Raw genomic sequence first — 72,089 nt, 5'->3', positions numbered from 1 at the left:
ATCTTATGTTATAATCCGCAGCCAACAGAGTCTCCTTCAAAGTATTTATATCTTTTTTCCTGTCCAAATTTGTCTTCTGGATAGATGCTACATTTTATTTTATTTCCTAGTTGATGCTCATGCACTTGTGACCCCAGATTTTGGGGTGAGTATGTGTCGTTCAGTATAGAAATTGTTAACAACATTGTTATTTACACTGAAAAATCCATCTTTTACTATTTAATTGTAGGAAATTAAGATTTCAAAATTATTAAAATGAGAACTAAATTAACTATTTAGTGTTGGCTTGCCCAACAGTGGTGTCCGACGCCATCACGACCTTTAACAGATTTTGGGTCGTGACAACATGGTATCAGATCACTAGGTTCACTTATGACTCATGAGTCATAAGCAAGCCTACTAGAGTTTTGCAGATTGGTACAGAGACGTTTGTACTTATCTTCGAGAGGTTACAGGGCCGTTAGGAGCATCTCCCTTCTTGATTCCTCATCGTGGGATTTAATTCCTTTGAGGCTTATGCCTTTGTTTCTTTCCTACTCTATCTTATGTGATATGAGGCGCTTGTTATAAATCAGGAATTTAGGAATTGTAATGGTACTACCGATGTAGTGCAGGATGTTTCTCCTTGCGTATTTGATTGGACTATTATCATCACCTTGTGTAAGGTCGTCCTATCGTTTTAGCTAAGTATCGGTGCTACATAAGGTTTTGAGAGTTGGCATTGAATGTTATGACGATTTGTGCATTGCTATCACACAGTGTTGGTGTAATGGTATCTTGTCTATGCATCAAAGCAGTGAATGACTTGGAAGGAGGTTTACTCAGTGCATGATTCAAATATTCTGTATTTTATTTTCGGCGGAGGAAAGACAATCAGACTATGAATGTTCAGGTATGGCTTGACGGAGTAACGAGACTTGGTATTTTCATGCGTGGTGGAATTTTCATCTGTGATGTGGTGTCGTTGCACTGGATTGAATGTGTTAAGTTTGCCGGTGTTATGGTCTTCATCAATTTGCCTTCGGGTAGGGTAGTGCGAGATGGTGCCAGGGAAACAGTCATTAGAGATAGCAGAGTACAACAATTTCGGATTCGAATGTATATTTCTAATGTTGATGGCTCGAGAAAAATTGATCTTCGGAAAGGTTTAAAGTTTGTAGCGATCTATTGGTTCAAGTTCTACAGAGATAGATTCTGATTTAAGGCAACAACAAGGCAGGGAAGGATGAGGAAGGACATGTGGGAGGTGTCTAGTGGTGGTTAGATTTCTAGAAGACCAAGTGTGAGAAACAAGAGTGGAGTGGTTGCTTAAAGGAGAGGGTTTGACAAAAGTGGGAGAGTGGCAAGGTAGCATATGGGTTACATGGTAGGATAATTACACTCCTTGAGGAAAGTTAGAGTGATTAGGGATATTATGGTGGATAGTGACTAGGTCTATGCGCTTAATTTGGAATATTGGCTACTATATGGAGGAAGATTAGATGCAACAAAAAGGAGTTTGCTTGATAAGAAGAGGAATGCAACATGACTTTGGATTGAAATGTATTGTAGCACCTTTAATTGATGTCCATGATGAGTGAACGGACTTGCACAACTATTGAATAAGCTCGGGCTCAGGAAGGTCTACTGATTTCGTAGTGATTTTACCTAGTGCATCGACGTTGGAAGATGTCGGTTTGTAATTTTCACATATGGGATATCTCCTGTGAGCAGGTTAGCGGTCGCGTGGTGTTACGAAGCTTTTACGTAGAATTCTACTAGCTATCTAGTAAGAGGTTGGATATGTAAATGTGGCTAGTAATTCAGATTGTTCATAAAAGGTTTAACAGAAAGATTTTGAGAAATTTGGCAGGTTGATTGTGCAAGATCATATCGACGATGAAGAAAAAATCTTGGTGGGTTCCAGGTTTATGCAATGGTAGCTTCAAGCTAAGTGGGAGAGCCCCACCACCTACAATTGGATTGTATGGTTATCTACTTGTAAGGTTTCTGATTATCAGCATATTGATGGGTTATTACGACTAAGGAAAGAGAATATCAGTGGTAATTTGAGCAAAGGATTTGAGGAACGTGTGCTATAATTGGCCTTATCGATTCATGTTCAGGCATTTGGAACACTCAGGATTTATGCTTCGTGTATGGGTGAGTTACAAGGAAGGCGATTCAGTTGGGTGCTTCTTTGAGAGGGTGTTCATATGCTAGTAGAACCTTGGAGTTGATTATATTCGGGACCGAGTCAGAGTGGGTGACTCTCAACAACGGTCCTAGTGGATTCAAAAGTTAAAGTGTGGTGCCTGAGGATTTTGAGTCTGTAGTATGGTTGAGTATCAAGCTTTTGCAGCAGATTATGAAAGGAGCTTGCATTATTCTATGTTATCTTTGGTCTGCGGGGTAATGTAAGAGGAATGGGAGAAAATGACTTCGGATTCATGGAGGAATTATCAGAATGGGTGTACCGGTTCAAGATGCGAATATGCGCACAAGGAGGATATACGATGGTTCGTGGGATTTGGGACAGCGTGGTCTCGTGAAATAAGATCACTCGGGGTGAGTGCGGATCTAGGTTCGTAATGTAATGAATCGAGCTATTATTATTTCTAAGGAAAGTTAAGAGTAAACTGGGAGAAGACGGGTCGGCTAACAATGGTTGAATTGGCATGATGGTGACAATGATTGAGTTATGCATGTAATTTGTGGCGGTACATGCGAGGCTCGACAGCCCATGTAATTGATTTTATTTGGAGGTATTCAAGTATTATGGCATGTTATGTGTAGATTGATCCCGGAAGGATCCTGGTGGTTTAGATCACTGCTTGAGGATCATATTTTCTGCAGTTATGAGAATTCAGTCGTGTGTTGCTATGGTTCTCCTAAAATGAGTTAAATAAAATGTTTTTATATGATGAAAGGTTCAATCTATTAGTGGTTCAGGAGTTATGATGAAATTCTTATACTCTTGCATATTGGCATGATTAGGTGCAGTGAGTAGCATGGGAATTGGAAGTTGAGGATCAAGGTTGCGGTTCGGTGTTGACAAGAGTGCCACAAGCTCGGATGAACAATAAAGGATTTAGATATTTAAAGTAAGCTTGTATTCTCTTTAAGGTCACTTGGACGGTGACATGTGTAGGAGGCTTTTTGTGCTGACTGCGGATCCTTGATTTGCTTTGCAATGTTTGTGTGGTCGGTGGTATAGATGTGCAGGCTTGTTGCTTGGTATGGAAGGTCATGGGAGCGTGTCCCACGGGAAGATTGTATAAGTGTGAAATGTAGTCACTTGATTGATTGAATATTTAAAACCAAGTGTGGAGATTTTTGGTACTATCGCTAATGTGAAAATTTATGTCTGAAGGGTGCTCAATTCATTTGGTTGTGGACAATGGAAGTGTGTTCAGGATTTGTTTCACGGCCCTAACCCCGAACTCGGTCGTGATGGCGCCTCTCGTGAAGACAAGGCCAGCCAAATGAACCAAATTATCATTTTTTTTCTAAATAGCATAAATATAGTCTAAACATGGTTTAATAGCACTAAATAGCGTAAATCCCACCCGACACAGCCCTAACCGGGGTGTCACAAGTCATGACCATCTACGCGTCATAATGTAAGTCTTCTAGATCCAATAACTAGTACAAATATTCGAAAGGAATAGAAAAGACAAGATAATAGAGACACGGGGTTGCGGACGTCAACATCTACCTCGTAATCCCTAAAAACCGCCTGGAATTGGAGGAATCAACACTCAGGACTGGAACCAGCAACGCCTGAATCTGCACACATGGTGCAGGATGTAATGTGAGTACTCCGACCCAGTGAGTAATAAATATAAATAATGACTGAAGATAAGAAATCACGTAAAAACACAAGGCATTCCATACTGAAGTAGTAAAATCACTTTAAATAGTAAAACAGTGAAAAGTCAAGTAAAAATCCTTTTTTCCAACAAGTAAAACAAGTAGTTTATAAGTGAGTAACAAATGGAAATTCACCCCTCGGGCATATGTATCAACAAAACCGCCTCTCGGGCAATATCTCAGAACAGTACCAGCCCCTCAGGCTCAATATCATAACAGTGCCAGCCCCTCGGGCTCAATATCCGAACAGTAATAGCCCCTCGGGCTCAATATCAGAACAGTAATAGCCCCTCGGGATCAATATCAGAACACAATGGGTACCTACGCTCACTGGAGGTGTACAGACTCCAGGAGGGGCCCCTTACGGCCCAAGCGCAATATCAAGCCATCTCGTGGCATCAAAATAGGCCCTCGACCTCATATCAATCAAGCCACCTCGTGGCGTATATAAGTATCTCAGGCCCTCGACCTCATATCAGTACCAGTGTATCCTCACAACTAGGCCCTCTACCTTTAATCAGTCCAAAATCATCACAAGCCCCTCGGGCAATAGTAAAACAATATTTCTCAACCCAAAACATCATTTAAAATATCATTTAAATCTCAAAACTGAGTAAAATGACTGAGTAGTAAAATAGTGGAAAATAACAGGACTGAGTTCAAGTAATAAGTCAAATAGTGAGGAAATGGTAGTAAAAATCCCCGAAGGATTCAAATAGTTGGCACGGAGCCCAAATATAGCAATTAGCCCAAAGCATAATGAAAACAAATAAGTCTCAGTCAAATATGCGGTAAAATCATCAATGCGGGATGGACCAAGTCACAATCCCCAATAGTATACAACCACACGCTCGTCATCAAACGTGTGTCTCACATCAATATAGCACCTCCAAATCTCCAATTAGAGTCTCAAATCCCAAGCCCTATTGCTTCTACTTTTAGCAAGAATTCAATGATTTTTCTAGGTGGATTTCACAACATAAACGAGTTTTAGGTCCGAAATTATTACCTCCAAACGTTTCTCCTTGAATCCCTCTTCATTCTCCTTCAAAAAGCTCTCTAAATGATCAACTATGGCTGAAAAATGGACCCAAATTGTGGACAAGAGGACTTAAAAACATTCTGCCCAGGCTTCATCGAGGTGTACCTTGTGCTGTGCAGGTTGTACATCCTCTTACCATTTTCCCTGTTGTACACCTTCTGTTAAAACGCCTATAATTTCTTGTGAAAATATCCAAATTACAAACGGTTTGAATATTTAAAAACTAGACTCGAAGATCTTTCATTTAATAGATTGTACACCATATAACTCTTTATATATTCCGAGATATGAGCTTCTAAAGTGCATCAGAAAATTCTGTCAAAACTGATCCACCAGCCATATTCGATCCATCATAACCTTCTGATAGAATATCCAAATCCTGAATGGTTTAACTTTCTGAAAACTAGAATGCAATGGCTACAACTTTCATGTTTTGAAATTTTTCTGATTTCTTATAGATTTCATGATACGAGCTTTCAAACTAGACTCCTCGCACCACAAATTTTCTGGTGCACAACTGAAGCTCAAAAAAAATCTGCAACTTTTCCAAAGATGAAATAGTCCGTTTAACCACCCAAAACTCACCCGAGGCCGCCGGGACCTCAACCAAAAGGACCAACACATCCTAAAACCTTATTCAAACTTGTTCCAATCATCAAAACGCCTGAAACAACATCAAATTACTCAAAACACATCGGATTCAAGCCTAAATTTCTAAAATCTTCCGAAATATGTTTTTGATCAAAAACCCAGCCAAATCACTTCCGAATGACCTGAAATTTTGCACACACGTCCCAAATGACACAATGAAACTACTGTAACTCTCAGAATTCCATTCCGACCCCTATATAAAAATCTCGCCTATCAACCGGAAATCACCAAAATATCAACTTCGCCAATTCAAGCCTAATTCTTCTCTACAACTCCAAAACCTATTCCGATCGCGCTCCTAAGTCACAAATCACCTCCCCAAGCTAACCAAACCATAAAAATTCCAATCCAAGATCAAATACAAAAAAGTCAAATCTTGGTCAAACCTTTTAAATTTTAATCTTTCAACAGAGACTGTTCTTCCAAATTCATTCTGATTAACCTGAAACCCAACACCAACGATTTACATAAGTCATATTATACCACATGGGGCAAGTCATGCCCAAGAACTAGAGAGCGAAGTGCAAAAGCTCAAAACAACCGGTCGGGTCGTTACATCCTCCCCCACTTAAACACACGTTCGTCCTCGAACGTGCCCAGAGTTGTTTCAGAAGCCAAACAATTGCTGAATAACTTTAACATGCATATACCCGGGGGTGATCCCATGTCACCTTATCTCATATAGGTCCGATAACACAATGCAACTAAAATTTCACAATCCAACCTAGCCCATAAACCTTAGAACGCCATTTCCACTTCCAAAATCATCCACAAGATCAGAATCTCACATCTATATTCAGAATAATCCCGAACCAGCTGTAATAACCCATACCTGCAACCTCAGGTAATTACATGATAAACCACGTAACTCAAATGCTCATAGCGATAACTTCTATTCACAGCAGCTGCCCACAACAACAGAATACCGGTAGAAAACCTCTTATTAACTAAAGCCTCATTCCAACACTTTCATATATTGTCAATGATAAATGAAATACGCAATAAACCATAACCATTTCTCAGATCAACCATTCATGAAGCCACTTCTCCTTTGGCAAATACCATAGCAAATTTCCAAGCCGAACCTCGATATTATCCTTCCAACATGCTGAAATCGAATCCGTTCGTATTCATTAATGATCCCAACGATCTCCTCTAATCCAACACACTACTCTGGCGACATGACACATCAGTATAGGCCTAAGACACAACTTGCATAATATGCGCACCAATAAGCAACGGTCCGAACATAATCAAATCATAAAAATGACTCAAATAAAAGAGTTGTACCTCAAGCTTACTAGTACCACCACAACACAAGGATAAGAACCCATCTCACATTATAGGAACAGAACACACGAATCTAACCTGCAAGGTCATACCTCCACATAAACTCGCTGCAATGCGCGACCTTATCCAAATACTACTCCACATGGAATGAAATTGACGACCACGCACAATTGATGTCTAGAATCAAAGTAAATCATCATAACCACGGTAAAGCAAGTACATAACACCGCACAACCCGAAAGGGTATAACAAATGTGCCATTCTCAAGCAATATCCAATACTCCTCCTGCTCGAATATTACTGAGAGACCCCAATAACACCGCACCACATGTGCCGATAACCAATAAATCCTAACGCCTCGCAACACGGAAAGGTAACTCATAAGTCTCCCCAGATTACTAATAAGCTCAATAACCAACGAATCAACACCTCTCCCAACAATACAATTCGGAGCCAACCAAGCCGACTCAAGTTAGAACACACATCCACATTGGCCTGCCAACGAACTCCTTATCAAGCAAATCCTGAAGCTGCTCCTTCCACCCCTTTAACTCTGCCGGTGCTATACAATACGGTGCCCGACATCAAATTAATACCGAGATCAACAACCCTGCCCGGCGACATGCCCAGCCACAAGAAACACATCCGAAAAGTCCCTCACCACCGGAATTGAATCAATGGTAGAAGCCTCTACACTGACATCCATCATGAAAGCCCAAATAAGAAAGACAATCCTTCACAGCTGTCTGCTGGGTCTTCGAAATATAAAACCACTCCACTAGGGAATAATCCTATGGACCTCGCCACTCAATTCGAGGCATTTTCAGCATAGCCAACAATGCCGCCTTAGCGCAATAGTCCAGAATGACACAACACGGAGACAACCAGTATGAACCAAATAACCTATCCAAAATCTAACATGCCAAGCACAAAAGATCCGCTCAGATCTCCAAACACCGATAGTCACTAAACAGTGCTGATACACGCGACTCACATCCACAACATAGCCTGAATATGAGAACTTCCTTGTCTTCAAATCCATATGGCACATAAATCAACATACCTGATCCCAATTCCGCCATCCGAATGCATACCGCCCCTCAAATACCCAATCATTCCATGAAAGATACTCTAAAATTCCCCTGTATTACTAAGCAAATTCGAATATCAATAGTCGATCTAACAAGAAAGCACCGCAATACTACCGAAGTACCATCAACTTAATCACATTGCCTTTCATGAAACATATACCCTCTTCCAATTACTCTAGTTAGCAATACCATTTCCTTAATCATATGAAGATCATCCCCCTAGTCATCTGAAGCTCATTTCTCTAGTCATCTGAAACTGCCTGTGCTGCCTAGAATTTGTATGACTTTCTGCTCAAAACTGAACCGTAACCTTACACACGCAAATCTCAATCCTCCACAACATACCGCATACACCATACCATCCTAGGATAACATGAGAACTTCATCTTCCTTTCGAGCCACAAACATATACGTACTCAACTAGTCAAGAACTTTCCATTGATCCCATCTAGAAGAAAATCACTATACATCCCATGCTCCTCATGCCCATAGAAAATATACATCTCCAACCGAGGTAGAAACCATCAAGAACTCTCCGAGTTCCCCTTGCACAAACCAGACCTGCCAGGACTGAATCCTTCTAACTTGACCAAGCTATGCAAGCCATCAAAACCTAAGAGCATTGTCGCGAAATACCTGTAGGAACTCATTACCTCGTATACACACCCAAGGAACTAATCATATCCTTACCATACCGATTCGGCTTACTACCCAATTATCCCATTTATTCAAGTTTCCTTCTGATTTACCTTCAACTTGATATCCCCTCTTGTTGTAGCACCACAATTCCTCAACCCAGACTTGCCACATGAGACCCAAGCATAAAACCACACTGTCTAAGGCTCATAAGCTGTTGAGTACTCTCTTAAATGTTTCCAAAAGCACCACGTTCAAAATACCTACCCCAAAGGTACTTCTTGCGAATTTGGAATCATTACCTTCCTAATATTGATATATAGAATCCGATAGTTAATGTAGAAAGTACCACAAGTCTTGACATCTTCCAAATGAAAACTCAGTTCCTAACCACATATACAATTTTAAAATACCCAATTGTTACATGTAGAATCTTGAACACATTAGAACCATTCTCGAGAGTCATTCACTCTATTCAAACTGCAATTAGTCTGATCAAATGAACCGAACAACCCGTGCCTCATTGGCACTCTGACACCGCAGAATGTAACCTCATCCCAATATAACCAAGCAACTTCCTTCTCTATGCACTGAGCATTCTTTACAACAACAACTCAAGACATCCCGTGATTCTCACATACCTATGAAGCATAATATAACCTTCGTCAAAATTTTCCTTTATTCGAAGCATCCTCGGTGTCAACCTTCGTAGGCCATAACTGATTCACCTGAACGTCTCAAACCGGAACCAACATAGCACATAACCGTGCAATCTCTTAATCAATAGCAGACTCCCCCACTTGGCTCGGAGCCATAGACCAAAACACACACAATAACTCATAACACATATACTCTATTGCTGCCACAATAGCATAGTGAGATTAAACTCAAATCTTTATAAGCTCGTGAAACACAGACCATTTGATACCTTGAATCTTCTGCAAATATCGTATTCATCCTTGCAATAGTCATGCCCACTCTCTTAAGCGACTCAAAATTCAAATTTCAACACTTATATTTCACTTGTAAATGAGACCTTCTAAAAGACACATAAGGATCACACAACCTCGGAACACTTCGCATGAGATAACCCACCTGCCTTGTCTTCAACTAACATTTCTGTATACCTTCCACCGTCACAAATATTACGCAGTCACTTAGCCTTCCTAAGTCTGAACTCATACCGTAACATGAAATTTACTTCACTCCCAACTAGGACACATGAAAAGACTCTTCGCACACCCATAACTCAGGGCTATACCTCAAATCAAGATGAAAATCAAGCACCTAATAGTTCTTCTATCCTCCAACAGACCCTCCTCGTCGCTTCCAATTCATAACAATACATATCGCAGTCACAACATACTCATCACATAGCCATGCAGCCGTCACTTCCACTAATAGGGACACTACCGAACATATCAGTTCGAAGACACTTGCTCACACAATCAGCACCTCAGCGCTCAAGCTATAAGCAAAGATCCCGCCTCAAGTCCTCCAGACTGGCCCAACATCAACTCATAGAGATCATGTCTCGCCCCTCGATTGGGGAATCACAAGCCATCAATGCACACCTGATACTGAGTGTTCATGCACGCACACGAACGCGTGGAAGGAATTCAAAGAGTTACATTTCAAGCTGAATCAAAGGACACATGATAAGAATTCAAGAATGTGAAGTTTTTCTAAAGGTTCTGCAGGATCTCGAGGATAAATACAGACATCTCCGTACCAATCCACGAGACTCTACTAAACCTGCTCATGACTTGTGAGACCTATGTAACCTAGGCTCTAATACCAACTTGTCACGATCCTAACCCCGAACCCGGTCGTGATGGTGCCTCTCGTGAAGACAAGGCCAGCCAATTGAACCAAATTCTCATTTTTATTCTAAATAGCATAAATATAGTCTAAACATGGTTTAATAGCACTAAATAGCGGAAATATAGATACAATGCGGAAATCCCACCCGACACAGCCCTAACCGGGTTGTCACAAGTCATAAGCATCTACGAGTCATAATGCAAGTTTGCTAGATCCAATAACTAGTACAAATATTCGAAAGGAATAGAAAAGACAAGATAATAGATACACAGGGCTACGGACCTCAACAACTACCTCGTAATCCGTGAAAGTCGCCTGGAGCTGTAGGAATCAGCACTCAAGAGCGGAACCAACAACGCCTGAATCTGCACACATGGTGTAGGGAGTAATGTGAGTACTCCGACCCAGTGAGTAATAAATATAAATAATGACTGAAGATAAGAAATCACGTAAAAACACAAGGCTTTCCATACTGAACCAGTAAAATCACTTTAAATAGTAAAATAGTGAAAAGTCAAGTAAAAATCCCTTTTTCCAACAAGTAGTTTACAAGTGAGTAACAAATGGAAATTCGCCCCTCGGTCATAGGTATCAACAAAACCGCCCCTCGAGCAATATCTCAGAACAGTACCAGCCCCTCAGGCTCAATATCATAATAGTGCCAGCCCCTCGGGCTCAATATCAGAATAGTAATAGCCCCTTGGGCTCAATATCATAACAGTAATAGCCCCTCAGGCTCAATATCAGAACACAATGGGCACCCGCGCTCACTAGGGGTGTACAGACTCCGGGAGGGGCCTCTTACGGCCCAAGCGCAATATCAAGCCATCTCGTGGCATCAAAACTAGGCCCTCGACCTCATATCAATCAAGCCACCTTGTGGCGTATATAAGTATCTCAGCCACTCGGCCTCATATCAGTACCAGTGTATCATCACAACTAGGCCCTCGACCTTTAATCAGTCCAAAATCAACACAAGCCCCTCAGAAAATAGTAAAACAATATTTCTCAGCCCAAAACATCATTTAGAATATCATTTAAATCTCAAAACTGAGTAAAATGGATGAGTAGTAAAACAGTGGAAAATAACAGGACTAAGTTCAAGTAATAAGTCAAACAGTGAGAAAATGGTAGTAAAAATCCCCAAAGGATTCAAATAGTTGGCACGAAGCCCAAATTTGGCAATTAGCCCAAAGCATAATGAAAACAAATAAGTCTCAGTCAAATACGCAGTAAAATCATCAATGCGGATGGACCAAGTCACAATCCCCAATAGTTTACGACCATACGTTTGTCATCAAACGTGTGTCTCACATCAATATAGCACTACGATGTGCAAATTCGGGGTTTCAAACCCTTAGAGCATCATTTACAATCATTATTCACCTCGAACCGGCTAATTCTTTAGCTCGCGATGCCTTTGCCCCTCGAATTGGCCTCCACGCGCGTCGAATCTATCAAAAATCAGAACGAATACGTCACAATATGCAATGGGAACAAAGCCCAAGCAAAAAAAAATTGAAAAACATCAAAAATTCCAAAATTAGCAAAACCCGAGCCCTGTGCCCACTTCTCGAAATTCAGAAATTTTTACATCAACGGGTTCCTTATCTCCTCACGAGTTCATACATATCAAAAGTTCTCAACTCCGACCCCAAATGGTCCTCCAAATCCCCAATTAGAGCCTCAAAACCCAAGCCCTGTTTCTTCAATTTTTAGCAAGAATTCAATGATTTAGGTCCAAAATTCTTACCTCCAAACATTTCTCCTTGAATCCCTCTTCAATCTCCTTCAAAAAGCTCTCAAAATGATCAACTATGGCTGAAAAATGGACCCAAATCGCGGACAAGAGGACTTAAAAACATTCTGCCCAGGCTTCATCGAGGTGTACCTTGTGTTGTGCATATTGTACATCCTCTTACCATTTTCCCTGTTGTACACCTTCTGTTAAAATGCCTATAACTCCTTGTGAAAATATCCAAATGACAAACGGTTTGAATATTTAAAAACTAGACTCGAAGATCTTTCATTTGATAGGTTGTAAACCATATAACTCTTTATATATTCTGAGATATGAGCTTCTAAAATGCATCAGAAAATTCTGTCAAAACTGATCCACCAGCCAAATCCTGAATGGTTTAACTTTCTGGAAACTAGAATGTAAGGGCTACAACTTTCATGTTTTGCAATTTTTTTGATTCCTTATAGATTTCAAGATATGAGCTTCCAAACTGGACTCCTCGCACCATAAATATTTCCGGTGCACAGCTGAAGCTCAAAAAAAATCTGCAACTTTTCCAAGGATAAAATAGTCCGTTTAACCACCCGAAACACACCTGAGGCCCCCGGGACATCAACCAAAAGCACCAACACATCCTAAAACCTTATTCAAACTTGTTCAGATCATCAAAACGCCTCAAACAACATCAAATTACTCAAAACACATCGGATTCAAGCCTAAATTTCTAAAATCTTCCAAAATAAGCTTTTGATCAAAAACCCAACGAAATCACGTCCGAATAACCTGAATTTTGCACACACGTCCCAAATGACACAACAAAGCTATTGTAACTCTCAGAATTTCATTCCGACCCCTATATCAAAATCTCACCTATCAACCGGAAATCACCAAAATATCAACTTCGCCAATTCAAGCCTAATTCTTCTGTACAACTCCAAAACTCATTCCGATCGCGCTCCTAAGTCTTAAATCACCTCTTGAAGCTAACTGAACCATAAAAATTCCAATCCGAGATCAAATACAAAAAGACAATTCTTGGTCAAACCTTTCAAATTTTAAGCTTTCAACTGAGACTGTTCTTCCAAATTCATTCTGATTAACCTGAAACTCAACACAAACGATTTACATAAGTCATAATACACCACATGAGGCAAGTCATGCCTGAGAACTGGCGAGCGAAGTGCAAAAGCTCAAAACGACCGGTCGGGTCGTTACATTTTGACGGCTAATCTTGTGTGTCAGGGGTTATTGTGGATCCTTGAAATGTTATAACCCCAGTGCGATCAGAATCGGCTTGAGGTCCATGGATGGATTTGAATATGAATATGGGCTCTATATCAAGCTGGATGTGTTCATTTCAGCATAACGCTCCTTATGGAGGAGTATTCGGATGTTGGATGTTATTCCGTCGTCGGCTATTTCATGTAATACTATATTGTGCCACGTGGGTTGTGAAACGGCTTGATAAATTGCATATATGTTGAGGTTCCATGTAACGATGGTGTTATGTGAGCAGGATGGTGTAGACATGTGATTTTTGATCCTCCCCAAGATTTTTCATATTTTAGTGCGTAAATATTTAATTTAGGTATAATATAGATATTTTAAGTAATCTTGACTCTTTTACTTTATTTTATTATAAGAAAACAAAATTACAAAAATAGGTTCATTAATGTTTTATAGTCATTTTTAATCTTAAAAAAAATATATACAACAATAGTATTGTATTTTTATTTTAATATGATATTTGAAAATACCAAAAATAGATTTGTTTTAATGGTTAGTTTTATTTTAATAATCATTTGAATAGTAGTAATAATTAATAAAGGGGCCCGTATTTTTAATCTCGTTTGCAGCAAAAGAATAGAACTTGGGCTCGAGCAACCCATTTTTAGGCCTAATTTTGGACCTAGCCCACAATTGTCAAGCCCATAATTCCTTGGCCCATACCCCTTAACCTAAAAACCCTACAAAAAAACCTACAATAAAAGAAAAATACGCCTAACACTCTAAGACCCCGAAGGAAGGATCAGCGCCGTTTTTGACCTTGAGACCCCCCACCCCCACGTCGTCATCTTCCCCACATCCCTAACGAGACCTAGTGTGAGTCAACCAAAAGCCAATGCCGTTCAACCCAAATGACCCCTGCTCTCTCCTTTCACCCCAAACCAAACGACCCCATCTCCGCCCTACCATATCGAACCAGCAGCCATACACACACACGCATAGAAACGAGAAAGGGACAGTAGCTGCAAGTTAGGTTCGACCGAGGTTCTAGTCGCCTGGTTCGTTTCATTATTATTTTGTCCAAATTCCGGCAGAATCCAGTTGGTTTTCCGTCGAAGTTCCTATTTTTCCGGCGATATCCATTCGAAGCTTCTGATCTGAGGTCAGTTTGAAGTCGCCGTTTGAGGTTTTCCGGTCGCTGGTTCTGTTCTTCACTGAAATTTCATGCTGGAAATTTTTGATTATTGTGAAAGAAAATTTTCCTCATTAAGGTGATAACTATCAATGGTATGTTTCCTGAACCTCTTCTAAATGCTTCCACCAATGATAATATTCATGTCAATGTGTTCAACGATATGTATCAATATCCTGTTCTCATTACATGGTATATTTTCTTCTTTAATTTACTACCACTATTTATTTAATAGATATTATGTTTACGTTGTTGCTAATTAAATAGACATTTCTTCTTATTATCTGCATTTACTGTTTCATCAGTACAGACTATTGAGATTAGAGGGGGCGGTTATAATTGTCCTTTGATAATCTCTAGTTGCAGTGGAATCTTCATCTTTATTAGACCGTTTTTGTTTTTTTGTTTACAAACTTTAAACTTTACATATATTTCTTAATAACAAATTAGTATTAGTACCCGTATATAGTATGACTATATTTCGATCCTAACTGATTTTTGGATTGAGGTTTAATTGGTTGATTTTGCCTTTATGATTCTAGAAAAATTGGCGAAATCTGGTTATTTTCGTCTATTCACGTTAGAGTAAGTTGAGATGTGCCATAAAATCACATAATCTATAGCCCTCATATTAATTTTATAACTTAGTGTAGAAAACCTTTAGGGCCGTTTAAAATACAATTGTGATTGTGTACACATTCGCGTGACATGATTACAATTCTAAAAATCAATTCGGAGTATGCATTTGCGCAACTTCGAACAAACCTTCTTAATAATAAAAATGGGTTTTCGTAGGTTATTAATTAAATTAGTTCATATAGACCGAGGTGTGTCGTCTACCATTTAATCATACAAAATGACAAATTTTAGTAGTTTGCTTTAGGCACGCGCAACTTTGGCCAAACCTTTCTTTTTTTATAATAATAAAGTGTTATTAATTGTGGACACGTTCGCGTGACATGATTTTTTGACGCACCAAACAAATGGGTACACGTACGCGTGACCCATTTCAAGATAATTTTCTTAATTAAAAAGCGATAAAGGATAAATGCATATAGGGTCTAAAGTCAGTAATTAAACAATTTTAATAAGCCAAGTATGATCAAAGCGACCGTGCTAGAACCACGGAACTCAGGAATGCCTAACACCTTCTCTCGGGTTAACAGAATTCCTTACTCGGAGTTCCGGTTCGCAGACTGTAATACAGAGTCAATCTTTTCCTCAACTCGGGATTTGAACCGGTGACTTGGGACACCATAAATCTCCCAAGTGGCGACTCTGATTTTTAAATAAATAAACAATCCTGTTTCGATTGTCCTTTAATTGAAAAAACTCTCTTATATTTATACCCTTTACGAGGTGTAGTAAAAAGTAGGTGTGACAGCTCTGGCGACTTTGCTAGGGATCGAACCCAGAATCTCTGGTTCAGGGTTCAAGAATTCGAGCTTGTTAACATGATTTTTACTTGGCTTTATTTATTGTTGATATTACTGTATTATGTGAACCTTTTGTGCTAAATGCTATATGTTTACCGCTTTGATATTGTTTGAGTTGTATATAACTGTCTTCTTACGCCACCCATCTGAGTCTTCTGGAAATGGTGCATACGTTCGCGTAACCCGCTTTTTTCGTAGAAATTATACCAAATAGAACGAGGCTGGGCAAGCGACAAGGCCGGGTAGACTTCAGTGCTCCCGGTACATCGCCCCCTCCTCAGCCCCAGTTGTCCGGTCGGGTACCCCAAGTCTAGACCAAAACCCCAGGATTTAAACCTAGAAAAACACAGCCTCATGTCAGATCCCTATTAGGAACGTTTGTTTGCATCATGTGCATTTGACTTAGGGGACTCAACACAGGGGTTGGGTCCATCTAGGACAGGTGTACCCAAAATAACAGACCATCTTGATGCATCCTATGTGCTACATGTTGCATTTATTCAAGGGTAAAAGGGTCATTTGGGGGACCAATGATAACTGAGGGTAAATGAAAAAGTGAAAAAAAAGAAAAAAAGAAAAAAAAAACAATGAAAAAAGAAAGAAGAAAGAAAAAAAAAAAAGAAAAAAGAGAAGGGGAAGTGTGAAAATAATGCAAGCAGGGTCTAGTTATGTTTTTTGTTACATTTTTAAGAAAAAAGACAAAAAAAAACATGAAGAATTCAAAAAAAAGATTTTGCACTTTTTCATCATTTTTCAAAAATCAAAAATAAAAAAAAAAGAGAAAAAGAAAATCCAAAAAGATTTTGCATGTTTCGTCATTTTTCAAGAAAAAGCAAGAAAAAATGTGATTTCTATGAATTAGTAATTTTTTTTATTATTCTCGCTCGTATCCAATTTGCCCGAACTACGCGAACCTGATTCTCGTCTCTCGGGGCGGGATACGTAGGCAACCCACATACGGTCCGGTTTTCTTAGTAAATCTTAAGTTCTTGGCTTTGCGGGGTGCCAAATTTTACACTTCTAGCCACATTTTGACCAAATAAGTCATTTTGCAAAAATAGTCCAAATTATGTCTTGCATGTGTCTAATAGGGAGTGTTATTATCTCACATAGTGTTGGTTAAAGTTTTCTCATACAGGTGTGGATTTATTTACCGAAGTTTGAGCATGGCAGACACCCCGTGACCATCCGGTCAGGATCGCTCAGTCAGGAGTTGCTTAAGGAGATTTGTTTTATTTTTATGTTTTGAGTCTATTCCTCATTTTATGTCATCTTTTACTTTCTACTTTTGTACAGTAATGTCAAGTCTTTTTATTATTGTTATTTTCTGTTTTATATTTGAAAAAAATGTGTTGTAACTCAAAAATCCAAAAAAGAGATGTTGCATTTTATATTTCGTTATAAATTTTCTTTCGAATGCTAATTCTAGAAATGAGAAAATTTTGAGGTTGTTTTTCCTTTAGGCAATTAATATCTAGGACTTAAAATGAATTGTTTTTAAGTTTCCTTTAGTATATTAGGAACAAAATTCAAAAAAAAAGAGAATTTTCTTTTAGTACTTCTTTAAAAGCTTTCTTTAGAGTGTTAATTCCAAAATCCAAAAAGAGTTTCTTTTGAGGTGTCTCTTTGGGAAATTAATGAAAAATGAGAAAAAAAATCTGTTATTTTCATTAGAACTTTAGGATATTGTACATAGAAAAAATACTTTATCTTTTGTTTATCATTAGAATTTTTTGTTTAGGTAATCAAAATTGAAATCCAAAAGCATTTTGTTTTATCTTTTTCATTGCTCATTTCGAAATATCGCGTTAGGATATCAAATGAAAAATTCAAAATATGTTTCTGTGGTTTATTGTTTTGATTTCCTCCTTTAAAAAAAACGAATCAAAAAATATTTGTTTTCTCTTCTAAGGGTTTTCCTTAATAACTTCCCATGGAGTGTTTGTTTAAAAAAAAAAAGCAAAAACAAAAAGCAAAATATATGCTTGTTAAGCTTGAGTTTAGAATAGGTTATAGAACATTAAGTCTAGAAAATTGAAAAACAAAAAAAAAAAGAGATTCGTTTCTTTTATTTCCCTTTTCTCGTCAGAGTCATTAAGGTAGAAACAGAGAACGTCAGTTTGTTTCCTTTATTCCTGATCTTCCCGCTACGCAAAGATCTGATTCAAGCGGCGTCGTGATACTTAGGCAACCTACATAGGGTTCGATCAAATCATTTTTTTTTATTTTTTTTAAAAATAAAAGAAAAAAAGAGAGAGAGAAAGATGGTGAAATTATGGGATGTGAGAATTGAGAAGGAAGAAAAGAGCGACAATCAGAAAGAAAAAGGGAAAGAAAATGAGCGAGCTAAGAAGTGAGAGGAAAGAAAAGAAAAGAGAAGATTCAAATGGACAAAATTGGGATGATGCCAAGTGACCTTACGACCCTCGAAGTCATTCTAGAACCATTAATTGTTGCTAGGTGCACTGCACGCAATGTGATATTTTTGGTGTTAAATGCCCTAATGCTAACGGGATGACCCCATTTTGTTCCTTCTGATATCTTCATAGCAGAAAGGTGGTTGGTTTGTGGTTCTCGAAGTAGTAACTCCTCTCCACAACATAAAGTCAAAAGGCAATGGCAGACAACAACAAAACTGAGTTGGTTGATACAGGTGCCCAAAAGCAATTGGTTGAACAGGACAATGAGTTGGTTGAAGATGTGAGGATGTTAAGACAACACATGGTGGACATGTATCAGGCCTGGATGACTGGGAAGGCACCACCCCCGCCACCATATAGCTTTCTAAATACTACCCTTACCCAAATACCGGTCACAGTGCCAGATGATCCCTCATACTCTCCAAATCCACCCGCTTATCATGGCTTTCCCAACCACCCTAGTAGTTTCGTCACTCATCTTCCAATTACCTTTCCCAAAAATTGCCCTCCTGTCTTATCCACCATCCCAACAATGAACACCCACTCAAAGCTCACGATGCCCAATATTACCCCTCAGAGGTTGCCCACAAAGTTCCCAACTCATACAAACAGAGCCCTCGGGATAAGTTGCATGTTGAAAATGAAAGGTTCACAGGAAGAGAAGGGAAAGACGGGATACCCAGGAGGCTGAAAGGTATAGAACAATCCTTGAAAGACAAACAAGGAAGGGAAGACCAAGGTAGCATGACTTACAAAGAACTGTCTGTGTCCCCTGACGTTCGCCTACCTGCGGGGTTTAAAGTGCCAAAATTTAACTTGTATGATGGGCGTGGCGATCCGGTAGCCCACCTGAGGGTCTATTGCAGTGAAATGAGAAGCGTTGGAGAGAAAGATGACCTGTTGATGGCATATTTCAGTAAGAGCCTGACTGAGGAATCTTTGGACTGGTATATTTGTCAAGATGTTGGTAAGTGGCCTATATTGGGTGACATGGCTCAAGATTTTGTTCTATACTTTCAATACAGATCAGGCGTTACCCCAGACCGCTCCTCCCTATCTAGAATGGAAAAGAAGCCGGAGGAAAACTTTAGAGAATTTGGACTCAGATGGAGGGAGCAGGCTACTCGAGTCAATACCCCGATTGGGGAAGAAGAAATGGTTGTACTCTTCCTAAAAGCCCAGGGGCCCACCTACTTCAGCCATTTGATCCCGGCCTTGGGAAAGCCTTTCAATGATATGTTAAAAATGGGGGAGATGGTAGAAGAGGGAATCAAATCAGGCAAAATCATGAGTTTTTCGAAAGACATTCAGAACATCCCAGTAAGCTTGGGTGGAATAAAGAGAAACAGAAAAGATGATCTGATGGGCTTTCCCGATCAACACTTCCAACCTCGACATCGTCCCCGTGGATATCCTTGTGCACCAGATGATCCTCCCAAATGCCACTTCTCTCCACAAAACTCCCAAAGTCGTACATCATTTTCCCAGTACCCAGCTCCACGAAATGCCTATCCACCCCCACGGGCCTACCGAAAACCCCCTGGATCAGGTTTTCGGCCCAATCAAGCATTTAAGAATGAGAGGTTGCTGAAAAAAGAAAAGGCTTTCACCCCTATTGGAGAATCATATGCCAGTTTGTTCCAAAAGTTGAAGCAATTGGACATGTTGAAGCCGATTCATATAAAAATGTCAAACCCTCTGTCAAAGAAGTTTGATTTTTCTCAAAGGTGCGCATATTGCTTAGATGCCCTGGGGCATGACATAGAGAAGTGTTGGAATCTGAAGAAAGAAATTCAGAAGCTTATTGATGTAGGCGACATTGTCGTACAAAATCCAGATATAGCAAACACTAGCTAAAGTCCATCACCTGTGCATAATGAGACGCATATGGTGGGTATGGTTTATTCTGAAAAGGAATGTGATAATTCTTCTGGGAGCCTTGGAGGTCCACGTGCTACTAAGCTTTCAGCGCTATCAGGGGTTGATCTTAAGAACGAGCCAGTAAAAGGAACCCAAAAGCAATTTGTTAAGAATAATGTGATGAAGACTTGTGGAGGTCCTAGTATTGCTGATGTAGAATTCAGTGGCTAAGATACCATGATTGGTAATTGTAAAGACGCTCCAGTTCTTGGTCAGCCGGAGAGGAGGTTTTGGTGGTTTAGTTTGTTGTCATTTCTATTGTCTGGGTTATTGCAGGGTTGTAATCCGGACATCGTCTTGTGATTCAAATCCTTCTATCCTTTATTTTGTCTAGTTCCTTTAGTCATATTATCTCACTTAGTGTTTTCTAGGTTCGTAGCCCCAGTTTAGTTTGTCTGTTTTGTTGTCTAAACCCTTTCACCATCTGTCTAATGCCATTTTCTGTTTTCTGTGATTTCTAGTCATATTCGTTTAGTTCTTTTTTCTTTTTATAGTTCTTTTCCTGTTGACTCTAGTGACATGACATGCACGCGTAATTCTTAGCCTGATCTTAAAAAGTCAGTTTAGTCATGAAGCGATAAAATAATTTTGAAGATGACAGGGACATCTGAGGGGGATAATTAAAGGCATTTTGATATCACTTCAAGCCCGAATTGTGTGAAACGGGGGTAGACAGAACATAAAAATACACTATTGAAATGCATCATGCGGCATCAGGTGAAGATAACGACAAGTTTGCCCCAAATTTGTAGGGGGCCGTTCGTGGTAGTGAGAGTGAAAGTGTTATCTAATGATGCTTCGTATTTAACAGATATAGAAGGCAAATGTGTAGATATGGCTATCAATTCTGATGAAGTCAAAAGATATTACGTATGATTTCTTTGGTTTGTTTAATTGTGTTGTTTGTGTTTGGCATGCTTTGAAGATTGGAATGACGAAGGCATTTTATTCTGCTATCTAAACACTTTATCCTTTGTCACCCCTTTGAGCCTTATTTATTTTCTTTCATATCCCTATTTTGTAATCAGAAGCAGAGTTTAGAAATGTGATACAGAAAAAGGGAGAGAAAAGAAAAAAAAAAGAGAAAAAGAGAAGGAGAAATGGAAAAAGAGTAAAGAAATGAAAAGAAAATGAAAAAGAGAGGAAAAGAAAAGGAAAAAGGAAGAGAAAACAAAACAAAAAGGAAAAAAAAAACAAAAGTTTCCATGAACTACGTTCGACATGATTCCTTTTAAGGATACGTAGGCAGCCTCACGGTTCGGTCCTATTAGAATAAAAATCCAAAAGTTCCCAAGCAAGAAACTGGGGCAGAAGTTGTGGTTGTTGTAAGAATCTGATTCCGAAAGTTGTAATTTTGAACCCATGTGAATTGTTTTGAGCCTTTGATACCCTTTCTTTTTAACCCTATCCAAAAGTCCACGTTACAGTCCAAAGAAAGACCTTCCGATCAGTCTTCGAGAGGTGCCAAATCAAGTAAGGAGAGGTAATTCATACCGGAGGCAACACTCTAGTCCAAGCAGAAAAATAATAAAATGAGAGAGTCTTATTGGTGAAAACCCTCACAGGCACCGTAAGGCAACGGGAGCTGAGAGAAGTCAAAAATGAGAGAGTCTTATTGGTGAAAACCTTCACGGACACCTTGAGGCGACTGTAAGTTAAGAAAAAGAACAAAACGAGAGAAGCTTGATGGTGAAAACCCCTCAGGCACTACATGTCGAATAAGGATTGTGAATCAGATTGGATAATCGGAGCATGGAAGCCCAGTTTCACGGTTTGGAGTATAATAGGAGTTGAAAATTAGACTTGCTCAACAGAATAGGCTACAGGTGCATGTCATGGTCATTAGAGTTGGTATCCACAACTGATGGGAGAGCAGGGAATACATTTCAAGTTAGCAGTCAGGGCTCCCGCCTAGAGAATAGGGTTAGTTTTACTTTAGTCAAGCTAAGTTTATAGTTTTCCTAGTCTATTCTTTAGTTTAATTTCATCATTGCATCAATAGTACAAGTGGTTTACAATTTTGCTAACAACTCACAAATCTTCTTAGTGCAAACTGGGGCAGAAAAATTTCTTTGTTTTGTCTATTTTGTTGTAATCAGGCGCCCACCTGGAGAACAAGGGGAAACAACTCAAGTTTATAGGGAAAGCAGTTTCGAAGGAAGACAGTTCAAGTTTCAGGTGAAAATGGTTTAAGGTGCAAGGGAAAACAGTGTTAAGTAACAAGAGAAGACGGTTCGAGTTCAACAGTCAGGCGTCCACCTAAAGAAAAGGAAAAACATCTCAGATTGCAAGTCAAGTCAGCAACCAAAGAATCTCGCGGCAAGAATGCAAGTCAGCAGTCCTAGATGATCAACAAAAGTTAATCAATAAAGGAAAAGAGAGAAAGGCAACAAGTTAATCCAAATGCAGTAGTTAATGAAGGATGTGAGCTGCTCAAGACATGGCCAAGGCCACTGTCACTACATGTCCGGTCTTGGTCCAAAAATCTGAAGAAGAATGAGCTAGCACCTGCAACTGGCAAGCGTTAAGGTTCAAATCTAAAGTCTGCATGAAGAACCACTCAAGACTCAAGATCAAGCTTCAGAAGACTTATAGATAGGAATCTTGTAACTCGTAATTGATAGGCTTAGCTAGTCTTTTTCATGTTTTGATTTTTGATGTAATAACAGGACTGCGGACCGGAACCTCGACAGAACGGCACCTCGACCGGCTCTCCACCTTGGTATACTTCATCACCTCATTCACTTCTGAACTACACATGACCTGATTCCTTTATAGCCAAGGATATGTAGACAGCTCAGATACCAGGGCTCGGTCACATTCCCCTTTTCTCTTAATTTTAGTCTCTCCAAATAAGGGTCGGGTCAAAAACTGTCTAGTCATTCTTTGTCAGAAAATACTACGTCTTTCTAGTCAAAGAGGGGCAACTGTAGACATGTGATTTTTAACCCTCCCCAAGATTTTTCATATTTTAGCGCGTAAATTTTTGATTTAGGCATAATATAGAAATTTTAAGTAATCTTGACCATTTTACTTTATTTTATTACAAGAAAACAAAATTACAAAAAATAGGTTCATTAATGTTTTATAATCATTTTTAATCTTAAAAAAATATATACAACAATAGTATCGTATTTTTATTTTAATATGATATTTGAAAATACCAAAAATAGATTTGTTTTAATGGTTAGTTTTATTTTAATAATCATTTGAATAGTAGTAATAATTAATAAAGGAGCCCGTATTTTTAATCTCGTTCGCAGTAAAAGAATAGAACTTGGAATCGAGCAACCCATATTAGACCTAATTTTGAACCTAGCCCACAATTGCCAAACCCATAATTCCTAGGCCCATACCCCTTAACCTAAAAACCCTACCAAAAAAACTACAAAAAAAGAAAAATACGCGTAAGACTCTTAAGACCCCGAAGGAAGGATCAGCGCTATTTTTGACCTTGAGACCCCCCACCCCCACGTCGTCATCTTCCCTACATCCCTAACGAGACCTAGCGTGAATCAACCAAAAGCTAGCGCCGTTCAACCCAAACGACCCCTGCTCTCTCCTTTCACCTCAAACCAAACGACCCCATCTCCGCCCTACCATATCGAACCAGCAGCCATACACACACACGCATAGAAACGAGAAAGGGACAGTAGCTGCGAGTTAGGTTCGACCGAGGTTCTAGTCGCCTAGTTCATTTCATTATTGTTTCGTCCAAATTCCGGCAGAATCCAGTTGGTTTTCCGTCGAAGTTCCTATTTTTCCGGCGAGATCCGTTCGAAGCTTCCGATTTGAGGTCAGTTTGAAGTCGCCGTTTGAGGTTTTCCGGTCGCTGGTTCTGTTCTTCACTGAAATTTCACGGTGGAAATTTTTTATTATTGTGAAAGGAAATTTTCCTCATTAAGGTGATAACTATCAATGGTATGTTTCCTGAACCTCTTCTAAATGCTTCCACCAATGATAATATTCATGTCAATGTGTTCAACGATATGGATCAATATCCTGTTCTCATTACATGGTAAATTATCTTCTTTAATTTACTACCACTATTTATTTAATGGATATTATGTTTACGTTGTTGCTAATTAAATAGACATTTCTTCTTATTCTCTGCATTTACTGTTTCATCAGTACAGACTATTGAGATTAGAGGGGGCGGTTATAATTGTCCTTTGATAATCTCTAGTTGCAGTGGAATCTTCATCTTTATTAGACCGTTTTTGTTTTTTTGTTTACAAACTTTAAACTTTACATATATTTCTTAATAACAAATTAGTATTAGTACCCGTATATAGTATGACTATATTTCGATCCTAACTGATTTTTGGATTGAGGTTTAATTGGTTGATTTTGCGTTTATGATTCTAGAAAATTTGGCGAAATCTGGTTATTTTTGTCTATTCATGTTAGAGTAAGTTGAGGTATGCCATCAAATCACATAATCTATGGCCCTCATATTAATTTTACAATTTAGTGTAGAAAGCCTTTAGGGCCGTTTAAAATACAATTGTGATTGTGTACACGTTCGCGTGACATGATTACAATTCTAAAAACCAATTCGGAGTATGCGTTCGCGCAACTTCGAACAAACCTTCATAATAATAAAAATGGATTTTCGTAGGTTTTTAATTAAATTAGCTCATATAGTCCGAGGTGTGCCGTTTACCATTTAATCATACAAAATGACAAATGTTCGTAGTTTGCTTTAGGCACGCGCAACTTTGGCCAAACTTTTTTTTTTTTTATAATAATAAAGCGTTATTAATTGTGGACACGTTCACGTGACATGATTTTTTTGACGCGCCAAACAAATGGTTACACGTACGCGTGACCCGTTTCAAGATAATTTTCTTAATTAAAAAGCGGTAAAGGATAAATGCATATAGGATCTAAAGTCAGTAATTAAACAATTTTAATAAGCCAAGTATGATCAAAGCGACCGTGCTAGAACCACGGAACTCGGGAATGCCTAACACCTTCTCTCGGGTTAACAGAATTCCTTACTCGGAGTTCTGGTTCGCAGACTGTAATACAGAGTCAATCTTTTCCTCGACTCGGGATTTGAACCGGTGACTTGGGACACCATAAATCTCCCAAGTGGTGACTTGATTTTTAAATAAATAAACAATCCCGTTTCGTTTGTCCTTTAATTGGAAAAACTCTCTTATATTTATACCCTTTACGGGATGTAGTAAAAAGGAGGTGTGACAGATGGCTCTCGAGATGCAGATCATATATCGCACCTTAGTCATACTTGAGTTTTGTAGCGTATGACGCTATCTGTCTCCCCGAGAATTTCATTATGCACTTCGCGTGCTTGTGGTTGATATTCGGGTATTTTACAGGTATGAGCATTTTAGCTCGATAAGTAATTCCTTTATAGATTATTATGTGTTGATCGGGTGGCACTCCACCATCGGTACATTGTTTAGATCGGGTTGCACGCCGCCACGGGTACCATGGTTGGATCGGGTTGCACACTGCAATGGTATTATGTGTGGATCGGTTTGTACGCTGCAACAATGTGATCTTGAGTATAGTTTCCCATATCTATTCTGGTGTGTTTTGTTTCTCATTTTCTGAGAAAGGTTCATAACACTTTTTGGATGCTAATTAGTTAAGTGGGTTGAGTAGTTCTTTCCAGAGTTCATATTTCCCTTTGGTATGACATTCGATTTTGTAGCTTGTTGGCACATTGTGGCATCATATGAGACTTTTGGCAATGTCTGAGGTGGTTTATTGCTTGAGCAACTTGTACTGGGTGAGACGAGATTATTGGACCTGGGATTAGTGCGATCAGATTTATATGAAGCATTACAGAGCAAATATAGATATTCAGTCCAGGATGAGGTAATAGTTCTTGTTAAGAGGAGAAACTTAATGAATTGTTGAGCAAATATACATTGTGTGGGCATTTGCGACATTTGCGACTGGAGCCAAGGGCTTTTTATTCCTAGACTTAGCCCATTTCCCTCATTTCCCACTTGGAATTAGGCAATTTTTGAGAGCATTTATAGAGGGGATTCCATCATCATCAAAAGGTAAGTGATTTCTTCTAGTTGTGAGTTAAATACAAGGTTTATGGATTTAGACATAAAAATTTGTAAAAAATTTGGGATTTTGAAGAAAAACCTAGAAATTGGTATTCTTGGATTTTGACCACGAATTGGGGCATGAAATTTGAATTATATATTTGAGTTCGTGGGGTTATGGATAAAGTTTATCTTCGAAAATTTTCGGAATCGGGCACGTGGGCCCGAAGGTGATTATTATCGACTTTTCGAACGGAGTTGGAAATTATTTTAAATAGAATTATAAGGAGTATTAGAGTGCTTGGGAGCCGACTATGGAACTTCAGAGCGAGATACGTCTCCTTTCTAACCTTGTAAGAGGGAATTAACCTCATAGGTGAAATAAATTAATATGTGCTTCTAATTGTGGGGGCTACTTACATACGAGGCGACGAGAGTCCATACGTAGCTTCTAGCTATGCCTATGTCCGGGTAGTTTTAGGTTTACATCATACCTTGTTGATATTGTTTTTTGATTTATGGTTATTGTTTGCCTTGAGAAGAAGCAAGATTGAGGTTTACATCATGCCTTGTTACACTTTGTATTTTCAAAAAGAATTGAAGAGTATTATAATAACTTAAGAAATCTATGTGTAACCGCGTCACAATTATATTCCTCGAGCGGGGTAAATTTGCACTACTCTCATTGGAGCGGGTCGTTCACCTCAGCAGATTAAATAGATGCATCTATGGTTCGGGCCATTCAACCCTCGGCAGTGCACAATTTATATTTATATGTTAGTTCGTGTCGTTTGACCCTCGACAGTGCACAATTTATATTTACATTTTGGATACTGCTTCATTTATACTGCTATGGTTTAGAATTTATAATAATTGATACTACTTCATTGGTCTGAGATATAAATTTATAAATGATGAAAAATGAATTTGAAAAATTCTTATCAATAAAAGAATTGTTTACTTACTTCATGATATTGAGCTTACAACCATTCTATGTAACCCATGGTTAAATATATCATTGTTATATTATTGTTGGCCCATAGTAAGTGGCGGAGTCGACCTTTCGTCACTACTTCTTCGAGGTTATACTGTATACTTACTGTATATGTGTTGAATTACGTACTCATACTACACCTACTGCACATTTTGTTGTGCAGGTGCATAAATGTCTAGTGGCTTTGTGGGTGCAGTGGCACAATTGATATGGGGGCTTAGGTGAGCTGCATCTTATGTTACGATCCGCACCTAGCAGTGTCTCCTTCAGAGTATTTATATCTTCTTTCCTTTCCAAATTTGTATTTTGGATAGATGTTGTATTTTATTTTATTTCTCAGTTGATGCTCATGCACTTGTGACACCAGGTTTTGGGGTGATTATGGGTCGTTCAGTATAGAAATTGTTAAAACATTGTTATTTACACTGAAAAGTCCATCTTTTACTATTTAATTGTATGAAATTACTATTTAAAAATTATTAAAATGAAAACTAAATTAACTATTTAGTGTTGGCTTACCTAACAGTAGTATCCGACGCTGTCACGACCCAATAACCATTAAAGGTCGTGATGGCGCCGGACACCGCTGTTAGGCAAGCCAACAATAAATAATTAATTTGGTTCTCATTTTTAGTATTTTTGAAATAATAATTTCTTTAGGTTAAATGATACATGAAGAACTTCACAGAGTAAATAATAATATTTTTAACAAATTTCAATATTAAATAATCCCCTAATAATCCCAGAACCCAGTATCACAAGTACATAAACATTTACTAGGAAGTAAAAATAACATACAACAACTGCCCGGAATACAAATTGGACAGAAAAGAAAATACAAGTACTCTGAAGGAGACTCTGGTGGCTGCGGATCGTCTCATAAGATACAACCCAACTAAGTCCCCGTATAAATCGCGCCGCTACACCAACAAGGCCACTGAACATACATGTGCTTGTACAACAAAATGTAGAGCAAGTGTTGTATGAGTACGAAAATAGCACGTACCCAGTAAATATCCAGTCTAATCTCGAAGAAATAGTGATGAGAGGTCGGCTCCAACACTTACTATGGCCATCAATAATGTTATTAGTTGTGGAATTATTAAAAACGACAGTAAACTCAGGGAAATCATGAGGCAAGTAAACAATCCTTTTGGTAACAAGATATTTTGCTAATTCATTTTTTTCCATATTTATCAATTTATCTCAGACCAGGGAGGCAATATCATTATTCATAAATTTCAAGGCAAGCAATACAAGCATGCAAAAATCATGCCGAGGTCTTATGGCCCAATCCAATAATTATTTAAACTATGCATTACCAGAGGGTGGAATGACGCGAACCATAGATGCATTTATTTAATCTGCTAAGGCGTTCGGCCCGTTCTACAAAGATAAACACATTCAAACAGTCAATCGAGAATTTATCAAGGGGGAGTTATACAAGGAAATGCAATTTCTCTTTTAACAGCCACGAAATGATGATTAGCCTTTTAAAAAATTTATTTACCAAGTTCGATATGATTTAAGCATTTTAAATTGACAACAAGATTGCAAATATTACAAGTAGAGCATGCTTTTAGGTCCTAGACTACCCGGACTTAAGCATAATAGTAGCTACGCACGGACATTCGTCACCTCGTGCGTATGTCGCCCCCACAAATAGGAGCACATATTGATTTATTTCACCTATGGCGTAAATTCCCTCTTACAAGGTTCGAAAGGAGACTTACCTCGCTCCGAAGTTCCATAAGCGGCTTCCGAGCCCGTTAAACAACTCGAATCAATGCTCAACGCTCCAAAACTAGCAAATAATTATGCAAACCCATTAATATATACTCAAATACTCATTATAATCCAATTTATAACAATTTCTAACCTCGATCGAAAACTCGATAAAAATCACCCTCGGGTAAGCTTTACCCATAATGCCACGAACTCAAATATATAACTTATTCCAAGTTCCATGTCAAAAATCGTGGTCAAAATCCTAAAATATAAATTCTAGGTTTTTCCACCGAAACCTCAAATTCCCACTAATTTTCCATGATTAAATCCATATAAAATCATGTATTTAACTCAAATTGGGAAGAAAGCACTTATCCCTTACTAGTTGATGAAAATGGCACTCCACACTGCTCCAAAATCGGCTTCCATGGATGAAATAAAATGAAATTGAGCCAAACCTTTCGTTTTAAAGAAGACGCTGCCCAGCCCTAACCTTCGCACCTGCGGTCCAATAGCCGCTTTTGCAGCTCCGCACCTACGAAAATCCATCGCAGGTGCGGCTCTAACTCAACCCAGCAGCTTCCGCTTTTGTGATCTCCCTTCCGCATCTGCGCCTTCGCAGGTGCGGATCTTCCCTCGCACCTGCGCTCCTGCCCGCTTCTGTGACTACTAGGCCGCTTCTGCGGCTTCGCACCTACAGCCAAAACCTCACAGGTGCGGTTACACCAGATGTTAGCTTCCTCAATTCTTTTTAAAATTCTAAATTCGATCCGTTAACAACCCGGAATCCATCCGAGGCCCTCGGGACCTCATCAAATCACTCCAACCTGTCCCAAAACATAACGTGGACCTATTCGAGGCCTCAAATCACATCAAACGACATCGAAATCATGAATCACACCCCAATTCGATATTTATGAAGTTTAGAACTTCAAACTTCTTCGTCCGATGCCAAAACCTATCAAATCACGTCCAATTGACCTTAAATTTTGCTCACAAGTCATATTTGATATTACAGACCTGCTCCAACTTTCAGAATCAAAATTTGATCCCGATATCAAAAGGTCCACTTCCGGTCAAACATCTCATAACATTTAAATTTCTAGCTTTAGCCAAATGACTCGAAAATGACCTACAGACCTCCGAATAAACTTCTGGACGCGCCCCCAATACCAGGATCACCATACGGAGCTATTTCCTGGCTCAAAATCCCAAACGGACATCGAAAACATTGAAAGGTACTTCAACCTAAATTTATGAAATTCCTCCCAAAATGAAAATTTTATCCGATACTAAAACATGGGCCAGGGGGACTTTTTGGGTAATTTTCTTAATTTCGTGTGTTAGCTTCGAATTAATTAGTGGAATTAGTTACTTGAAGTTATATTTACATTATGCAATTGATTTGAATAGATTTGGGCCATTTGGAGTCGGCTACTCATGGCAAAAACATGATTTCGAGTTGATTGGGCCGGTTCGAGGTAAGTGGCTTGCCTAACCTTGTGTGTGGAACTTCCCTTAGGATTTGGTATTGTTGTTATATGAGTACCGTGTACGTGAGGTGATGAGTGCGTACACGTGCTAATTGTTAAAAATCCCATTTTCATTAAGCTAATACCATACATTCTTGTAGTTTAGCAAATACTTGTACTTGAAGCCTCTTATTTAGATTAGGGAAAGCATTGCTACGTGACTTAATTGCCTTTCCTGCTTTAATTTCCTACTTGTACTCTGTGTTGCATGTTAGAGTAGAGATTCTTGTCTAATTCTTGAATAGAACTGTACACTTTTCTGAGATGGTTGTGTATTTACTTTGGGACTACGGGACGATATACCGGGAGATCCCCCCTGCTTGTTTACTTTGGGACTACAGATCGGTGTTCCAGTAGATCCCTCTGCACATTTATGATTGGGACTACGGGATAGCACCTGGTAGATTCCTCGTATTGGATATCTACTTTAAGACTACGAATTTGGTTTTCGGGAGTTTCCCTTGAACATTTATAATTTGGACTACGGGACGATATCCTGGGAGATCCTCGATCGAGGTTAGGCTTGGCTCTTATTGAGTACCGCTATGGTGTACTCATGCCCTTCCTGCACATGTTTTTCGTGTACAGATCCAGGTTATTTCGCTCAACCATACCATTAGTGAGGTGAGGTGATCTTCAAAGACTTTGAGGTATATCTGTCGTGTCCGCAGACCAAGGAGTCCCTCTCTATTCTCCCCTATAGCTTTAGCTCTCCCGTATTTACTTTCGTTTAGACATTCTGGAGATTAGAATACTTGTAGTTATTCAACAGCTTGTGATTTCATGAGATTTCAGGTTTTGGGAGTTAATTCACTTTGAGAGTTTATATTTTTATATGCCGAGCGGCATCTTAAATGTTTTATTTATGTTTATTCTACAGTTTTTGGCTAGTTTTATCTTTCATTTCTTTTTTCACAAATCGTTAGGCTTACCTAGTCGTAAAGACTAGGTGCCATCACGATAGTTCACAGAGGACGAACTTGGGTCGTGAAAGTTGCTATCAGAGCTCTAGGTTCATATGAGTCATGAATCACAAGCCAGTTTATTAGAGTCTCGCGTATCAATACAACTACGTCTGTACTTATCTACGAGAGGCTATGTATATGTTTGTAAAATTCCACTACATTTGATCTCCTTGTCGTGTGAGATTGATATCACAATTCTAAACTTATGTCTTCTATTCTCTGACAGATGGTAAGAACATGTGCTACCGGAGATGACCAGACACCCGCGCCCCCTGCTAGAGTTGTCAAAGGTCGGGGCTGGGGTAGAGGCCAAGGACGCGCCCGTGGTGCAGCCAGAGCACCCACGCGAGCTGTCACAGAAGAGCCACACGCCTACTGCTACTACTATTCCAGCTCTTCAGGAGACTCTTGCACAATTCGTGAGCATGTAAACCACTCTAGCTAAGGTAGGGCTGATTTCCCTTGCTGCAGCCACATCCCAAGCTGGGGGAGGAGCACGGACTCCCGTTGCCCTCACTCCTGAGCAGTGGGTCCAGGTTGATCAGATCCTAGAGGTTATATCAGTACCGCCGGTGGCCCCAGTTCAACCTGAGGACAGGGCATCGGCTTCAGAGGATGAACAGTGGAGGCTTGAGAGATTCAAGAAGTATAAGCCTCCTGTATTCAATGGTTTAGAATCAGATGATGCCTTGGGATTTTTGGAGGAGTGCTACTGTATCCTCCGCACTATGGGTATATCAGGATCGAGTGGGGTTTCTTTCATTACCTTCGAGCTTCGAGGAGCCGCCTACCAATGGTGGCGTACTTTTGAGCTAGATAGTCCAGCTGAGGCAACATCCCTTACTTGGACTCAGTTTTTAGATATGTTCCTGAGATACTTTGTCCCTCAAAGCCTTAGGGACGCATGGCGTGCAGAGTTTCAGCATTTGTGCGAGGGCACTATGACTGTTTCGGAGTATGCTGTCTGTTTCGTTGACTTGGCTAGGCATGCACCAGCCTTGGTTGCTACAGTTCGTGAGAGGGTTCATCGGTTTATTGAGGGGCTTATTCCTAGTATCAGGTCTAGCATGGCTCGTGAGTGGGAGATGGATATCTCTTATCAGCATGTGGTGAGCATTGCTAGGAGAGTGGAGTGTATGCATGCTCGGGATAGAGAGGAGAGAGAGTCCAAGAGGTCTCGAGAGTCGGGCCATTATTCTGGTTCCCGTGCTCCAGCTACAGTTCGTTAGTTATATAAGTCGCCCCGTTCATTCAGCTCTTCCAGCAGCCAGTGGCATTTCAGCTCCTCCTAGATCTTAGGAGCCTTATTATGCACCTCCAGTATCTAGTGCGCCTCCTGCGTGGGGTATTTTCAGTGGTCAGTCCAGCAGACCTGGCCCGAGCCACTCATATCCACCACACCATCCCAAAGCTAATTTTGAGTGTGGCGACACTTGCCATATGGTGAGGGATTGCCCTAGACTTAGGAGGGGTGCACCTCCACAGACTCCTCAGCTACATCGTGCCCCGTAGAATTTCCAGGCTATGGTTCTAGTACCAGTTGCTACCCCACCTGCTCAGCCAGCTAGAGGTGGAGGTCAAGGAAGTAGAGGTCGCCCTAGAGGGGGAGGCCAGGTGAGATATTATGCCCTTCATGCCCATACTGAGGTTGTCGCCTCCGATTCTGTCATCACAGGTATTGTCCTGGTTTGTCATAGAGATGCATCGGTTCTATTCAATCCAGGCTCCACTTATTCTTATGTGTCTTCTTATTTTACCCCACACTTGGGTATATCTCGGGATTCTTTGAGTTCGCATGTTTATGTTTCTACTCCTGTGGGGGATTCTCTTATTGTGGACCGCGTTTATCAAACGTGTTTGGTTGCTCTTAGTGGTTTTGAGACTAGAGCCAATTTATTATTGCTCAGCATGGTAGACTTCGATGTTATCTTGGGCATGGACTGGTTGTTGCCCTATTATGCTATTCTTGATTGTCACAACAAAACCGTGATGTTGGCTATGCCAGGTGTACCGTGAGTAGAGTGGAGGGGTACGTTAGATCATACTCCTAGTAGAGTTATTTCTTTCCTTAAAGCTCAGCGAATGGTTGAGAAGGGGTGTGACGCGTATCTGGCCTATGTGAGAGATATTAGTGTTGATACCCATATAGTTGATTCAGTCCCAGTAGTACGGGACTTCCCTTATGTGTTTCCAGCTGATCTTCCGGGTATGCCACCCGATAGGGATATTGATTTTGGCATTGATCTGTTGCCGGGCACTCAGCCCATTTCTATTCCTCCGTATCGTATGACCCCTCCTGAGTTGAAGGATCAGTTACAGGAATTGCTTGATAAGGGTTTTATTTGGCCCAGTGTATCACCTTGGGGTGCTTCTGTCTTGTTTGTGAAGAAAAATGATGGTTCTATGCATATGTGCATTGATTATTGCCAGTTGAACAAAGTTACAGTGAAGAATCATTATCCTTTTCCTTTTATTGATGATTTGTTTGACCAGCTATAGGGTACACGAGTGTTTTCTAAGATTGACTTGCGTTTAGGTTACAATCAGTTGAAGATTCGGGAGCCAGACATCCCAAAGACTACTTTTAGGACTCAGTATGGTCATTACGAGTTCCTTGTTAAGTCATTTGGGCTTACCAATGCCCCATCAACCTTCATGCATTTGATGTACAGTGTGTTCCGGCCATATCTTGACTCGTTCATCATTATCTTTATTGATGATATTCTGGTATACTCCTGAAGTCGGAATAATCATGGGTAGCACCCGAGGACAGTGCTTCAGACTTTGAGGGAAAAGAAGTTATATGAAAAGTTCTCGAAATGTGAGTTTTGGTTGGATTCCGTGGCATTCTTGGGTCATGTGGTATTGACTGAGGGTATACAGGTGGATCCAAAGAGAGTGGAAGCAGTATAGGGTTGGCTCAGACCATCCTCAGCTATAGATATCCATATTTTTCTTCGCTTGACGGGTTATTATCGTCGATTTGTTGAGGGGTTTTCATCTATTGCAGCACATATGACCAAACTGACCCAGAAGGGTGCTCCGTTCCAGTGGACAGAAGAGTGTGAGGCGAGCTTCCAAAATCTCAAGACAGCTTTGACTACAACCCAGTATTGATATTGCTTACAGTTTCAGGGTCTAATACTGTCTATTGTGATGCCTCGAGGATTGTCCTTGGAGGGTATTAATGTAGGACGGTAGGGTGACTACCTATGCATCCAGATAGTTGAAGGTACATGAGAAGAATTATCCTGTCCATGATCTCAAGTTAGCTGCTATTGTTCACGCCTTGAAGATCTGGCGTCATTATTTGTACGATGTTCCTTGTGAGATCTATACTGTCCACTGGAGTTTGCAAAATCTGTTCAAGTAGAAGGATCTTAATTTGTGCCAGAGGGTGTGGTTAGAGCTACTGAAGGACTATGATATTAGTATCTTGTATCACCCAGGCAAGGCCAATGTGGTGGCCGATGCTTTGAGTCGCCGGGCGGAGAGTTTGGCTTATTTACCAGCAGCAGAGAGGCCCATGGCAATGGATGTTCAGGCGTTAGCTAGCCAGTTTGTGAGATTGGATCTTTCGGAGCCCAGTCGGGTTCTAGCTTGCGTGATTTCTATATGATCGTATCAGGGAGAGTCAGTATGATGACCCTCATTTGCTCGTCCTCAAGGACAAGGTTCTACACGGTGATGTTAGAGATGTGACTGTGGGTGATGACGAGGTAATGAGGATGCAGGGTCGAGTATGTGTACCTAATGTTGATGGGCTTCGGGAGTTGATTCTAGAGAAGGCCCATAATTTGCGGTATTCCATCCATCCGGGTGCCGCTAAGATGTTCCAGGATTTAAGGCAACACTATTGGTGGAGGCGGATAAAGGAGGATATAGCTGGGTTTGTAGCTTGGTGCCTCAATTGTTAGCAGGTAAAGTATGAGCACTAGAGACTGGGTAGGTTGCTTCAGTAGATAGAGATTCCGGAGTGAAAGTGGGAGCGGATCACCATGGACTTCATTGTTGAACTCCTACGGACTTTGAAGAAGTTCGATACCATTTGGGTGTTTGTGGATCGGCTGACCAAATCCGCGCACTTCATTCCTGTGTGTACTACCTATTCTTCGGAACAGTAGGCGGAGATTTATGTCTGGGAGATTGTTCGTCTGCATGGTATTCTAGTTTCTATCATTTCAGATAGAGCTACTCAGTTCACATCGCGGTTCTGGAGGGCCGTACAACATGAGTTAGGTACTAGGGTGGAGTTGAGCATAACATTTCATGCCCAGATAGACAGACAGTCCGAGTGCATTATTCAAATTCTTGAGGATATGCTCCGTGCGTGTATGATGGAGTTGGGAGGTTCTTGGGATCAGTTCTTGCCACTGACGGAGTTTGCCTACAACAATAGTTATCAGTCCAGCATTCAGATGGCACCGTATGAGGCTTTGTATGGTAGGTGGTGTAGATCCCCGGTGGGTTGGTTTGAGCCGGGTGAGGCTAGATTATTAGGCAGAGACTTGGTTCAGGATGCCTTAGAGAAGGTTAAGGTGATTCAGGATAGACTTCAGACAGCCCAGTCTAGACAGAAAAGTTATGCGGACCAGAATGTTCGTGATGTTTCCTATATGGTTGGAGAGTGGGTCTTGCTTCGGGTTTTGCCTATGAAGGGCGTTATGAGATTTGGGAAGAAAGGGAAGTTGAGTCCGAGGTTTATTGGTCTTTCTGAGATATTGAGACGTGTTGGGGAGGTTGCTTATGAGCTTGCCTTACCTCCTAGCTTGGCAGGAGTTCATCCGGTATTTCATGTTTCGATGCTCCGAAAGTATCACGGCGATCCGTGACACGTATTGGATTTCAGTTCAGTCCAGTTGGACAAGGATCTATCTTATGTTTAGGAGTCGGTGACAATATTGGACAGGCAAGTTCGGAAACTGAGGTCAAAGAACATTGCATCAGTGAAGGTTCAGTGGCGGGGTTAGCCAGTTGAGGAAGCGACCTGGGAGACTGAGCAGGATATGCGCAACTGTTACCCTTATCTTTTAACTACTTCAGGTATAGCTCTATGCTCGTTCAAGGACGAATGAATATTTTAAGAGTGGAAGGATGTAATGACTCGGCCGGTCATTTTAAGAATTAATGCCCCGATCCCCTATTAACTGCTTTCCCTGTGTTTATTTCTGCTATTATAAATTGTCGGGAGGATTCGTTTGGGGTTTCATAGTGTTTTGGGATACTTAGTCCCTAAATGAGAGCTTAAACTTTAGAATTTGGACCATAGTCGGAGTAGTGTGAAGACGGCCTCATAATGGAATTTTGTTGGTTCCTTAGCTCCGTTAGGAGATTTCGGGCTTAAGGGCATGTTTGGATTGTGTTTTGGAGGTTCGTAGGTTAATTAGGATTGAAATACTGAAAGTCGAATTTTTGAAGTTTCCGGTTTGATAGTGAGAATTCGATATTGGGGTCGGAATGGAATTTCGGAAGTTGGAGTTGGTCCATTGTGTCATTTGGGACGTGTGTGCAAAATTTCAGGTCATTTGGACGAGGTTCGATAGACTTTTTGATCGAAAGCGGAAATTGGAAGTTTTTGGAATCCTTAGGCTTGAATCCGAGGGTGTTTTGATGATTCGATGTTGTTTTGAGTGTTCCAAAGATTGGTACGAGTTTGAATAGTGGTATATGACTTGTTTGTATTTTTGGTTGAGGTCCCGGGGGTCTCGAGATGATTTCAGAAGATTGTCGGAAGAATTGGGAGTTGTTTAGAGCAGCTTCAGCTCCTAAACTTCTATTATAACCGCACCTGTGGATTGGGGACCGCATGTGCGTGATCGCAGAAGTGTGGGAGAAGCTGTATATGTAGCCATGCGCTAGAGGACCAGAAGTCGCAGGTGCGAGAGGTTGAGCGCACCTGCGAGACCGCAGGTGCAGTAAGTGAAGCACAGGTGCGGCCCCAGTGCAATAAGTGATTTCCGCAGATGCACACCTGGGACTGCAGGTGCAGGTCAGTAGGTGCGAGGAAAAGGTCGTAGGTGCGGAAAGATTGGGCTAGAACCTATATAAGGGTTCCTTAGCAATTTTAAGCTCTATTTCACCATTTTTATCCGGGATTGAAGCTTTTTAGGAGATTTTTGAGAGAGAATTCAAGTGAGCTTCGAGGAGGTAAGATTTTTGGAACCAAGACTCATTTATATGGTGTTATTTCATTGATTTGACAAAGAATTTATGGAAAATGATGGTTAGAATTAGGGGGTTTAGGGTTTGAGATTTGAGACTTCGATTTTGGGATTTGAGGGGTTGTTTGTGGTCCGATTTTGATGTATTAGGTGTGTATGAACTCGTGAGATTGTAAGGACTCTAGTTTTGCAAATTTTATCCGATTCCAAGACATGGGCCTGAGGGACTTTTTGGGCAATTTTCTTAATTTCGCGTGTTAGCTTCAAATTAATTAGTGGAATTAGTTACTTGAAGTTCTATTTTCATTATGCAATTGATTTGAATAGATTTGGGCCATTTGGAGTCGGGTACTCGTGGCAAGAACATGATTTCGGGTTGACTGAGCTAGTTCGAGGTAAGTGGCTTGCCTAACCTTGTGTGGGGGAACTGCCTTTAGGATTTGGTGTTGTTATATGAGTGTCGTGTACGTGAGGTGACGAGTACGTACACGTGCTAATTGTTGAAAATCCCGCTTTCATTAAGATAATACCATGTTTTCTTGTAGTTTAGCAAATACTTGTACTTGAAGCCTCTTGTTTAGATTAGGGAAAAAATGCCTACGTGACTTAATTGCCTCTCCTGCTTTAATTGCCTACTTGTATTCTGTGCTGCATGTTAGAGTAGAAATTCCTGTCTAATTCTTGGATAGAATTGTACACTTTTATGAGATGGTTGTGTATTTACTTTGGGAGTACGGGACGATATCCCGGGAGATCCCCCCTGCTTGTTTACTTTGGGACTACAGATCGGTATTCCGGTAGATCCCCCTGCCCATTTATGATTGGGAATATGGGATAGCACCCGGTAGATTCCCCATACTGGATATTTACATTGGGATTACAAATTTGGTGTTCTGGAAGTTTCCCTTGCACATTTATGATTTGGACTACGGGATAATATCGTGGGAGTTCCTCTGTAGATTTACGTTTGGGACTACGGGACGATATCTCGGGAGATCCTCTATTGCTATTTTTATGTACTGAGTTAGGTTCTTTTCAGTGATTTTATTCGTTAGAGACTGTTAGCATTTTAATTATATTGTCGTATTATATACTGTTTTACCTTGTTTTTCATCTATAATCAGTAGGGCCCTGAACTTCCTCGTCACTACTCAATCGAGGTTAGGCTTGGCACTTACTGAGTACCGTTGTGGTGTACTCATGCCCTTCCTGCGCATGTTTTTCGTGTGCAGATCCAGGTTCTTCGGCTCAACCATACCATCAGTGAGGTGAGGTGATCTTCAGAGATTTCGAGGTATATCTGCCACATCCGCAGACCGAGGAGTCCCTCTCTATTCTCCCATCTAGCTTTAGCTCTCCTGTATTTACTTTCGTTTAGGCATTCTGGAGATTAGAACACTTGTAGTTATTCAACAGCTTGTGATTTCATGAGATTCCGAGTTTTGGGAGATGATTCAATTTGGGAGTTTATATTTGTATATGCCGCGACATCTTAAATATTTTATTTATGTTTATTCCGCAGTTATTGGCTAGTTTTATCTTTCGTTTCTTTTTTCGCAAATCGTTAGACTTACCTAGTCGTAGAGACTAGGTGCCGTCACAACAGTTCACAGAGGGCGAACTTGGGTCGCGACAACTATACCACAGCGGTACCCAGTAAGTGCCAAGCCTAACTTCGGTCGAATAGTGACGAGAAAGGTCAGAGCCCTACTGGTTATATACATAAAACGAGGTAAGACAGTATAAAATGTAAGAATATAATTAAAGCACTAACAATTGATCGATAATAAAATCACAGGGAGAATGTAACTTAGTACATAGAAATAGCAACAGGGAATCTCCGGGATATCGTCCCGTAGTCCCAAACATAAATGTGTAGAGGATCTCCCGGAATACCAATCCGTAGTCCCAAAGTAAATATCCAGTGCAGGGAATCTCCCGGGTGTTGTCCCGTAGTCCCAAATATAAACGTGCAGGAGGATCTCTCGGAATACCGATCTGTAGTCCCAAAGTAAACATGCAGGGGGATCTCCCCAGATATCGTCCTGTAGTCCCAAAGTAAACAAATAACAGTAGCAAGAAGGAATCTACATTTCTATTCATAAATAAACATGAATTTTACTCTAAACATTCTGCACATGATACAAGTAAGCAGTTTGAGCAGGTAAAACAATTAGAACACATAGGCATGCGTTTCCTAAGCTAAACAAGAGGCTTCAAGTACAAGAAATGCTAAATTACAAGACAGACATAGATATTTACTTAATAAAAATGGGGTTTTTCAGCAATTAGCACGTGTACGCACTCGTCACCTCACGTACACGACACTCATATAACAAACAACACCAAAATCCTAAGGGGAGTTTCCCCACACAAGGTTAGGCAAGCCACTTACCTCGAACCAGCTCAATCAACTCGAAATCACGTTCTTGCCACGAGTACACGACTGCAAATCGATCACTCACGAGCACACTCGAACAAAAATCACGAAAATTCGATGTCAGAATCTCATTCAAAACTCGGATTATAAATTGGGGAACTTTTCTCCCATTTTCAAACTTTTATCCCCTAAATTCCGTATTTAGAAGAGGAAAACAACAATAGATTATAGCTCTAACATCAAAATCAAGATAGAAATTGTTACCCAATGTTTCTCCTTCAAAAACCCTCGAGAAATTGCCCTAAACCGAGCTCCAAATTATTTTTCCCAAGTTATGAGTTCAAACCCTCGTTTTTCCCTTTTACTGCACAACAATTTTTGCACCTACGAGGGCTCTACCGTACCTGCGGTCCCGCTTCTGCAGCCTTTTATCCGCACCTGCGACTTTTCATTAAACGACTGTAAGTTGCACCTGCGACGCTATACTCGCAGATGAGGTCCGCTTCTGCGGTTCTTGGGCCACATTTATGACCAGCTTCAATTGGGTCTCAGACCGCACCTGCGGTCATCATACCGCTTCTGCCGCGCAGCACCTGCGGTCCTACACACGCAAGTGCGGTTATGACAGGTTCAGCAACTCAGATTTTTGCCTTGGTCCAAATTCTAATCCGTTAGACATCCGAAACTCACCCGAGGCCCCCGAGACCTCAACCAAATATGCCAACCAATCCTAAAACACCATACGAACTTATTCCAACCCTCGAATCATATCAAACAATGCTAAAACCAGGAATTACCCTCCAATCCAAGCAATATGAACTAGAAATCTCAAGAATCCTACACTCGATGATAAAACTAACCAAATCAAGTCCGATTGACCCCCAAAATTTATACACAGGTCACATTCAACCCTACAGAGCTATTGCAACTCTCAAAATCGGATTTTGACCCCGATATCGAAATTTCACTATCGAACTGGAAACTTCAAAAATTCAACCTTCGGTATTTCAAGCCTAAATAAGCTACGGACCTCTAAAACACAATCCGAACACGTTGCTAAGCCCGGAATCACCTAACAGAGTTAACGGAACAAACCGAATTCCATTCCTAGGCCGTCTTCACACTGCTCCGACAACGGTCCAAATTCTAAAGCTGAAGCTCTCATTGAGGGACTATGTGTCCCAAAACACTCCAAAACCCAAAACGAATCCTCCCGGCAACTCACAATAGCAGAAACAAAGACAAGAAAAGCAGTTAATAGGGGATCAGGGCGTAAAATTTTAAAACGACCGACGGGGTCGTTACATAGTAGAGTCTCCTTGAGAGTATTTATATTTTATCTTCCCGTCCAATTTGTATTCCGGATGGATTATGTATTTTAATTTATTTTTCCTAGTTGATACTCATGCATTTCTGACACAGGGTTCTGGGATGATTATGGGATTTTTCAAAAATGAATTTTTTAAAGACATTATTATTTACTCTTTGAAGTTCATCACTTATTATTTAATTGAAGAAAATTATGATTTAAAAAATACTAAAATAAGAACGAAATTAACTACTCGGTGTTGGTTTGCCTAACAGTGGTGTCCCACGCCATCACGACCATTAATGGATTTTGGGTTGTGATACTTTCCTGACACAAGAGTTGCCAGTTGGCTTAACTGAACTTCCAATTTTTTGAGGGATGCATTGTGGCTTCCCATCTTTTCATCAGTCGCCTTAATGTACTTGTATAAGAGGTCATCAAGATTTGAATGAGTTCATTGAGGCCTTTGCTGATATGGGGCAGCTTGATGATAAGGTCTGAAATTCGTTTGGCCACAATTTTTGATTCTGGTATCCCGGTGGACCCTGTACTTGTTGCTTTTGGAAGCTATGAGAGTTTTTGGCACCATTTGGGTTACTCCATTGAAATCCTGGAAGTTTTTGTGCCATTGGACTTCCAAAAGGGTACTGTTTGTAACTGATGACATTAACTTGTTCATCACTTTGGTTGATCGCTTGGCATTCATGGTTCAGATGATTTCCTCCACATATGTCACAAGTTTCAGTCTGTCTTGGTTGTTGTGTATTCACCTGAAAATATTCAAACTTCTGTGCCAAGGAAACAATCTGTTGTGTTAGTGTATTTAGAGCATTTACCCGATTTACCGTAGTAGCCTTCTTGATGATTACACGCTCAGATGGCCATTGGAAGGCATTCTCAGAATTCGCATTCAACAATTGCAATGCTTATTCTGTAGTTTTACCCATTATGGAACCTCCTGCGGCTGCATGAATAACATTTCTAGAAGAGGGTTTTAACCCGTGATAAAAAAATATACAACTACATTTGTTCAGGAATGTCATGATATGGATATTTTCTCAGCATTGCTTTTAATCTTTCCCATGCTTGATAAACCGACTTAGTGTCAGTTTGCAAAAAATTAGATATATCTTGTCTTGACTTTGTTGTTTTAGCAGGAGAAAAATATTTGTTCAAAAATTTCTGAGTCATCTGGTCACATGTGGTAATAGACCCTTGAGGCAATATTCGCAACCAAGTTATGGCATCTTCTTTTTTTAAAAAAAAGAAATAGCCTTAAATTGATAGCTTCAGGAGGTACTCCATTATACTTAGCAGTTTCAACAATTTTCCAAAAATCAATCAAATGACTATGTGGATCTTCACTTGAATCTCTTGTAAAGATACAAGATTGTTGAATTGTTTGAATCAGGTCGGTCCTGATTTCAAAGTTGTTAGCTGCTACTGGAGGTTTCCTAACACTAGATTCACAGTTGAAGCGGTCAAGTCTAGCATAATCCCTTAGGATTCTATTTGTTGGTCTTGACCCCACTTCATCAAACAACTCATCTAAGTGGACTTGTGGTGGGATTTCTTGTGGGTTGTCATCATCACCTAGTTAATGCTCCATTCTATTGCAGGGTACGTGTTGAGAAGAAGATGCTAGTCCTTTCTTGCATAATCAAAGAGATCTTTCAACTTCAGGATCGTAACTCACCAGCTTTTTGTAGAAGAACGCATAATAAACTACCTGGAATTCTTAAAGTAAAGAAAATTAAACATTTTTTACTTAGTTCCTAGAAATGAATAGTACTAAAATAAAATATTAGAAGTAAAATCAAAATAATAGTAGTAATTAATTAGTAGCATGTGGTAACCATAAATAATAATAGTAAAGATGATTACAACGATGAAAGAATAAGGTAGTTATTGGAAAAGAAATACTAACATGAGATGTATTACTGAATAATTACAATAGATATTATATAATATAAAAAACATAATGTCACGATCCCAAATGCCACGGTTGTGATGGCGCCTATCACAGTACCAAGCAAGCCAACCGAATATTTACCACAACGAAATCTTTTATAAAAATTATTTTCTAGTATCGAATAATTCTTAACTTAGTCATATGAAATAGATGAGTAAAACAGAACATGCGGAAAAACCAGTACAAAATACCAACACAGCCCAACAATCCGGTGTCACAAGTCAAGAGCCTCTAAATACAACCCAAACGGCCTGACTAATACATCATAAGTCTAAAATAGCAGAAAACTAAGATAGGAAGGAGGAAAGCAGGGCTGCGAACGCTGTGCAGTTACCTTGCAGTCTCTAGTAATGCTCTGAGAGTGCTGGGAACCCTCACTCTGCTACTCGGGCACCTGGATTTGCACACAAGGTGCAAGGAGTAACATGAGTATACCAACTCAGTAAGTAACCAATGTAAATAAGGTCTGAGTGCAGTGACAACAAGTAAAAATTATATAATAAGTTTCAACAGAAATTTCAAGTCGAATTCTGCAATTTAAAAGCCAATCATCTCATAAAACTTCAGTTTCAATTAAAAATACTTTGAAATCATTTATTTAATAGTTTTCAACAGAGGCTCAGTATAAAAAGAAGAGTAAAAGCAAAAAATGTCATAAATGGGCCCCTCGGGAAAGGTATCACTCATAAGTATAGCCTCTCGGGCAAGCCTCTCAGTTACTCATGACTCATCTCTCGTTAATCAGTACTCACACTCAGAACTCCAGCTCAATAGATATCTCATAATAACAGTAATAGTAATAACTGCTGCGGTGTGCAGCCCGATCCATAATTTATAGTCGACTACGCTCACTGGGGGTGTACAGACTTTGGAGGGGCTTCAAGCCCTAACTCCCCAATTTTAGACTTCAAATCCCCCAAATTTCATTTTTAATTAGGTAGGAATCAGAATAGGATCAAGTATTAAGTCCATAAACCTTACCTCCAAGAAGTTCTCTTTGATTCCCTCTTCAATCTCCCTCAAGAAGATCCCAAACCGAGTAAAAAATGGTGAACTTTGGCCAAAAATCGCAAAAATGGCCTGTTAAACATTCTGCCCAGCTTTAAAATTACTTAATCGCGATCACGAAGCACAAACTTCGCTGGCCCACAATTTACCCTACACGAACGCATCGTTCCCCACACGAACGCGATACATAGCAGCCTACACCTACGCGATCGTGGACCAGGGATCGCGTTCGCGAAGAACAACGTGTGGTCAACCTCTGGTCTACTTTACCTTACGCGAAAGCGACCTACCACACGCGTTCGTGAATAAGAACCTTGCAGCCTTATGCGATCACGTCCTCAGCTATGCGATCACATTGAACAAAATCTCACCCCCGCTGGCTAAGCCTATGCGATCACGATCCCCTTTACGCGATCGCACAGAACAAATGTCTGCAACACCAACAACAGAAATCTACAACTTTCCAAACATAAATTTGATTCGTTTAACCACCTGAAACTAACCCGAGGCCCTCGGGACCTTAACCAAACATGCCAATATATCCCATAACATCATTCAAACTTGTTCCAAACTTTGGAACGCTCAAAACAACATCAAAACACCAAATTAACATCGGATTCAAGCCTAAGAATTCCAAAAACTTCCAAATTTCGCTTTCGATCAAAAAGTCTATCAAACCTCGTCCGAATGACCTGAAATTTTGCACACACGTCACAAATGACACAATGGACCTACTCCAACTTCCAAAATTCTATTCTGAACCCTATATCAAAATCTCACCTAACAACCGGGAAAACGCCAAAATTCCAATTTCGCCAACTCAAGCCTAAATCTACTCCGGACCTCCAAAATACATTCTGATCACGCTCCAAAGTCCAAAATCACCTATCAGAGCTAACAAAATCATAAAAATTCAAATCCGAGATCGAATACTAAAAAGTCAAAACTTGGTCAAACTTTTCAAATTTAAAGCTTCAAACATAGAATTTTTCTTCCAAATCTATTCCGAATATCATGAAAATCAAAACAGACGATTTACATAAGTCATAATACAACACATGGGGCTAGTCATGCCCGAGAACTGGCGAGCGAAATGCAAAAGCTCAAAACGACCGGTTGGGTCGTTACATCCTCTCCCACTTAAACATACGTTCGTCCTCGAACGTGCTAGAGTTGTTTTGAAACCCATCTAATCGTTGTGTAACCTTACCGTGTGCATACCCGGGGGTGATCCCACGCCACCCTATCTCATATAGGTCTGATAACACAATATAACTGAAATTTCACAATCCAACCTAGCCCATAAACCTTAGAACCACATTTCCACTTCTGAAATCATCTTCAAGATCAGAATCTAACATCTATACTCTGAATAAGCCGAACTAGCTATAACAAACCATACCTGCAGCCTCAGATGCAATTACATGATATACCATATAGCTCAAACTCTCATAGCGATAACTTCTGACCACAATAGTTGCTCAGAACAACCGAATATCAATAATAAACCTCTTATCAAATAAAGCCTCATTCCAACACTTCCGTATACTGCCAATGATAAATGAAACACGTAGAAAGTCATAACCATTCCTTAGATCAACCATTCGTGAAGCCAGATCTCCTTTGGCAGTGACCATAGCAAATTTCTGATCCGAACATCGATATTATCCTTCTAACATGTTGAAACCAAATCCGTTTGTATTCATTTTAGATCCCAACGATCTCATCTAATCCAACACAACTACTCTGGTGACATGACACATCAATACAATCTAAAGCCACCACTCGTGCAATCCGCGCACCAATAAGCAAATATCCGAACGTACTCAAATCAAGAAAAATGACCTAAATGATGTATCGCAAGCTCACTAGTACCACCACACACAATGCTGAGACTCCATCACACATCGTAGAAATAGAACACACGAATCTAACCCGAAGTGTCATACCTCCACATAACGTCGCTGTAATGCGCGACCCTATTAAAACACCGGTCCACATGAAACACCTCAGGTCACTTTGCTCAAAATCGACAACCACGTGCAATTTGATGTCTAGAACCAAAGCAATCATCATAACCACGGTGAAGAAGTTGACATAACATTACACAAACCCAAAAAGACACAACTATACGCCATCCACCAAGAAATACCCAATACTCTTCCCGCTCGAATCCCACTAAGAGACCCCAATAAAACTGCACCACATGTGCCTATAACCAACAAATCCTAACGCCTCGCAATACGGAAAGCTAACTCATAGATTTCCCCCGATCAATAACAAACTCAATAACAATCGAATCAACACATCCCTCAACAATAAAACTTGGAGTTAACCAAGCCGACTCCATGTAGAACACACATCCCTATTGGCCTACCAATGAACCCCTTATCAAGGAGTTCCTGAAGTTGCTCCTTCAACTCCTTTAACTCCGTTGGTTTCATACGATACGGTGCCCGGTACCAAATCAATACCGAAATCAATAATTCTATCCGGTGACATGACCAACAACAAGAAACACATCCAGAAAATCCCTCACCACGAGAACTAAATCAATGGTAGGAGTCTCTACACTGACATCCATCACGAAGGCCAAATAAGAAAGACAATCCTTCCCAGCCATCTGCTGGGTCTTCAAAAATGAAACCACCCTACTGGGAACATAATCCGTTGAACCTCGCCACTCAATCCGTGGCATTCTCGGCATAGCCAATGTCATCGTCCTAGCGCAACAGTCCAGAATTATCATGACACGAAGACAGCCAGTCCATACCCCATATCACACTAAAATCTAGCATACTAAGCAATAAGGATCCACTCGGGTCTCCAAACCTCCAATAGTTACCACAAAAGCCCGTTATACGCGGTCCACAACAACGACCTAACTTGTTATGAGGACTCCCAGTCTCCAAATCCATACAGCACGCGAATCACCATATCCGATCCCAACTCCACCGTCTGAATATACAACACACCTCTAATACCCAATCATTCCACGAGAGGTACTCCTATAATTTTTCTGTGCCACCCAGCAAACTCGAATATCAGTAGTCGATCCAACAAGAGAGTGCCACAATACTAATGAAGTATCCTCAAATCAAACACAACGCCCTTTCTAAAATTCACACCCTCATCAAGACACACCAATCAGTGATCTCATTTATCTAGTCATCTGAAACTGTCCATGCTACCTAAGAATTTATGACCTTCCTTTCAAAACTGAACCGTGACCTTACACATGAAAATCTCAATCCTACACAACATACCGCATATACCATACCATCCTAGGATAAACATGAGAACTTCATCTCCATTTCGAGCCACAAGCAACTACGTACTCAACTAGCCAAGAACTTTCTAGTAATCCCATCTAGAAGAAAATCACTATAAATCCCATGCTCCTCACGCTCATAGAAAATATACATCTCTAACAGTGGTAGAAACCATCAACAACTCTCTGAATTCCATTCGCACAACACTAAACCGTCAGGGTTAAATCCTTCTAACTCAACCAAGCTACGCAAACCATTAAAACCCATGAGCATTGCTGCGAAACACCTATAGAAACTCATTACCTCGTAAGCACCCAAAGAACTAATCATATACTTACTATGCCGACCTAGCCTACTACCAAGTTATCCCGTCTATCCAAGTTTCTTCTGATTTACCTTAAACTTGATACTTCTTCTCACTATAACACCACAATCCTTGACCCAGACTCGCCACACGAGACCCAAGCATAAAGCCACACCTTCCTACGGTTCATAAGCCGCTGACTACTCTCTCAAATATCCTCAAAATCACCACATTCAAAATACATTCCCTGAATAGACTTCCTGCGAATATAAAGCCATTACCTTCACCTTCCAGATACTGATGTGTAGAATCCATAATGATATAGAAATACCATGAGTCTTGACACCCTCCAATGCAAACCTCAGTTTCTAACCAAATATAAAACCTGAAAATCTCCAATTATTACATGTAAACTCTTGAACCTATTAAAACCATTATTGAGAGTCATCCACTCTACTCAAACCGCAATTAGACCGATCAAACGGACTAAACGACATGTGCTCCAATAGCACTCTGACACCGCAGAATGTAACCTTATCTTAATGCAACCAAGTAACTTCCTATTCTATGCACCGTACATCCTTTACCAATAACATCTCAAGTCATTCCGTGATTCTCATACACCTATAAAGCATAAGATAACCTTTATTGAAATTTCCTTTACTCGAGCCATCCTCGGTCTCAACCTTCGTAAGCCATAACTAATTCACCAGTATGCCTCAAACTGGAACCAACATAGCACATAACCGTACAATCAACTAATCAATAGCAAACTCCCCCACTTGGATCAAAGCCATAGATCAAAATACATAATAACTCATAATGCATATACTCTATTACCGCCATAATATCGTGGTGAGTTTAAACTAAATCCTTCATAAGCTCGTGCAACACAAACCATCTATTACTTCAAATCTTCTGCAAATCTCGCATTCACCCTTGTAACAGTCAAGCCCACTCTCTTAAGCCACCCAAATTCAAATTGTAATACATATATTTCACTAGTAAAAGAGGTCTTCCAAAAAATGACATAAGGATCACACAACTTCAAACGCTTCGCAGGATATAACCCACTTGCTTCGCCTCAGACTAACATCTCTGTATACCCTTCCACCGTCATAAACTTCATGCAATCACTCAATTCTTCCTGAGTCTGAACTCATATCACAACGTGAAATATACTTCACTCCCCAACTAGACAACATGAAAAGATCCTTCAACACACCCACAACTCGGGGCTATACATCAAATCAAGATGGAAATAAAGCACCAAATAGTTCTTTCTACCCTCAAAAAGACCCTCCTCGTCACATCCAATTCATATGAACACATCTCACAGTTACATCATACTCATCATGTAGCCATCCAGCTATCACTTTCACTAATAGGGACACTACCAAACATATGAATCCAAAAGCACGTGCTCACACAATCAATGCCTCAGTGCTCAAGATATAGGCAAAACTCGGCCTCAAGTCCTCCAGACCGGCCCAATATCAACACTTATAAATCACATCTCGCCCTCCAGTCAGGGAATCACAAGACATCGATGCACAGCTAATACCAAGAGCTCATGCATGCATACGAACGCGTGGAAGGAATTTCAAGAGTTACATTTCAAGCTGAATCAAAGATGCACGATAAAAATTCAAGAATGTGGGATTTCCTAAAGGTTCTGCAACCTCCCAAGGATAAATACAGACATCTCTGTACCAATCCACGAGACTCTACTAAACCGGCACATAACTCGTGAGACCTATATAACTTAGGCTCTGATACCAACTTGTCATGATCCCAAATTCCCCGGCCGTGATGGCGCCTATCACAGTACTAGGCAAGCCAACTGAATATTTACCACAATGAAATCTTTTATAGAAATCATTTTCTAGTATCGAATAATTCTCAAATTTGTCATATGAAATAGATGAGTAAAACAGAACATGCAGAAAAACCAGTACAAAATACCAACACAGCCCAACAATCCGGTGTCACAAGTCATGAGCCTCTAAAGACAACCCAAACGGCCTGACTAATGCATCATAAGTCTGAAATAACAGAAAACTAAGATAGGAAGGAGGAAAGCAGGGCTGTGAACCCGTGCAGCTACCTTGCAGTATTCGGTAAAGCTCTGAGAATGTTGGGAACCCTCACTCTGTTGCTCGGGCACCTGGATCTGCACACAAGGTGCAAGGAGTAACGTGAGTATGCCAACTCAGTAAGTAAGTAAATTAAATAAGGTCTGAGTGCAGTGATGAGCAATAAAAATCATATAATAAGTCTCAACAAAAATTTCAAGTCGAATTCTGCAATTTAAAAGCCAGTGATCTCGTAAAACTTCAGTTTCAACTAAAAATACTTTCAAATCATTTATTTAACAGCTTTCAATAGAGGCTCAGCATAAAAAGAACAGTAAAAGCAAAAAATGTCATAAACAGTCCCCTCGAGCAACCTCTCAGTCACTCGTGACTCAGCTCTTGTCAATCAGTACTTACACTCAACACTCCAGTTCAATAGATATCTCATAATAACAATAATAGTAATAACCGCTGCGGCGTGCAACCCGATCCATAGTTTATAGTCGACTATACTCACTGGGATGTACAATCTCCGGAGAGGCTCCTACAGCCCAAGCGTCATATCACTGCAGCGCGCAACCCGATCTAATATATATATATTGATGTGGCGTGCAACCCCATCTATATAAGTATCGCTACGGCGTGCAGCCAAATCTATAATATATACATATAATATTAATGTGGAGTGCAACCTGATCCATAATATATATATATATATATATATATATATATATATATATATAATCCTCACCGTTAGGTCCTCAACCTCTCTCAGTCATTAAACTCACAGCCACTCGGGCATATTAGTGGAAATCAGGAAACTCAGCCCCAAACAGTTTTCATATTCAAGAAGTAGAGTGATGAAACCGGATAAAAATAATAAACAGGTAAAACATGACTGAGGATATGCTTTCAAAACAAATAGAGGAAAGTAGTAAAAATACCCCAAAGGGTCTAAATAGGTGGCACAAGGCCCCAAACATGGCGTACAACCCAAAATATAGTATCAATCTCTAAAATATGGGATATCATAAGATTTCAAATCACATACACGGCTTAATAGCCGCTACGGGACGAACCAAGTCACAAATCTCTAGAGGTGCACGCCCACACGCTCATCACCTAGCATGTGCACCACCTCATTTATCAAAACAATACGAAATACCGGGGTTTTATACACTCAAGTCCAGATTTACAATGGTTACTTACCTCAATCCGGATTAAATACTACTCCACGACGCCTTGGTCTCTTGCCTCGGCCTCAACTCACGCCGAATCTATCCATAATCAGAATTATAACATCAATATATGCTAAGGGAACGAAGCCCATGCGAAAATAATTAAATTATACCAAAAATTCCAAAATTGGTACAACCGGACCCCCAAGTCCACGTCTCGAAATTCGATAAAAGTCACATCAATGGAATCTTTATCCTCCCACGATTTCATACATACCAAGAATACCAAAATTCGACCACAAATGGCCCCTCAAATCCCTAAATTAAGGTCTCCAATTTCCAAGCCCTAGCTCCCCAATTTTAGGCTTCAAATCCCCCAAATTTCATGTTTAATTAGGTAGAAATAAAAATAGGATCGAGTATTAAGTCCATAAATCTTACCTTCAAGAAGTTCTCTTTGATTTCCTCTTCAATCTCTCTCAAGAAGCTCCAAAACCGAGTAAAAAATGGTGAACTTTGGCTAAACATCGCGATAATGACCTTTTAAACATTCTGCCCAGCTTTTAAAATTACTTAATCGCGATTGCGGGAAATCTATCGCGATCGCGAAGCATAAACTTTGCTGGCCCACAATTTACCATACGCGAATGTGTCGCTCCCAACGAGGACGCAATACACAGCAGCCTACACCTACGCGACCGCGAACCAGGGATGCGTTCGCGAAGAACAACACATGGTCAACCTCTGGTCTACTTTACCTTATGCGAACGCGACCTACCACACGCGTTCGTGAACAACAACCTTGCAGCCTTACACGATCGCATCCTCAGCTATGCGATCACATTGAACAAAATCTCACCCCCGCTGGCTAAGCCTACACGATCTCAGAGAATAAATGTCTGCAACACCAACAATAGAAATCTGCAACTTTCCAAACATAAATTTGATCCGTTTAACCACCTGAAACTCACCCGAGGTCCTCATGACCTCAACCAAATACGCCAACATATCCCATAACATTATTCTAACTTGTTCCAACCTTCGGAATGATCAAAACAACATCAAAACACCAAATTAACATCGGACTCAAGCCTAAGAATTCCAAAAACCTCCAAATTCCGCTTTCGATAAAAAGTCTATCAAACCTCGTCCAAATGATCTGAAATTTTGCACACACGTCAAAAATGATACAACGGACCTACCCTAACTTCCGAATTTCCATTCCGACCCCTATATCAAAATCTCACCTATCAATCGAAAAACACCAAAATTCCAATTTCGCCAATTCAAGCCTAAATCTACTCCGGACCTCCAAAATACATTCCAATCACGCTCCTAAATCCAAAATCACCCAACAGAGCTAACCAAAGTAAAAAAATCCAAATCCAAGATCAAATACTAAAAAGTCAAAACTTGGTCAAGCCTTTCAAATTTAAAGCTTCAAACTGAGAATTGTCCTTCCAAATCTATTTCGATTATCCTGAAAATCAAAACCGACGATTTATATGTCATAATACAGCACACAGGGCTAGTCATGCCCGAGAACTGGTGAGCAAAATGCAAAAGCTCAAAACGACCGGTCGGGTTGTTAAAGATAATAAATAATAGTACGTTATTATTATTATTATTATTATTATTATTATTATGATATAAGGTAAAAATGATAGTTTAATTATAATACTAATAGTTATAATACTATTAAGTTGATAGTGATATTACAAAAAATAATAAAAGTAATAATAGTTATAATAATAAGTTCTCAAACTAGTAACAAAACAATTAATCTAGACTAGATGTCTGCCAATCCCGGTAACGATGGCAAACATTTGACGAGCGTCTAGCGTATATGAATTTTAAACTCGTACTATATCGAATTATAGTATAGAAAGATGTCGATCCTATAGAGATTGGTTTATCTATTCTACAAATGGTTTTTGTTTTAATTACTATTTGAGAGAATCGAAAAAGTTGAGTTGAGAGTTAACTAGCAAATTCTCACGACCCAAAATTCATTAAAGGTTGTGATGACGCCTAACTCCGTTGTCATGCAAGCCAACAATAATTGATAACTTAATTACTCCTTTTAGTATTTTGAAATCATAATTTCATTCAATTAAATAATAAAAGATAAAACTTACAGAGTAAATGATAATATTTTCACGATTACAATACTGAACAACCCATAATCACCCCCAAAATTCGGTGTCACAAGTGCATGAGCATCAACTAGGAAATATAGTAAAATACATCATCTGCCTGGAATACAATTAGATATGAAAGTGTAAATGACTCTGATGGAGACTCTATGCGCTGCAGACAAGTAACATAGGATGCAGCTCACCTATGTCCCCGCAATAACCGCAAAACTACTATCTATATATGTACTTGCATAAAATATGCAGCAAGTACAGTATGAGTACGTAAATTAATGCGTACTCAGTAAGTATCTAGTCTAACCTCGAAGAAATAATGACGAGAGGTCGACTCCGACACTTACTATGGGCTAAAAAGAAAATACTGATATTATAATTAAGCATGGATTGTATACAATAGCTGAAAACTCAATAACAAGAAGTAAGTAAACAACTCTTTCATTAATAGGGAATTTTCAAATTTACTTTCGTCATTTAACAATTTATATCTCAAGCCAATGAAGCAATATTATTTATTATTAATTCCAAAGATTTATCATGCACAAATCATGCCAAGGTCGTACAGCCTGATCCAACATAAAATATTTAAACTATGCACTGCCAAGAGTCGAACGCCACGAACCATAGATGCATCTATCTGCTACCGAGGCATTCAACCCGCTCCACAAGAAGAGAAATACATTAAAACAACCAATTCAAGATTTATTAAAGAGCAAATATTCAAAGAAATACCAATTCTCATTAACGGTCAAGTAAATGAAGCTTAACCTTTTACAATTCCTTTATCAAGTTTTAAAATGATTTAAGCAATTAAATTAACAAGTAAGGTGCAAACATCACAAGGATAACATGATTTGGGTCCTAGACTACCCAAACATAAGCATAATTAGTAGCTATGTATGGACTATGATCACCTTGTGCATACGTAGCCCCACAAATAGAAGTACATATTAAATCAACTCACCTATGGGGTTAATTCCCACTTACAAGGTTAGAAAAGAGATTTACTTTGCTCCGAAGTTCCATAACCAGCTCCGGCGCCACTCTTACACCCCAAACCATTGCTTGACGGTCCAAAACTATGCAACCAATGTGCAAACCAATCAAAACGTGTTCTAATTCACATAATTAATTAATTTAAACAATTTCCAACTCCGCTCAATAAGTCGATAAAATCAACCCTCGGGCCCACGTGCCCAGATTCCAAAAAATTTCGAAGATAAACATTACCCATAACCTTACGAACTCTAATATATAGTTTATTCTCAAGTCCATGCCTAAATTCGCGGTCAAAATCCAAAAATACCAAATTTCTAGGTTTTCCACCAAAACCCCAAATTTCCACAAACTTTCCATGAATTCCCATGTTAAAATCTATGTATAATCCAAGCATTTAACTTGAAACAGGTAGGAATCACTTACCTTGGAATATATGATGAAAATCTTCCCTTGAAGCCTCTCTAAATTCGCACAAACCAAGAGAGAAATGGGCTATATCACGCTTTTAAAACATTATGCCCAGCACAGTTGCCCCTTCTTCAGGTTCACGACCAAGGACTCACGTTCACGAACCTTTGTGACCACCACCCTTCACGTTCGCGTTCCACTAGCCGCATTCGTGAAGGCCAACTTCTCTAGGCCCCGCTCCCTTTTCCTTCTATGCGTTCGCGATAGCTCTCTCGCGTTTACGTAGGTTGTTCCAGACTCCCTTCTGCGTTCGTGGCCCTTGTGCCACATTCATGATGAACAACCATCAGCCCAAAAATCCTTCCTTCGTGAATGCGGGACTCCCTTCGCATTCGCGAAAGACAATACTAGAACCAATAACAACAATAGCCAAAACAGCCCGAATTGATTCGAAACCACCCCGAATCACACCCGAGGTCCTTGAGACCCCGTCCAACCACACCAACCAGTCTCACAACATAACACAAACTAGCTCGAGGCCTAAAATCACTTTCAAAGAACATGGAAATCATAAATTGCACCCCAAATCGAGCTTAATGAGCTTTAGAACTTCAAATTTCTACATTCGATGCTGAAACCCATCAAATCGTCCGATTAACGTCACATTTAGCACAAAAGTCACATTCGACATTACAGACCTATTCTAACTTCCGGAATCAGAATCCAACCCCGATATGAAGTGAAGCTACTCAAGATCTCATGTAATGGTCCGACTGGTCGTTTTGAGCTCTAGCGTGTCATTCGACAGTTTGAGGCAATGAGCATCTTCATTTAAGGTATTATCACTTGTACACATGGTTGAAATTGGAATTTTGGAAGTTCAAAGTTGATTTGGAAAGATAATTTCTCATTTCAGAAGCTTTAAGTTGGAATAATTGACTAAGGTTGGACTTTTAAGTAAACAACCTCAGAATAGAGATTTGAAGGTTCCAGCAGGTTCGTATGATAATTTTAGACTTGGGCGTATGTTAGAATCGGATTTCGGATGACCCGGGAGCGTTTCAGAGCCTATTGTGGAAGTTAGCATTTTGGAAGAATTTCATAAATTTGGGTTGAAGTGCATTTCAATGTTATCAATGTCCATTTGGGATTCTGAGCCTAAGAATAGCTCTATATGGTGATTCTGGTATATGAAGCACGTCTGGAAGTGGATTTGAAGGTCAGTAGGTCATTTTGGAGTCGTTTGGCAAAAGTTAGAAATTTGAAGGTTTTTGTGAAGTTTGACCGGAAATGGACTTTTGATATTAGGTTCGGATTCTGATTTCGGAAGTTGGAGTAGGTCCGTAATGTCGAATGTGTCTTGTGTGCAAAATTTGAGGTCAATCAGATGTGATTTGATAAGTTTCGGTATCGAGTGTAGATTTTTGAAGTTCTAAAGTTCATTAATCTTGAATTCTAGTGCAATTCATGGTTTTAGCATTGTTTGATGTGATTTGAGGCCTCGAGAAAGTTTGTGATATGTTTTTAGACTTGTGTGAGTGTTTGGCTTGGAGCCCCAGGGGCTCAGGTGAATTTCGGAATAGCTTCGGAGTGTTTTGTGAAGAAGTTGGATTGTTGGTTCAGGTGTGATCGCATTTTCAATGTATTGGTCGCAAATGCGAACATCAGATTTGCGAGGAGGGATTGACATTTGCGAAGGGTGGGAATTTTCTTAGGGATTCGCATTTGCGAACAATTTATCACTTTGGTGGAGCTGTCACCTTCGCATTTGCGAAGATCTTGTCGCATATGCGACCTTGGCAGGGGAAGTTTGGCTTCAAATTTGTGATGCATTTTTCGCAAATGCCACCATCGCATTTGTGTGCCAGATGTCGCAAATGCGACATCTACGACTGGAGCCAACTGCTTTTTATTCCGAGACTTAGCCCATTTCCATCATTTTCCACTTGGACTTAGGCGATATTTTAGAGCATTTTGAGAGGGGATTCCATCATCATCAAGAGGTAAGTGATTTCTTCTAGTTGTGAGTTAAATACAAGGTTTATATATGGATTTAGACATGAAAAATTATAGAAAATTTGGGATTTTGAAGAAAATCCTAGAAATTGGTATTTTTTGATTTTGACCATGAATTTGGGCATGGAATTGGAAATAAATTATATATTTGAGTTCGTGGGGGTTATGGGTAAAGTTTATCTTCGAAAATTTTCGAAATTTGGGCCCGTGGGCCCGAGGGTGATTTTTATCGACTTTTCAAACGGAGCTGGAAATTGTTGTAACTAGGATTATAAGGAGTATTAGAGTATATATTTATTGAATTGCTCATTTATTGACTAGTTTTGGAGCGTTGGACATCGATTTTTGTTGTTTGAAAGGCTTGGGAGCCAGCAATAGAACTTCGGAGCGAGGCAAGTCTCCTTTCTAACCTTGTAAGAGAGAATTAACCCCATAGGTGAAATAAATTCATATGTTCTTCTATTTGTGGGGGCTACGTATACACAAGGTGAAGAGTGTCCTTACGTAGCTAATAGCTATGCCTATGTTCGGGTAATTTTATGTTTACATCATGCCTTGTTGATATTGTTATTTGATTTATGGTTATTGTTTTCCTTGAGAAGAAGCAAGTTTGAGGTTGCGTATTAATTGTCTTGAAAAGAATTAAAATTGAGGAACTTAAGATTTTAAAAGTTTTTATTTGAACTTCGTATTTTCGAAAAGAATTGAGGAATATTATAATACTTACGAAATCTATGTGTAACCGTGTTGCAATTATATTCTGTGAGCGGGGTAAATTTCCACTACTCTCATGGGAGAGGGTCGTTCACCTCGGAAAATTAAATAGATGCATCTATGATTCATGTCGTTCGACTCTCGGCAGTGCACAATTTATATTTATATATTGGATCTGGTCGTACGACCTCGACATGATTTGTGCATGATTGTATGGGTTGCTTTGGAATTTATAATACTTGGCACAACTTCATTAGCCTGAGATATAAATAGATAAATCATGAAAAATGAATTTGAAAAATTCTTATCAATAAAAAGAATTGTTTACTTCATGATATTGCACTTACAATCATTCTATGTAACCAATGCTTAACTATATCATTATTATATTATTGTTGGCCCATAGTAAATGTTGGAGTCGACCTCTCGTCACTACTTCTTCGAGGTTAGAATGGATACTTACTCATACGCGTTGAATTATGTACTCATACTACACTTGCTGCACATTTTGTTGTGCAGGTGCATAGATGTCTAGTGGCTTTGTGGGCGCAGTGGGGCGGTTGATATGGGGACTTAGGTGAGCTACATATTATGTTACAATCCGCAGCCAGCAGAGTCTCCTTCAGAGTATTTATATCTTCTTTCCTGTACAAATTTGTCTTCTGAATATATGCTATATTTTATTTTATTTCATAGTTGATGCTCATGCACTTGTGACACCAGCTTTTGGGGTGAGTATGTGTCGTTCAGTATAGAAATTGTTAACAACATTTTTATTTACACTGAAAAGTCCATCTTTTGCTATTTAATTGTAGGAAATTAAGATTTCAAAATTATTAAAATGAGAACTAAATTAACTATTTAGTGTTGACTTGCCTAGCAGTGGTGTCCGACGCCATCACGACCTTTAACAGATTTTGGGTCGTGACAACATGGTATCAGAGCACTAGGTTCAGTTATGTCTCATGAGTCATAAGCAAGTCTACTAGAGTCTTGCAGATCGGTACAGAGACGTCTGTACTTATCTTCGAGTGGTTATAGGGCCGTTAGGAGCATCTCCCTTCGTGATTCCTCATCATGCGATTTAATTCCTTTGAGGCTTATGCCTTTGTTTCTTTCCTTCTCGATCTTATGTGATGTGAGGCACTTGTTATAAATCAGGAATTTAGGAATTGTAATGGTACTACCGATGTGGTGCAGGATGTTTCTCCCTGCATATTTGATTGGACTATTATCGTCGCCTTATGTAAGGTCGTCATGTTATTTCAGCTCAGTATCAGTGCTACTTAAGGTTTTGAGAGTTGGCATTGAATGTTATGACAATTCGTGCGTTGCTATCGCACAGTATTGGTGTAATGGTAGGATGCTTGTCTATGCATCGAAGCAGTGAATGACTTAGAAGGAGGTTTACTCAATGCATGATTCAGATATTCAGTATGTTATTTTCGGCGGAGGAAAGACAATCAGACTATGAATGTTCAGGTTTGGGTTGACGGAGTATCGAGACTTGGTATTTTCAAGCGTGGTGGAATTTTCATCTGTGATGTGGTGTCGTTGCCCTGGATTGAATGTGTTAAGTTTGTCGGTGTTATGGTCTTCATCAATTTGCCTTCGGGGCAGGGTAGTGCGAGATGGTGCCAGGGAAACAGTCATTAGAGACAGCAGAGTGCAGCAATTTCGGATTCGAATGTCTATTTCTAATGTTGATGGCTCGAGAAAAATTGATTTTCGGAAAGGTTTAAAGTTTGTAGCGATCTATTGGTTCAAGTGCTACAGAGATAGATTCTCATTTAAGGCAACAACTAGGCAGCGAAGGATAAGGAAGGACATGTGAGAGGTGTTTTGTAGTGGTTAGATTTCTAGAAGGCCAAGTGTGAGAAACAGGAGTGGAGTGGTTGCTTAAAGGAGAGAGTTTGACAAAAGTGGGAGAGTGGCTAGGTAGCATATGGGTTACATGGTAGGATAGTTACACTCCTTGAGGAAAGTTAGAGTGATTGGGGATATTATGGTGGATAATGACTAGGTCTACGGGCTTAATTTAGAATATTGGCTACTATACGGAGGAAGATTAGATGCAACAGAAAGGAGTTTGCTTGATAAGAAGAGGAATGCAACATGACTTTGTATTGAAATGTATTGTCTCGCCTTTAATTGATGTCCATGAGGAGTGAACGGACTTGCACAAATGGTGAATAAGCTCGGGCTCAGGAAGGTCTACTGATTTCGTAGTGATTATACCCAGTGCATCGACGTTGGAAGATGTCGGTTTGTAATTTCCACATGTGGGTTATCTCCTGTGAGCAGGTTAGCAGTCGTGTGGTGTTGACGTAGCTTTTACGAAGAATTCTACTAGCTATCCAGTAAGAGGTTGGATATGTAAATGTGGCTAGTAATTTAGAGTGCTCATGAAAGGTTTAACAGAAAGATTTCAAGAAATTTGGCGGGTTGATTATGCAAGATCATATCGACAATGAAGAAATAATCTTGGTGGGTTCCAGGTTTATGCAATGGTAGCTTCAACCTAAGTAGGAGAGCCCCACCGCCTACAATTAGATTGTATGGTTATCTAATTGTGAGGTTTCTGATTATCGGCATATTGATGGGTTATTACGACTAAGAAAAGAGAACATCAGTGGCAATTTAAGCAAAGGATTTGAGGAACGTGTGCTATAATTGGCCTTATCGATTCATGTTCAGTCTTTTGGAAGACTCAAGATTTATGTTTCGTGTATGGGTGAGTTACAAGGAAGGTGATTTAGTTGGGTGCTTCTTTGAGAGGGTGTTCATATACTAGTAGAGCCTTGGAGTTGATTGTATTCGGGACCGAGTCAGAGTGGGTGACTCTCAACAACGGTCCTAGTGGATTCAAAAGTTAAAGTGTGGTGCCTGAGGATTTCGAGTCTGTAGTATGGTTGAGTATCAAGCTTTTGCAGTGGATTATGAAAGGAACTTGCAGTGTTTTGTATTATCTTTGGTCTGCGGGGTAATATGAGAGGAATCGGAGAAAATGACTTTGGATTCATGGAGGAATTATCAGAATAGGTGTACCAGTTCAAGATGCGAATATGCACACAAGGAAGGTATACGATGGTTCGTGGGATTTGAGCCAACGTGGTCTCGTGAAATAAGATCACTCGGGGTAAGTGCAGATCTAGGTTCGTAATGTAATGAATCGAGCTATTATTATTTCTAAGGCAAGTTAATAGTAAACTGGGAGAAAACAGGCCGGCTAACAACGGTTGAATTGGCATGATGGTGACAATGATTGAGTTATGCATGTGATTTGTGGCGCTACATGCGAGGCTCGATGGACCATGTAATTGATTTTATTTGGAGATATTCAAGTATTATGGCATGTTATGTGTAGATGGATCCCGGAAGGATCCTGGTGGTTTAGATCACTGCTTGAGGATCTTATTTTCCGCGGTTATGAAAATTCAGTCACGTGTTTCTATGGTTCTCCTAAAATGAGTTAAGTGAATGGTTTTTATATGATGAAATGTTCAGTTTATTAGTGGTTTAGGAGTTATGATGAAATTCTTGTACTCTTGCGTATTGGCATGATTAGGTGCAGTGAGTAGCATGTGAATTGGAAGTTGAGGATCAAGGTTGCGGTTCGGTGTTGACAAGAATGTCACAATCTCGGATGAACAAAAAAGGATTTAGATATTTAGAGTAAGCTGGTATTCTCTTCAGGGTCACTTGAGTATGGTGAAAGGTGTAAGAGGCTTTTTGTGCTGATTGCGGATCCTTGATTTGCTTTACAGTGTTTATGTGGTTGGTGGTATAGATGTGCAGGCTTGTTGCTTGGTGTGGAAGATCATGGGAGCATGTCCCACGAGAAGATTGTATAAGTGTGACATGTAGTCACTTGATTGATTGAAGATTTAAAACCAAGTGTGGAGATTTTTGGTACTATCGCTAATGTGAAATTTATGCCTGAAGGGCGCTCAATTCATTTGGTTGTGGACTGTGCAAGTGTGTTCTGGATTTGACGGCTAATCTTGTATGTCAGGGGTTATTGTGGATCCTTGAAATGTTATAAGCCTAGTGCGGTCAGAATCGGCTTGAGGTCCGTGGATGGATCTAAAATATGAATGAGGGCTCTATATCAAGTTGGATGTGTTCATTTCAGCATAGCGCTCCTTATGGAGAAGTATTCAGATGTCGGATGTTATTCAGTCATCGGCCATTTCACGTAATACTATATTGTGCCGCGTGGGTTGTGCAACAGTTTGATAAATTGCATATATGTTGAGGTTCCGCGTAGCAATGGTGTTATGTGAGTAGGATGGCTCTCAAGATGCAGATCATATATCGCACCTTAGTCATACTTGAGTTTTGTAGCGTATGGCTCTATCTGTCTCCCCGGGAATTTCATTATGCACTTCACATTCTTGTGGTTGATATTCGGGTATTTCACATGTATGAGCATTTTAGCTCGATAAGTAATTCCTTTATAGATTATTATGTGTTGATCGGGTGACACGCCACCATGGGTACATTGTTTAGATCGGGTGGCATGCCACCACGGGTATTATGGTTGGTTCGGGTTGCACACTACAATGGTATTATGTGTGGATCGGCTTGTACACTACAACTGTGTGATCTTGAGTACAGTTTCCCATATCTATTCTTGTGTGTTTTGTTTCTCATTTTCTGAGAAAGTTTCATAACACTTTTTGGATGCTAATTAGTTAAGTGGGTTGAGTAGTTCTTTCCAGAGTTCATTTTTCCCTTTGGTATCACATTCGAGTTTGTAGCTTGTCGGCACATTGTGGCATCATATGAGACTTTTGGCAATGTCTGAGGTGGCTTATTGCTTGAGCAACTTGTACTAGGTGAGACGAGATTATTGGACCTGGGATTAGTGAGATCAGATTTATATGAAGCATATTACAGAACAAATATCGATATTCAGTCCAGGATGAGGTAATAGTTCTTGTCAAGAGGAGAAACTTAATGAATTGTTGAGTCGGCAGTTGGTTATAAATTTCTACACATCTCTTCCGTTATGGCAATATTGCAAGAGTTGGAACAAGACTTATATGCGTCATGAGGTGTGTTGTGAGCATCAGATTCGTAAAATTTCAGCTATTGTTATCAAGGATGTTATTATGGTCAATGTGAGTTATGTGGTGCAGGGTGTGAATTCGGTAGAGGATAAAATCATGTATTAGTACATTGTGTGGTGATTAATACGGCGTTCGTATGTTGGAAACAGGCATGGCAGAGAATTTTAGATGTTGGAATTTGGGTCTAAGGCTAATTTGACTAAATAAAAGGGAGAATCTTTAGATTTGCTCGAGCTAATGTGCTCAACTGAATTGTGGTAGCACGGGTAGGTGCACGAGGTGTTAAATAACGATTTTGGACAACTCCAGAGCAATTCTTAGCACATTCACGGACGAACGTATGTTTATGTAGAAGAGAATCTAACAACCCGACCGGTCGTTTTGAGCTCTAGCGCGTATTTCAGCAGTTTGAGGCCATGAGTACTTTCTCTTCGGGTATTATGACTTGTACGCATGGTTGGAATTGGAATTTCGGAAGTTCAAAGATGATATGGAAAGAAAATTTCTCATTTCGGAAGCTTTAAGTTGGAAGAATTGACTAAGGTTGGATATTTGAGTAAACGACCTTGGAATCAGGATTTGAAGGTTCCAACAAGTTTGTATGATGATTTCGGACTTGGGCGTATGCTCGGATCGAGTTTTGGATGGTCCGGGAGTGTTTCAGAGCCTATTGTGGAAGTTAGCATTTTGGAAGAATTTTATAAATTTGGGTTGAAGTGCATTTCAATGTTATTGAGGTTTGTTTGGGATTTCAAGTCTGAGAATAGCTCCATATGGTGATTCTGGTATTGGGAGCGCGTCCGTAAGTGGATTTGGAGGTCTTTAGGTCATTTTAGAGTCATTTGGCGTAAGTTAGAAATTTGAAGGTTTTTGAGAAGTTTGATCAAAAATTGACTTTTGATATCGGGGTCGGATTCTGATTCCAGAAGTTGGAGTAGATCCGTAATGTCGAACGTGACTTGTGAGCAAAATTTGAGGTCAATTAGACGTGATTTGATAGGTTTCGACATCGAATGTAGACGTTTGAAGTTGTAAAGTTCATTAAGCTTGAATATGAGTGTGATCCATGGTTTTATCATTGTTTGATGTGATTTGAGGCCTCGAGCAAGTTCGTGTTATGTTTTTAGACTTGTGTGGGTGTTTGGTTTTGAGCTCCGGGGGCTCGGGTGAATTTCGGAGTAGCTTCGGAGTTTGTGAAAAAGTTGGATTGCTGGTTCAGGTGTGATCGCATTTGCAATACATGGCAAATGCGAACATCGAATTTGCGTGGAGGGGTTCGCCTTTGCGAAGGGTGGGTATTTTTGAGGGTTTTGCATTTGCAAACAATTTGTCGATTTTGCGGATCTGCCTCCTTCGCATTTGCGAAGATCTTGGTCGCAAATGCGACCTTGGCAGGGGTAGCTTGGCTTTGCATTTGCGATGCATTTGTCCCAAATGCGACCATCACATTTGCGAGCCAGATGTTGCATTTGCGACATTTGCACTAGAGCCAAGGGCTTTTTTATTCCTAGACTTAGCCCATTTCCCTCATTTCCCACTTGGACTTAAGCGATTTTTGAGAGCATTTATAGAGGGGATTCCATCATCATCAAAAGGTAAGTGATTTCTTCTAGTTGTGAGTTTAATACAAGGTTTATGGATTTAGACATAAATAATTGTAGAAAATTTGGGATTTTGAAGAAAAGCCTAGAAATTGGTATTTTTGGATTTTGACCACGAATTGGGGCATGAAATTTGAAATAAATTATATATTTGAGTTCGTGGGGTTATGGATAAAGTTTATCTTCGAAATTTTTTGGAATCGGGCACGTGGGCCCGAGGGTGATTATTATCGACTTTTCGAACGGAGTTGGAAATTATTGTAAATAGTATTATAAGGAGTATTAGAGTATATATTTATGGAATTGCACCTTTATTGACTAGTTTTGGAGCGTTGGGCGATGATTTTAGTTGTTTAAAACGCTTGGGAGCCGGCTATGGAACTTCAGAGTTAGGTAAGTCTCCTTTCTAACCTTGTAAGAGGGAATTAACCCCATAGGTGAACTAAATTAATATGTTCTTCTAATTGTGGGGGCTACATACACACGAGGCGACGAGAGTCCATACGTAGCTTCTAGCTATGCCTATGTCCGGGTAGTTTTAGGTTTACATCAAGCCTTGTTGATATTGTTTTTTGATTTATGGTTATTGTTTTTTGATATTGTTTTTTGATTTATGGTTATTGTTTACCTTGAGAAGAAGCAAGATTGAGGTTGCGTATTAATTGTCTTGAAAAGAATTGAAATTGAGGAATTTTAGATTTTTAAAGTTTTCATTTGAACTTTGTATTTTCAAAAAGAATTGAAGAGTATTGTAATAACTTATGAAATCTATGTGTAACCGCATCGCAATTATATTCCGCGAGCGAGGTAAATTTCCACTATTCTCATGGGAGCGGACCGTTCGCCTCAGCAGATTAAATAGATGCATCTATGGTTCGGGCCGTTCAACCCTCGGCAGTGCACAATTTATATTTATATGTTAGTTCGTGACATTCGACCCTCGATAGTGCATAGTTTATATTTATATTTTGGATCGGGCCGTACGACCTCGGCATGATTTGCGCATGATTGTACTGGTTGCTTTATAATTTATAATAATTGATATTGCTTCATTGGTCTAAGATATAAATTTATAAATGATGAAAAATGAATTTGTAAAATTCTTATCAATAAAAGAATTGTTTACTTACTTCATGATATTGATCTTACAGCCGTTCTATGTAACCCATGCTTAACTATATCATTGTTATATTATTGTTGGCCCATAGTAAGTGGCGGAGTCGACCTCTCGCCACTACTTCTTCAAGGTTATATTGGATACTTACTAGATATGTGTTGAATTACGTACTCATACTACACCTACTGCACATTTTGTTGTGCAGGTGCATAAATGTCTAGTGGCTTTGTGGGCGTAGTGGCGCAGTTGATATGGGGGCTTAGGTGAGCTGCATCTTATGCTGCGATCCGCAGCTAGCATTGTCTCCTTCAGAGTATTTATATCTTCTTTCCTTTCCAAATTTGTATTTCGGATAGATGCTGTATTTTATTTTATTTCCTATTTGATGCTCATGCACTTGTGACACCAGGTTTTGGGGTGATTATGGGTCGTTCAGTATAGAAATTGTTAAAAAATTGTTATTTACACTGAAAAGTCCATCTTTTACTATTTAATTATAGGAAATTACGATTTAAAAATTATTAAAATGAGAACTAAATTAACTATTTAGTGTTGGCTTGCCTAACAGTAGTGTCTGACGCTGTCACAACCCAATAACCATTAAAGGTCGTGATGGCGCAGGACACCGCTGTTAGGCAAGCCAACAATAAATAATTAATTTGGTTCTCATTTTAAGTATTTTTGAAATCATAATTTCTTTAGGTTAAATGATACATAAAGAACTTCACAGAGTAAATAATAATATTTTTAACAAATTTCAATATTAAATAATCCCCTAATAATCCTAGAACCCGGTGTCACAAGTACATGACCATTTACTAGGAAGTAAAAATAACATGCAATAACTGCCGGAATACAAATTGGACAGAAAAGAAAATACAAGTACTCTGAAGGAGACTCTGGTGGCTGCGGATCGTCTCATAAGATGCAACCCAACTAAGTCCCCGCATAAATTGCACCGCTGCGCCAACAAGGCCACTGTACATACATGTGCATGTACAACAAAATGTAAAGCAAGTGTTGTATGAGTACGAAAATAGCACGTACCTAGTAAATATCCAGTCTAATCTCGAAAAAGTAGTGATGAGAGGTCGACTCCGACACTTACTATGGCCATCAATAATGTTATTAGTAGTGGAATTATTAAAAACGACAGTAAACTCAGGGAAATCAAGAGGCAAGTAAACAATCGTTTTTGTAACAAGAGATTTCCTAATTCATTTTTTCCATCATTTATCAATTTATCTCAAACCAGGGAGGCAATATTATTCATAAATTTCAAGGCAAGCAATACAAGCATGCAAAAATCATGTCGAGGTCCTACGACCCAATCCAACAATTATTTAAATTGTGCGTTACCAGAGGGTGGAATGGTGCGAACTATAGATGCATTTATTTAATCTACCGAGGCGCTCGGCCTATTCCACAAAGATAAACACATTTAAACAGTCAATCGAGAATTCATCAAGGGGGAATTATCCAAGGAAATGACAATTTCTCTTTTAACAGCCATGAAATGATGATTAGCCTTTTCAAAAATTTATTTACCAAGTTTGATATGATTTAAGCATTTTAAATTGACAAAAAGGTTGCAAATATTACAAGTAGAGCATGCTTTTAGGTCCTAAGCATAATAGTAGCTGCGCACGGACACTCGTCACCTCGTGCGTATGTCGCCCCCACAAATAGGAGAACATATTGATTTATTTCACCTATGGCGTAAATTCCCTCTTACAAGGTTCGAAAGGAGACTTACCTCTCTCCGAAGTTCCATAAGCGGCTTCCCAGCCCTTCAAACAACTCGAATCGATGCTCAACGCTCCAAAACTAGCCAATAATTATGCAAACCCATTAATATATACTCAAATACTCATTATAATCCAATTTATAACAATTTCTAACCCCAATCGAAAACTCGATAAAAATCACCCTCGGGCCCACGTGCCCGGATTTCCGAAATTTTTCGAAGATAAGCTTTACCCATAATGCCACGAACTCAAATATATAACTTATTCCAAGTTCCATGTCAAAAATCGTGGTCAAAATCCAAAAATATAAATTCTAGGTTTTTCCACCAAAACCCCAAATTCCCACTAATTTTCCATGATTAAATCCATATAAAATCATGCATTTAACTCAAATTGGGAAGAAAGCACTTATCCCTTACTAGTTGATGAAGATGGCACTCCACATTGCTCCAAAATCGGCTTCCATGGACGAAATAAAATGAAATTGAGCCAAACCCTTCGTTTTAAAGAAGACGCTGCCCAACCCTAACCTTCGCACCTGCGGTCTAGTAGCCGCTTTTGCGGCTCCGCACCTGCGGAAATCCATCGCAGGTGTGACTCTAACTCAACCCAGCAGCTTCCGCTTCTGTGATCTCCCTTCTGCACCTGCGCCTTCGCAGGTGCAGATCTTCCCTTGCACCTGCGCTCCTGCCTGCTTCTGTGACTCCAAGGCTGTTTCTGCGGTTCCGCACCTACAATCAAAACCTCGCAGGTACAGTTACACCAGATGTCAGCTTCCTCAATTCTTCTTAAAATTCTAAATTCAATCTGTTAACAACCTGGAATCCATCCGAGGTCCTCGGGACCTCATCAAATCACACCAACCTGTCCCAAAACATAATGTGGACCTATTCGAGGCCTCAAATCACATCAAACGACATCGAAATCATGAATCACACCCCAATTCAAGCTTTATGAAGTTTAGAACTTCAAACTTCTTCGTCTGATGCCAAAACCTATCAAATCACGTCCGATTGACCTTAAATATTGTTCACAAGTCTTATTTGACATTACGGACCTATTCCAACTTTCAGAATCAGAATCTGATCCCGATATCAAAAGGTCCACTTCCGGTCAAACTTCTCATAACATTTAAATTTCTAGCTTTAGCCAAATGACTCGAAAATAACCTACGGACCTCCGAATAAACTTCCGGACGTGCCCCCAATACCAGGATCACCATATGGAGCTATTTCCTGGCTCAAAATCCCAAATGGACATCGAAAACATTGAAAGGTACTTCAACCCAAATTTATGAAATTCCTCCCAAAATGCTAACTTCCATCATAGGCGCTGAAATGCTCCCGGGTCATCCAAAACCCAATTCGGACATACGCCCAAGTCCGATATCATCATACAAACCTATTGGAACCTTCAAATCTCGATTCCAAGGTCGTTTACTCAAAATCAACCTTTAATCAGATTCTTCTAACTTTAAGCTTCCGAAATGAGAATTCCTTTCCAAATCAACTTCGAACTCCGTGAATCTCATATCCGACTATGCGTACAAGTCATAATACCTTAAGTGAAGCTGCACATGGTCTCAAACTGTTGAACGACGTGCTAGAGCTCAAAATGACCGGTCGAGTCGTTATGAACGCCATCACGACCTTTTATGGATTTTGGGTCGTGACATCGCAAACCGCTGAATGACGTGCTAGAGCTCAAAACGAACCATAAATATATACTTGAATTGAAACATGCTCTTTTTCAAAATAAGTCCCTTTCGGTTACCTTACTTGTCATAACTTGAATTTTAAACTATTCACCTCTTTCGATTTCAGAATTAGAATAAAATCAAATTATAACACAAAATAGATAGATGTGATTAAATAAATGTTAACACTTATCAACACCACTATTAACCTTATTACCCATTCCGCCTCTCTCGATTATAAAATGAATAACAGTTAGTTTGTGATACAAAGTGAATAGGTGTGACTAAATTAAATAACATCCAACTATAAAAGCCGATAAAATTATAAATTGAAAGTTTCAAACCAAGCAGTGAAACTAAAAAATAAACTTTCACTATTATATAGAATTATCAAGATACATCATTCTCCCAACATAAGATAATTACTCCATACTAGAGCTAGTACTGCTAATGAAAATATTCATGTCCATTAAATCAGAAAATAGAAAGAAATATTCAATAAGAATAATTTCGCCTATTTAATTAAAAATAGGAACTAGAGTAATTTCCAACTTTGAAATTTATTTATGTAAAGACCCGACCGGTCGTTTTGAGAGTAATAGCCTCGATCCCCCATTTACTACTTTCCCCATATTTTTTTCAGCTTATGTGACTTGAAGGGAGGTTTTATTTTGGTTATTTGAGTGTTTTGGGACACTTAGTCCCTAAACGGAAGCTCAAGTCTTAGGATTTTGACCGAAGTCGGAACTATGTGAAGACGATTCCGGAATGGAGTTTCATCAATTCTGTTATCTCCATTGGGTGATTTTGGACTTAGGGGCAGTCCAAATTGTGTTTTGGAGGTCTGTAGCTCATTTAGGCTTCAAATGGCGAAAGTCAAAATTTTGGAGATGTTGACCGGTAGTGACTTTTTGATATCGGGGTCGGATTCCAATTTCGGAAGTTGGAGTAGGTCTGTAATATTGAATATGACTTGTGTGCAAAACGTGGGTTCAATCGAACGTAGTTTGATATGTTTCGGCATATGTTGTAGAAATATTTTAAGTTTCAAGTTCTTTAAGTTTGAATATGAGGGTGATTCGTGATTTTATCTTTGTTTGATATGATTTGAGGGCTCGACTACGTTTGCATGGTGTTTTAGGACTTGTAGGTATATTTGGTTGAGGTTTGGAGCCCTCGAGTTGTTTTCGCATGGTTAACAGATCATTTGGAGTTGTGTTGGAATGGCAGAAGCTTGTTGCACTTGATGTAATTGCACATGCGCACTTTGGGCCGCAGGTGCGGCGCCGTAGAAGCGGCTATTAAGCTGTAGAAGAGATTATGGGCCTGCCCAACTGCGACCACAGGTGCGGCTAGAGTTCCACAGAAGTAAACTCGCAGGAGCGCAGAAGCGGGCATGCAGAAGCGGCCCTTGCTCGCCGAAGAGAAACTTGAGGACCTAAGTGAAGTCCACACCTGCGAGGTTTTTCCGCAAGTGCAGAACCACAGATGGGGTTATTCCCTCGTAGAAGTTACGAGGGTTCGATCACATTTTCAATTTTGGGACTTTGAGAGCTCGAATTGGGCAATTATTTGAGGGATTTTAAGAGAAAGCTTTTGGGTAACACTTCTTAACTCCTTTATGATTATATTCCACTAATCTATAGTTTATTTCATCATTTAATTTCGGATTGGGCTGAAAAATTGGGAAAAATGGGAAGAAGTTTTTCAACTAAGATTTTGGGTTTTGATTGAGATTTTAATATCGGAATTGGATGATTTTTGTATGAGTGAACTTGTGAGTGAACGCGTGTTCATATTTTGTGACTTTTACTCGATTCTGAGACGTGGTCCTAGGGAGATTTTTTAAGGCGATTTTCCAATTTATTGCCTTAGCTTAGATTTCATTAGCTAGATTAGTTCTTGTAGTTATATTTATGATATGTAATTAATTTTAGCTAGATTTGGGCCATTCAGAGTCGGATATTCGTGGAAAAAGCATTGTTACGGAATTATTTGAGCTTGGTTCGAGGTAAGTGGCTTACCTAACCTTGTGTAGGGGAAATCCCCTTAGGATTTGGTGAAGTTATAGTATTGAGGAAAATCAATATTACACTTGGAATTAATTATGTAGCTGACGTAGCAAGACACGTGGATCATTAGAAAACTGACAACTGGAGAAGATTGCTTAAAGAAATGTGAGTCTCAATATGTACGAGAAAAATGTCTAAGAGACGAGAAAGAAACGGTTGCTCGAGTCTCTTTAGTAATTTGAAGAGGCACCGGTGGAATGAACCAAGACAGTAAAAAGGACAGGTTCATTGGTCTTCAATTAATGAGCATGAATGATTATAAACGTTACAGAATCTTCACGAAATAGTTACGATTACAAATTATAATGTTTTATTAATGTCATTAAATACTCATAATGACTTGATCATAAAAGGGAAAGACGTTGTACTTAGAGAGGACTATATAAGGAATAGAAATGTTATTTCTATGGATACGTTCTGATTATTACTGGAATATACTTATTTACTTTGCTTTATATTTATTGCTTCTATTCCTCATTTTAATTTTCCTTTCTCATAACAAAAATATTTCTTTATTTGATTATCAGTAACCCGAGTACTTCTAAAAATAAGCTTTAACCGGAATTTCTATTTTCTGGTTAAACAGTTATGATATGTGAGCGCCATGTACGCCAGTTAGGATGACATTTCCATGTGTACCTGACAATTAGGAGGCTATGGCATTTGCCAGTAATTTAAATGAAAAAGGCTCGGAAGCTACGAGGAGACTCAAGAAAATCTTACGAGAATTTTCCCCAACATCTTGGAATGATGTTTACAACAGGTATAACACGAATCTACGAATAGAAGAAGACACTATCACTCAACCCCGGAGAGATGAAAAGGTAAGTTCAAGGCGGCCAGAAACTGAAAAAAGGTCCGGTTAAAATAGGTATGAACCTTATATGGGACCAACAAGAAGGAATTTCACGCGCAAAACAAGAGAATCCAAGATATGATTCCAGATCAAAGGACAGGGATTCAGGTTCATCGTCTCGGTTCGGGAAAGAACGAGATACACGAGATATGCGAGACAACAATAGAAGTTCAAAGGCAAAAATTGGAGGGTATAGTTTTAATGTTAACACGTCCGAGTTGGTGGCTATTTTAAGAAGCATGGGAGATAAAGTGCAGTGGCCTAAAGAAATGAGGTCAAATCCAAACAGGAGAAACCCCAATTTTTGGTGCGAATTTCACAACGATCACGGTCACAAAACAACAGATTGTAGACTATTGCAAGGTAAAGTAGAGCACCTATTAAAACAAGGTTACTTAACTG

General features: G+C 39.6%; 1 long non-coding RNA gene and 1 other non-coding gene across 2 annotated transcripts; both read left to right on the top strand.

Annotated features, from left to right (window-relative positions):
• The first annotated feature begins 30,432 nt into the window (after nucleotides 1-30,432).
• On the top strand, nucleotides 30,433-39,274 carry LOC142163603 (uncharacterized). The gene is made up of 2 exons (XR_012694552.1): nucleotides 30,433-30,557; nucleotides 38,967-39,274. It is a non-coding gene; the product is annotated as an uncharacterized LOC142163603 (long non-coding RNA).
• Nucleotides 39,275-42,459: 3,185 nt separating this feature from the next.
• Nucleotides 42,460-42,566, top strand: LOC142163651 (small nucleolar RNA R71). The gene has a single exon (XR_012694597.1). It is a non-coding gene; the product is annotated as a small nucleolar RNA R71 (small nucleolar RNA).
• The last annotated feature ends 29,523 nt before the right edge of the window (nucleotides 42,567-72,089 follow it).

Source organism: Nicotiana tabacum, chromosome 8 (assembly GCF_000715075.1).
Source record: "Nicotiana tabacum cultivar K326 chromosome 8, ASM71507v2, whole genome shotgun sequence".
In the NCBI taxonomy this organism is placed as follows: Eukaryota; Viridiplantae; Streptophyta; class Magnoliopsida; order Solanales; family Solanaceae; genus Nicotiana; species Nicotiana tabacum.
Note: the sequence above shows the minus strand (reverse complement) of the source record. Positions and strands in the feature narration are given on the sequence as shown.